General features: G+C 41.6%; 2 protein-coding genes across 10 annotated transcripts; both read left to right on the top strand.

Annotated features, from left to right (window-relative positions):
• The first annotated feature begins 37,905 nt into the window (after window positions 1-37,905).
• Window positions 37,906-48,042, top strand: LOC125552742 (probable hexosyltransferase MUCI70). Of its 9 annotated transcripts, none has more exons than XR_007303779.1 (7): window positions 37,906-38,031; window positions 38,457-38,702; window positions 38,807-38,898; window positions 39,012-39,063; window positions 39,147-39,874; window positions 39,952-40,070; window positions 40,867-40,894. XR_007303779.1 is itself a non-coding variant. In XM_048716412.1 (4 exons), the coding sequence occupies exons 1-4, from the start codon at window positions 40,929-40,931 to the stop codon at window positions 47,873-47,875; spliced, it is 498 nt and encodes a 165-aa protein (XP_048572369.1). In that variant the 5' UTR covers window positions 40,629-40,928; the 3' UTR covers window positions 47,876-48,042. The 9 variants fall into 9 exon arrangements, 1 of the variants encoding a protein (XP_048572369.1); XR_007303775.1 differs by having other exon boundaries at window positions 38,992-39,063; XR_007303772.1 differs by having other exon boundaries at window positions 38,980-39,063.
• Window positions 48,043-55,137: 7,095 nt separating this feature from the next.
• LOC125554179 (histidine-containing phosphotransfer protein 2-like) lies at window positions 55,138-58,526 on the top strand. The gene is made up of 7 exons (XM_048717774.1): window positions 55,138-55,261; window positions 55,410-55,543; window positions 55,644-55,712; window positions 57,032-57,103; window positions 57,509-57,581; window positions 57,992-58,016; window positions 58,507-58,526. Exons 1-7 carry the CDS (start codon window positions 55,202-55,204, stop codon window positions 58,524-58,526), a joined length of 453 nt encoding a protein of 150 aa, XP_048573731.1. The 5' UTR covers window positions 55,138-55,201.
• The last annotated feature ends 13,563 nt before the right edge of the window (window positions 58,527-72,089 follow it).

Raw genomic sequence — 72,089 nt, 5'->3', positions numbered from 1 at the left:
GCTTCTATTTCGTGCCTCCTAGTGATCCTTTAGAACAATATTTGCTAGACCATGAAAATGGTATGTTTATGAATGAAAGAAGGGAAATAGATGAAGTATTCTTTAAACAGGACCTATTTTGAAACACAACTTGCCTGTTGAAATCTAGGGGATCCTCCTCCCAAGGGTGATCCCGTGTTTGAGCTTAAACCTTTACCTGATACTCTTAAATATGCTTATCTTGATGAAAAGAGATATATCCTATTATTAGTGCTAACCTTTCAGAGCATGAAGAAAAGAAATTATTGAAAACTCTGAAGAAGCACGTGCTGCTATTGGATATACTCTTGATGATCTTAAGGGCATTAGTCCCACTCTATGTCAACATAAAATAAATTGGAGAAAAGACGCTAAGTTGTTCACCAACCGTTAAATCCTAAGATGAAAGAAGTGGTAAGAAAGAAATACTAAAGCTTCTGAGGCAGGTATAATTTATCCCGTTGCTGATAGTCAGTGGGTAAGTCCTGTCCATTGTGTCCCTAAGAAGGGAGGTATTACTGTTGTTCCTAATGATAAAGATGAATTGATCCCACAAAGAATTATTACAGGTTATAGAATGGTAATTGATTTCCGCAAATTAAATAAAGCTACTAAAAAGGATCATTACCCTTTACCTTTATTGATCAAATGCTAGAAAGATTATCCAAACATACACATTTTTGCTTTCTAGATGGTTATTCTGGTTTCTCTCAAATACCTGTGTCAAAAGAGGATCAAGAAAAGACAACTTTTACTTGCCCTTTCGGTACCTTTGCTTATAGACGTATGCCTTTTGGTTTATGCAATGCACCTGCTACCTTTCAAAGATGTATGACTGCTATATTCTCTGACTTTTGTGAAAAGATTGTTGAGGTTTTCATGGATGATTTCTCCGTTATGGAACTTCTTTTGATGATTGCTTAAGCAACCTTGATCGAGTTTTGCAGAGATGTGAAGAAACTAATCTTGTCTTGAATTGGGAGAAGTGCCACTTTATGGTTAATGAAGGTATTGTCTTGGGGCATAAAATTTCTGAAAGAGGTATTGAAGTTGATAAAGCTAAAGTTGATGCTATTGAAAAGATGTCGTGTCCTAAGGACATTAAAGGTATAAGAAGTTTCCTTGGTCATGCCGGTTTTATAGGAGGTTCATTAAGGACTTCTCTAAAATTTTCAGGCCTCTGACTAATCTCTTACAAAAAGATGTTCCTTTTGTCTTTGATGATGATTGTGTAGAAGCATTTGAAATACTTAAGAAAGCTTTGATTTCTGCACCTATTGTTCAGCCTCCTGATTGGAATTTACCATTTGAAATTATGTGTGATGCTAGTGATTATGTTGTAGGGGCTGTTCTAGGACAAAGAGTTGATAAAAATTAAATGTTATCCAATATGCTAGTAAAACTCTAGACAGTCCCAAAGAAATTATGCTACTACTGAAAAAATTTTTAGCATTGTTTGCTTGTGATAAGTTCAGACCTTATATTGTTGATTCTAAAGTAACTTTCACACCGATCATGCTGCTATTAAATATCTTATGGAAAAGAAAGATGCTAAACCTAGACTTATTAGATGGGTTCTCTTGCTACAAGAATTTGATTTACATATATTGATAGAGAAAGGATCTGAGAACCCCGTGCAGACAACTTGTCTAGGTTAGAGAAATGTTCTTGATGACCCACTACCTATTGATGATAGCTTTCCTGATGAACAATTAGCAATAAATGCTTCTCGTACTGCTCCATGGTATGCTGATTTGCTAATTACATTGTTGCTAATTTATATACCACCTAGTTTCACATACCAACGAAAGAAAAATTCTTCTATGATTGACATTACTTCTTGGGATGACCCACATCTTTATAAAGAAGGAGTAGATGGTTATTAGACGTTGTGTACCTGAGCATGAACAGGAACAGATCCTACGCAAGTGTCACTCCGAGGCTTATGGAGGACACCACGCTGGAGATAGAACTGCACATAAGGTATTGCAATCCGGTTTTTATTGGCCTACTCTTTTCAAGGATGCCCGTAAGTTTGTCTTGTCTTGTGATGAATGTCAAAGAATTGGTAATATTAGTAGACGTCAAGAAATGCCTATGAATTATTCACTTGTTATTGAACCATTTGATGTTTGGGGCTTTGATTATATGGGACCGTTTCCTTCCTCTAATGGGTATACACATATTTTAGTTGTTGTTGATTACGTTACTAAGTGGGTAGAAGCTATTCCAACTAGTAGTCTGATCATAACACCTCTATTAAGATGCTTAAAGAAGTTATTTTTCCGAGGTTGGAGTCCCTAGATATTTAATGACTAATGGTGGTTCACATTTTATTCATGGTGCTTTTCGTTAAAATGCTTGCTAAGTATGATGTTAATCATAGAATTGCATCTCCTTATCACCCACAGTCTAGTGGTCAAGTAGAATTGAGTAATAGAGAGCTTAAATTAATTTTGCAAAAGACTGTTAATAGATCTAGAAAGAATTGGTCCAAGAAACTTGATGATGCATTATGGGCCTATAGAACTGCATATAAAAATCCTATGGGTATGTCTCTGTATAAAATGGTTTATGAAAAGCATGTCACTTACCTCTTGAACTAGAACATAAGGCATATTGGGCCATTAAAGAGCTCAACTATGACTCAAACTTGCCGTGAGAAGAGGCTTTTTGACATTAGCTCACTTGATGAATGGAGAACCCAGGCTTATGAGAATGCCAAACTGTTTAAAGAAAAAGTTAAAAGATGGCATGATAAAAGGATACAAAAACGTGTGAGTTTAATGTAGGTGATTATGTATTGCTATACAACTCTCGTTTAAGATTTTTTGCAGGCAAACTCTCTCTAAATGGGAAGGTCCTTACGTCATCGAGGAGGTCTATCGTTCTGGTGCCATAAAAATCAACAACTTCGAAGGCACAAATCCGAGGGTGAGTGAACGGTCAAAGAATCAAACATTATATCTCAGGTAATCCATAAATGTTGAAACTAATGTTATTGAAACCGTAACCTCGGAGGAATACATAAGGGACACTTTCCAGAACGTTTCAGACTCCGAAAAGGAATAGGTACGTGGTACGGTAAGTAAACCGACTCCAAAACAGTTCTAATGGCAATTTTTCTCCGTTTTGGAATATTTAAGAAAATAGGAAAATAAGAAGCAGTCGAAAGGACACGAGGCTTCCACGAGGGTGGAGGGCGCGCCCTACCCCCTGGGCATGCCCCTGCCTCGTGGGCACCTGTGTGCCCTCCGGACTCTGTTTTCTTGCATGATACTTCTTTTGGTCGGTAAAAATTCATTATAAAATCTCCTGAAGGTTTTGACCACCGTACCACGCAAATATCTTATGTATTTGTTTCGAGCTGTTTTTTTGATAGATCTAGATCACCATGACGTCTTCAAGCGCCCCCAAGGACAAGTTCTTCGAGAAGGTCATCAACCCTTACCTCACGGAGGTGCTGCAACACCCTCAAACCATTGAGATGCGTGAGGGGTTGTTGCACATCCGCGATGCTGAGGGACCAAGGAGGACCGAAAGCGTGGAGGCAAGACTCGAAGAAATGGAGCAACAAGTTTTCAAGTACCAAGAGATGGTGGAATGTGGACTCGACACCAACCACCTAATGATCACGGAGTTCACCAACACCACCAAGCTAGATGCCATGAACATCGGGGAGACCATCTTCAAGCTTCACGAGAAAATCGAGCATCTCCAAGCCCAGATCTATGACCTGCAAAACCAAAACTGTGAGTATGAATATAGATTCAAGAGGATGAGTTTGGCTGCAGATTCGAGGATCCCACAGACTCGATCATCCTTCTATGATGGTGAGCCTATGCCCTGGAAGATGGACGACAAGCCTACATCATCAATAACTCCATCATCACTACCTCCGAGGAGGGAGACATAAACACATAGGTATGGGAACTCCCCTTGGCAACTGCCAAGATTGGGGGAGTGCCCCGGTATCGTATCACCATCACACCTTTATCTTTACCATTTTTTTAGTTCGATCCTTTTGGTAATATCTTGATCTAGTAGAATAAAGTTTTAGTATGATCTAGTTTTGAGTTTTGCTTTATGATCCTTCTATGTAATCGAGTCCGTGAGCCATATATAATAAATATTAGTTTTGAGTCAAGGGCTTGATTATCTTGCTATGATCTTGAGGGAATAAAATAAAAGAGTGAGAATAAAAAGAAATAAAGAGATCATATGTGTCTTATGGAGGGTAATGACTTCACATACAAAGAGTATGATGAATAAAAGTTGTTAAGAGTTGACAAACATAGTTTTGGTCATCGTTGCAATTAACAAGAAGTAATAAAGAAAGAGAGGTTTTCACATATAAATATACTATCTTGGACATCTTTTATGATTGTGAGCACTCATTAAAATGTGACATGCTAAAGAGTTGACGTCGGACAAGGAAGATAACGTAATGGGTTATGATTTCTTACATCTGATACAAATTATAGTGTCATGGATCATCCAACATTTTGAGCTTGCCTTTCCCTATGCTAGCCAATTTTTTTGACAAGTAGAAATACTACTTGTGCTTCCAAATATCCTTAAACCCAGTTTTTCAATGAGAGTCCACCATATCTACCTATGGATTGAATAAGATCCTTCAAGTAAGTTGTCATCGTTGCAAGCAATAAAAATTGCTCTCTAAATATGTATGATTTATTGGTGTGGAGAAAATAAGCTTTATACGATCTTGTGATGTGGAAGAAATAAAAGCGACGGACTGCATAATAAAGGTCCATATCACAAGCGGCAATATAAAGTGACATTCTTTCACATTAAGATTTTGTGCATCCAACCATAAAAGCACATGACAACCTCTGCTTCCCTCTGCGAAGGGCCTATCCTTTATTCTTGTCTTATACTTCATACATGTGTCATGGTGATCTTCACCTTTCCTTTTTACATTTTATCCTTTGGCAAGCGCAATGTGTTGGAAATATCCTGATATATATAGCTAATTGGATGTAAATTTTCATGAACTATTATTGTTGACATTACCCTTGAGGTAAAAGGTTGGGAGGCAAAACTATAAGCCCTATATTTCTCTCTGTCCGATTAAAACTTCATACCCAAAAATATTGCGTGAGTGTTAGCAATTGTGAAAGACTAAATGATAGTTGAGTATGTAGACTTGCTGAAAAGCTCTTATATTGACTCTTTCCGATGTTATGATAAATTGCAATTTCTTCAATGACTGAGATTTTAGTTTGTTAGTTTTCAATGAAGTTTATGATTCATACTTGAAACTGTGAATGAATTGTTACTTTAGCACAACAAATCATATAACAATATATATGTTGATGTTCTAAGAATGATCATGATGCCCTCATGTCCGTATTTTATTTTATCGACACCTCTATCTCTAAACATGTGGACATATTTTCGATTTCGCCTTTCGCTTGAGGACAAGCGAGGTCTAAGCTTGGGGGAGTTGATACGTCAATTTTGCATCATGTTTTTATATCGATATTTATTGCATTATGGGCTGTTATTACACATTATGTCACAACACTTATGCCTATTCTCCATTATTTTACAAGGTTTACATGAAGAGGGGGAATACCGGCAGCTTGAATTCTGGGCTGGAAAAGGAGCAAATATTAGAGACCTATTCTTCACATCTCCAAAAGTCTTGAAACTTCACGGGAGCACATTTCAGAATATATAAAAAATATTGGGCGAAAGAAGTACCAGAGGGGGGCCACCCACCATCCACGAGGGTGGGGGCATGCCCTACCCCCCTGGGCACGCCCCCTGCCTCGTGGGCCCCCTGGTAGCCCTCTGATGTCCATCTTTGGCTATATGGAGTCTTTCGTCGAGAAAAAATCATAAGCAATCTCACGGGATGAAACTCCGCCGCCACGAGGCGGAACCTTGGCAGAACCAATCTAGGGCTCCGACGGAGCTGTTCTGCCGGGGAAACTTCCCTCCGGGAGGGGGAAATCATCACCATCGTCATCACCAACGATCCTCTCATCGGGAGGGGTCAATCTCCATCAACATCTTCACCATCACCATCTTATCTCAAACCCTAGTTCATATCGTGTATCCAATCTTTGTATCAAAACCTCAGATTGGTACCTGTGGGTTGCTAGTAGTATTGATTACTCCTTGTAGTTGATGCTAGTTGGTTTACTTGGTGGAAGATCATATGTTCAGATCCATTATGCATATTAATACCCCTCTGATTATGAACATGAATATGATTTGTGAGTAGTTACGTTTGTTCCTGAGGACATGGGAGAAGTCTTGCTATAAGTAGTCATGTGAATTTGGTATTCGTTCGATATTTTGATGAGATGTATATTGTCTTTCCTCTAGTGGTGTGCCTCTAGTGGTGTTATGTGAACGTCGACTACATAACACTTCACCATTATTTGGGCCTAGAGGAAGGCATTGGGAAGTAATAAGTAGATGATGGGTTGCTAGAGTGACAGAAGCTTAAACCCTAGTTTATGCGTTGCTTCGTAAGGGGCTGATTTGGATCCATATGTTTCATGCTATGGTTAGGTTTACCTTAATACTTTTGTTGTAGTTGTGGATGCTTGCAATAGAGGTTAATCATAAGTGGGATGCTTGTTCAAGTAAGAACAACATCGAAGCACCGGTCCACCCACATATCAAATTATCAAAGTATCGAACGCGAATCATATGAACGTGATGAAAACTAGCTTGACGATATTCCCATGTGTCCTCGGGAGCACTTTTCCTATTATAAGAGTTTGTTCTGGCTTGTCCTTTGCTACAAAAAGGATTGGGCCACCTTGCTGCACTTTATTTACTTGTTGCTCGTTACAATTTATCCTATCACAAAACTATCTGTTACCACTTATTTCCGTACTTGCAGAGAATACCTTGCTGAAAACCGCTTATCATTTCCTTCTGCTCCTCGTTGGGTTCGACACTCTTACTTATCGAAAGGTCTACGATAGATCCCCTTTACTTGTGGGTCATCAGCGGGGTACGTGGATATATATAGGAGGAAGAAGTAGGTCGGTGGAGCAACAAGGGGCCCACGAGGGTGGAGGGCACGCCCCCTGCCTCGTGGCCTCCTCGATTATTTCTTGACGCCCACTCCAAGTCTCCTGGATCACGTTTGTTGAGAAAGTCATGTCCGCGAAGGTTTCATTCGGTTTGGACTTCATTTGATATTCTTTTTCGGCGAAACACTAAAATAGGCTAAAAACATCAATTTGGGCTGGGCCTCCGGTTAATAAGTTAGTCCCAAAAATAATATAAAAGTGTAAAAATAAGCACATTAACATCCAAAATAGATAATATAATAGCATGGAGCAATCAAAAATTATAGATACATTGGAGACGTATCAGGCGGCGGCTGGAGCTCGGGCGTCGGTGGTTTTGCTGCTGCAGCGTGCTAGCGGGAGAACGGATGCACTAGCGAGGCGCTATGAGGTGCGGTGAGTGCGTTAGGCACCAGTGCGTGACCAAATGGTCACCGGAGTGACGCCGGCGTCAAGCTCGTGCGACGGTGAGTTTCGGTCTTGATGGAACGACGGCTAGAGGAGGGAAAAGACATGGGAAATAGAGGGAGAATGCGACGGAGCTCACTGGGAGGTCGCTGAGAAGCTCAGCGTGCTTGGGGACGGCTCGGAGGTGACGAAACCACGACGGCGATCTCGGGTGCCCGAGGAGGAAGACGAGGGCGGAGGCAGCTCCACGGGGCGTCCGGGCTCATGCAGCTCGGTGGAGAGGAAGAAGACATCGACGCGGACCTCGGGGACAGGTCGACGCGGTAGGTGGGCTGTGGCTGCGCTCGGGTGGGTTAGAGAGAGAGAGAGGCCCAGGGAAGGGGATGAGCACGGGGAGAGTGAGGGAGAGAAGCAGGTAGGTGTGTGGCGTCTCCAGGGAGTAGCGGAGGCAAGCAGGGAGGCAGGAGGTGGCCGAGCGTGTGCCGGCGTGCGTCGGCCACGCGCGCTGCCCACTGGCGTGAGGAAGACGACAGGGGGGAAGGCTGCTGGGCTGGGCCAACAGTGCTGGGCCGGCCAGGTAAGGCCAGGTGAGTTTTCTCACCTTTTTGTTTCTGTTTTCTATTTCTTTTATTCTGTTTTGATTTAGTTCAAAGACCAAACAATTTTTATAAATTCTGAAATTTATTATGTGGTCTGATACAAATTATTCAGAGCCACTCACAAGTTTTCAGAATTATTGAAGTTATAAAAGTATTTATAGGAATTTATATCTCCAATTCAAATAAGTATTGATTTAAATTCAGAGACCAAATAATTCCTTAAAAATGTTCCAAAATTTTGGTCTGGTGTATAACCCTTGCCAAAATTGTCAAAACTATTTTTAGGGCATTTTGGATTCATTGAATGCAATTTAAAGGGTTCTTGCCCTTCTTTTAAAATAATTTCTGAGGCTTGAATAATCCTCATTTCAATTTTCTTGAAATTAACAGGATGCATGATGCTCACTGATGCAACTATCTGCAAACAAATTCTAGGGCTATGACATGTATTCAAAATTTGTTTGTGTTTAAATTTTGTTAGGATTTTCCAAATTGTTCTCCATTTCGAAATTTGTTCTAAAAATTCAAAATATGTTCGTGATTGAAAAAATTGTTCTGGTTTTACATTTTTTGCTCATAATGCGAAAAATGTTCATGTTTACAAAAATGTTCAGAATATTAAAAATTGTCCCTGTTTTCAAATGATGTTCGCATTTTCAAAAAGTGTTCGGGAATTTTAAAAAATGTTCCTGCTTCTCAATTTTTTCAACAATTCAAAAAATGTTACCATTATCAAAAACTATTCAGAATATTAAAAACTATCTCACAAATTCAAATACTATTTGTGTTTTCAAAAAATATTCGCGACTTTTGGAAAAAGTTCAACAATTGAAAAGGAGTTCCCATTATTGAATTTTGTTCTCAAAATTCGATAAGTGTTTGAGTTTTTTGTTTAAATCAGGAATTTCAAAAAATGTTTGCACTTTTCAAATGTTGTTCCCATTATCAAATTTTTGTTTTCAAAATTTTATAAATGTTCATGTTTTCATCACATGTTTAGGAATTTCAAAATTCTTTTTGCTGAAAAATGTTTTTAGTTTATTTTTTGAAAATCTGAAAAATTGTCCGAGTTCTTCAATAATTTATCGGATTTTCAAACATTGTTCATTCTAACAAGAAAATCACAATTTCCAAATAAAGTTAAAAAAATTCAAAAACCTCTCTGGATTCTGCGTTGGAATTAGTTCATAGAAAATCACGCTCCCCCTTTTGAAGTAACGTTTGTTAGCTCCACTGGTTAGCTGCTTTCATACACAAGATGGAGGTCCAGAGTTTGAATCATAGCATTTTAGCATGCTTCCTTTTTTCTTTTTCACATCGCTACGCTACTGTATTTTTTTTGAGACAATATCACAAGTTTTATTCATCACCCATAATTTTTACAGGAAGAAAATCAAGATCTCCTGGTTGTCCTAGCCATACATGACGACCAAAGCCTAAGGACAAAGCATATCTAGCGAGATTGTGAGCCTCGAAATTCGAGCTCCTAAACTCATGAACTCTTTTACATGAAGAGAAAGAGTTTGCACGAAGCAATATTTCATGCACAATATCTCCATAGCCGGCCACCGAGTTCTTCTGGACATCTTCGACCACCCTCTTGCAATCTGTAGCAATTTGAATGGAGTTCTCATATAGATCCTCAGCCAGAGATTGGCCTTCCCTTACTGCTATAGCCTCTAGTGTGCTCACATCCGTTATAAACTCGAGTTTTAAGATCGAAGCACCCAAGAAAACTCCCCTGTGATCTCGGCACACTGCTCCCATGGCACCAAACTCCCCTTGCTTGGACACTGCCGCATCCACGTTCATCTTTGCATGACCCTCTTGCGGAGGCATCCATGTGTGTTGTCCCATGCTAGCACACTTCGTAACAGTGCCAGCTCCTCTGTCGATCATCTCCAAGTCCCTCAAAAAGGAGAGAATGAAAGAGTTAGTAGTAAATGGACTATCAAAGATCTGTTCATGTATAGCTCTCCTTCTTGCTCGCCAGACTGCCCAAAGTGTCACCACCATCCTAATGAATTCCCCCTGCGGCAACGACTCATGCAATGTGAAAATCCAGTTTTTTGCATCCAAAGGAAGATTGCCCAGCATGGTCTCCACTGTCTCCTCAGAACAAAGTGACCCGCTACTGTAGGCACGCTCTCTACAGTGCCCACTATTGGGCCGGCCCAGTCGCGGGGTCCCTGCGTGCGTCATGTGGCTGTTCGACGCAAAACGCATCGAATAGGAGCTCCCGCAATCCGGCGCATACCCCCCCCCCCAAAGAAAAGGTGCGGGGCCAAAGGATTCGAACTCGTGACCCTGCGTACGAAGATAAAAGCAGTAACCAATAGGCTAGCTACCCCATTAGGTGCACACTTACTTTTTCTTCTTCCTTTTATTACCTTCCTCGGTGAACTTTTTTCATTTTTGATGTTTTTTTAAATCTATGAACTTTTTAAAAATTTGATGATTTTTTTTCAAAATCTGTGGACCTATTCTCAAATTCTATGATTTTTTTATCAAATTTGATGATTTTTTTCTAGATTTCGACGAACTTTTTCTAGATTTCAATGAAAATTTTCCAAATTCGATGAACTTTTTTTAAATTCGTTGAACATTTTTCAACTTTGATGAACTTTTTTCAATTATGATGAACTTTTTTTCAAATTCAATGAACTTTTTTTCAAATTCGAATGAACTTTTTTCGAAATCGATGAACTATTTTTCAAAATTGATGAACTTTTTTAAAATTTGTGAACTTTTTTGAAAATCAATGAATTTTTTTAGTTCGTTATATTTTTCAATCCGTGATATGTTTTGTAATATGTGAACTTTCAAATTTTCTTCCAAAAAAATCACGTTTTCCCAAATCTGTGTGCAATAAATAGCGCAGCTTTACTTATTCTTAAATCTTTCGCGCTGGAAATATTCACGAGCGATTGGTTGTTCTAGTGATAGGTCGACTGGAGCGGGAACTTGATGTCGCATGGTCGAATCCTCACGGGAGCAACCCTTTTTAGTGGAAGATAAGGCGTGTCGTGGGCCGACCCTGCAAGCGCGGCTCTAAGCGCTTCCTGAACCGGCGCATAAAGCGTCATTTAGGAGCACCCGTCCGTTTCGGCCTCCAGAGCAGCAGCCCGTTAAGACAGTTGGGCCAGTATTTAACACATGTGGGAGAGATGGCTGCGACGACCAAATATGTTCAGATCGTGAAAATGGACAGCCAGAAATGCAAATCGTGAGAAGGCTCGCTTTAGGTGCGGTTATACTGTCCTAATAATAAAATGCACTAAGCTGAACACAGACGGAAGTTTTTCACTGGAGAAGCATTATACAGATTTCAGACTTTCTCAAAAAAAATAGTTTGCTTGAATAAAAACGCATCATGTCTGTTCACATCTAGAATCAAGATTGTGCACAAGTGCCAAATCAAGTGTCCACAACATCAGAAGATTATATTTAGGACGTGACTCGCTGGCACCCGTTGGCTAGATTGTCGATCAAGGCACACACCCGTAAAAGGAAACCCCCTGCCAACTGTCGTATGTAAAAGGAAAGGGCTGTCCCCGCGCCCCGTGACAGAAAAAGATTTGGTCCCCACCAAAATCAAGGACCAAAACAAAACGCAGCTAGACGCCGCTGCCCAAACCAGCGTCCACCCTACGCTAACCCTCACGCAACATCATACCTACGCAAACCATCTGGACCCTTCTCCCTGCTTCTCCTTCTTCCTCCCCCTCGTTTGCCCCCAAGGACGCCATTGTTACTGGATCCAGAGCTCCATGGCTACAGCTGAAGTTTGACAAAGCCCCAAAATCCATAATAGCACCTACCAGAAAACTCTTGCCCCACCCCTCCCCCACAGGCCCTGTCCCTCTCCTACTTCTGCTAGTATGTAAAATCTTCCTCCTTTCCCTCATGGACTCCTTCATTGCCGCAGGAAAAAAAAGAATGATAAAACATAGGGAAAATAGAGGAGGATGCATAGAATTGTAGACAAGTTCCATCCACAAGGTTAGCAAGTCAAAATAGATCTGCAAGCAGGTTCTGTTTCCCACCCTAGCATCACATGATTTGTTAGGGGGGAAAGGAATGAGAAAACATAGGAAAAAATATGACCATGCATATAATTGTAGACAAGTTGCATCCACAGGGTTGGCAAGTAAAAATAGATCTGCAAGCAGGTTCTGTTTTCCCCCTAACAGCACAACATTTGTTGGGATGTATGCAATTACACTAGTTTCTCATCGAGCAAATTGATGTTGCAATCTAGGAAATAACAGTGTTAATTTCGAGCAGATAATGTGTTTAGCTAATTAACAAGACTTTGACATTTTCAAGTCTCAGGCAAGTTCATACATAGGGGTGGCAATTCTAAATTGATTTGTAAGCAGGTTCTGTTTTGCAGGCAAAATAACATACCCAACCACCCCATCCTAGTTTCCCATGAATTATCAGGTGTATCAGGTGTATTGTGTTAAAAAACAAGTTGATGTTGCAAAACTAGGCAAATAACAATGTTAATTCAACCATCTTAATTTTCATGAATTAAAATAGGCAAATTGTGCTGTAATAAAAGTACATTTTGAATTGAAATGGAAAAAAGAACATGTTCACTATTGCAAAAAAGATGTAGGGCAAAGAGATAGTAGAAAAATACTTAGTAAGTTGCTTTCTCTTGGAATTCGTATTTCTTCCTTTACCTGCTGATTTTTGTAACATTGATAACGAAACTATGGTTTCCGAAAAAAGCATATAGTTTAACAACTATTATAGAAGTGGGATAGAAGTTTTATGAAGTGACAAAAAAGCACTTCAAGGAAAAACCCCTAATCAGGTCTAGAACACACGAATCAAGTCTAGAAACAAATGTGCAACTCCTATGAAAAAAATGAGACATAATTATGCTACAGTTTTTTACTTCCTTCATATATATGCACAGTTCTGCCACGTCTTTAGTCTTCATGTTCCTACAAAACACAAAAACGCAAAAGAATGTAGTTCAGATTAAAAAAATGTTATGGTCTCACTTTTATAACCTAAAAGTCAATCATTTCTGTAAGCTAAAAAAATATGGTGCAATTGCAGAAAAGAATGAATTTGCTCATATTTTGTTACGCTTTTGCAGCTAGAGTTGCCTTGAATATTATTGTTAGTTGCCTTTAAATCACTGTCTTTTGCTTGCTTTTCCAGGTTTGAAAATGATTGACCTGAATGAGTTGCCTGATGATACAAACTATGAATTGCCTAGTGCAGATAGCGTGGGAGTTCAAGACCCCATGTACTGCACGCAACCTGCTGCCCCACAAACTAGTGGCGAATATGATGAAGTTGTTGTTGAATCTCCTAATCCCAAAATTGCCCAACATGCTGCTGCCCAGCCTGACGAAGCCATCCATGCAGATAGTGACACTTTTAATGACATGACTACAATTGGTGAAACATGGGGAACTATTGCACAAGGAGGTTTGGGAATAGATAATGATGATGAAGCTTGGTCCCAGCCGAGAGAACCTTTCATAGGCATGAGGTTCCATACTCTTAAGGGTGCCCAACAACACTACAATGCCTATGCTCTCCGCCTTGGGTTTTCAATCAAGATGAACACCTCGAGGAAATCTTATTTTACTGGCCATCTGGAAAAGCAACAGTTTGTTTGTAACAAGTTTCGAAAAGCAAAAGTTGATGATGGAGATGCAGAAGTTGACCCTACCCTAGATGAGCTTCAAGATATTTGTGAAATGTAGATGACGATGATGCACATGATGATATAGTCTTCATTGATGATCAGTGTGCAAAGAAGAAGAGAAGAAAGAAATGAAAACGAGATACAATAGTGCAGAAAGGGTGCAATGCAATGATGGTTGTGAAGCTAAAGGATGGTCGATGGGAAGTCATTTTCTTCATTGCTGAACACAATCATGCACTGATTGACAAGCCATCAATCACAAAGTACCTTCGTTCACACCAAGGGATCCCTCCAGAAGAGAAGCTATTACTAAAAATCTTCATAATTGCAATTTGACTACAGGTGTGTGTCACATTGAAAAATGAGTTCCTGTTTTTTTCCTAATTTAGGGCTTCAAATAGTAGCAAAAAATTGCCTGCATTTTACTGTTGTACAACTATATTATTAGGGTGTGTGTGTGGCATAAAAAAAGCTTGTTTTAAAGCAAGCATGCTTTGCTGGTCACTTAGAAATGCTTATGAATGCTGAGGCAATTTCGTGTGGTTGGGGAACATAAGTTGCCTCCCCACTTGACTATGTGTGGGTAGGCAACTTATGTGTGGCTAGGGAACATAAGTTGCCTCTCCACTTGACTATGTGTGGGTAGGCAACTTATGTGTGGCTAGGGAACATAAGTTACCTCCCAACCACCTTACACTCCACTTGACTACTTGAACATGCCTGGGAAAGATGAAGCAACTTCTGTGTACTTGGGAACATAAGTTGCCTACATCCCTGGGTGCTTGAACATCTTTAAGGCTCGAGGTTGGGCAACTTATGTGTGCTTGGGGAACATAACTTGCCTACATCTATGAAACATATGAGTGAAAAAGAAAAGGTTGGGCAACTTCTGTGTCCTTGATGAACATAAGTTGCCCCAACCACACAATAAGTTGAGCTTTTTGAAAAAGAAAATTGATTCGTTGGTGTTTTTAGGTTGCATGTGCTTTGTGTTGGTTTGCTGCTTTGTTTTATTAATTAACTTTTTCTAACTTTTTTTTGTGTTTTTTAGTAACTACATTGCTTGGTCTTCATATGCTAACTTTCTTTCTTTCTCCATGTGATTTCTGTAGATCGTATGATGCACATTATGTCTGAACTTTATGGGACAACACTAATTATTCCTTATACAACTAAAGCAATATCAAATCTTAAATCAGGTTTGAACAAGACAACCACAAAGGGAAAGAAATATGATAGAGAGAGTAGCCTACTTTAAGGAAAAATAGAAAATAGATCCTGATTATTTCTACAAGGTCAAATATGATGAGGAGGACAGGGTTATGAATATATTTTGGGTTGATGGACCAACACGCAAGGCATACGCTGAGGCTTATCATGATTGCATCTCCTTCGACATGACATACATGACAAACATGTACAGCATGCCATTTGCACCATTCATTGGCATCAACCGGCACGGGTAATAATTCATGTTGGGGTGTGGGTTTTGATGGGGAACGCAGTAATTTCAAAAAAAATCCTACACACACACAAGATCATGGTGATGCATAGCAACGAGAGGGAAGAGTGTTGTCCACGTACCCTCGTAGACCGCAAGCGGAAGCGTTATGACAACGCGGTTGATATAGTCGTGCGTCTTCACAACCGACCGATCCTAGCACCGAAGGTACGGCACCTCTGCGATCTGCACACGTTCGGCTCGGTGATGTCCCACGAACTCATGATCCAGTAGAGTGTCGAGGGAGAGCTTCGTCAGCACGACGGCGTGATGACGATGATGATGATGCTATCAGCACAGGGCTTCGCCTAAGCACCGCTATGATATGACCGAGGTGGATTATGGTGGAGGGGGGCACCGCACACGACTAAGAGATCAATGATCAACTTGTGTGTTCTAGGGTGCCCCCTGCCCCCGTATATAAAGGAGCAAGGGGGGAGGCCGGCCGGCCTAGGGGCGCGCCAAGGAGAGGGGGAGTCCTCCTCCTAGTAGGAGTAGAACTCACCTTTTCCTAGTCCAACTAGGAAGGGGAAGGGGAAAGGAAGGAGAGGAGAGAGGGAGGAAAGAGGGGGCGCCGCCCCCCTCCTTGTCCAATTCGGACTCCCAAGGGGGGGGGGGGCGGCCAGCCCTAGGCCCCTCCTATCTCTCTCACAAGGCCCATGTTGGCCCATTAGTTCCCCCGGGGGTTCCGATAACCCCCGGCACTTCGATAAATATCCGATCCGAATATAGTCATCCAATATATAAATCTTTATGTCTCGACCATTTCAAGACTCCTAGTCATGTCCGTGATCACATCCGGGACTCCGTACTATCTTCGGTACATCAAAACACATAAACTCATAATACCGATCGTCACCGAACGTTAAGCGTGCGGACCCTACGGGTTCGAGAACTATGTAGACATGACCGAGACACGTCTCCGGTAAATAACCAATAGCGGAACCTGGATGCTCATATTGGTTCCTATGTATTCTACGAAGATCTTTATCGGTCAAACCGCATAACGATATACGTTGTTCCCTTTGTCATCGGTATGTTACTTGCCCGAGGTTTGATCGTCGGTATCTCAATACCTAGTTCAATCTCGTTACGGCAAGTCTCTTTACTCGTTCCGTAATGCTACATCCCGTAACTAACTGATTAGCTATATTGCTTGCAAGGCTTATAGTGATGTACATTACCGAGAGGGCCCAGAGATACCTCTCCGACAATCGGAGTGACAAATCCTAATCTCGATCTATGCCAACTCAACAAACACCATCGAAGACACCTGTAGAGCACCTTTATAATCACCCAGTTACGTTGTGACGTTTGGTAGCACACAAAGTGTTCCTTCGGTATTCGGGAGTTGCATGATCTCACAGTCATAGGAACATGTATAAGTTATGGAGAAAGCAATAGCAACAAACTAAACGATCATCGTGCTAAGCTAACGGATGGGTCAAGTCAATCACATCATTCTCTAGTGATGTGATCCCGTTAGTCAAATGATAACTCATGTCTATGGTTAGGAAACATAACCATCATTGATTCAACGAGCTAGTCAAGTAGAGGCAAACTAGTGACACTCTATTTGTCTATGTATTCACACATGTACTAAGTTTTCGGTTAATACAATTCTAGCATGAATAATAAACATTTATCATGATATAATGAAATATAAATAAAAACTTTATTATTGCCTCTAGGGCATATTTCCTTCAGTCTCCCACTTGCACTAGAGTCAATAATCTAGATTACATTGTAATCATTCTAACTCCCATGGAGTCTTGGTGTTGATCATGTTTTGCTCGTGAGAGGGGCTTAGTCAACGGGTCTGCAACATTCAGATCCATATGTATCTTGTAAATCTCTATGTCTCCCTCCTTGACTTGATTGCGGATGGAATTGAAGTATCTCTTGATGTGCTTGGTTCTCTTGTGAAATCTGGATTCCTTTGCCAAGGCAATTGCACCAGTATAGTTACAAAAGATTTTCATTGGACCTGATGCACTAGGTATGACACCTAGATTGGATATGAACTCCTTCATCCAGACTCCTTCATTTGCTGCTTCTGAAGCACCTATGTATTCCTCTTCACACGTAGATCCTGCCACGACGCTCTGCTTGGAACTGCACCAACTGACAGCTCCACCATTTAATAAAAACACGTATCTGGTTTGTGACTTAGAGTCATCTGAATCAGTGTCAAAGATTGCATCGACGTAACCGTTTACGATGAGCTCTTTGTCACCTCCATATACGAGAAACATATCCTTAGTCCTTTTCAGGTATTTCAGGATATTCTTGACCGCTGTCCAGTGATCCACTCCTGGATTACTTTGGTACCTCCCTGCTAAACTGATAGCAAGGCACACATCAGGTCTGGTACACAGCATTGCATAAATGATAGAGCCTATGGCTGAAGCATAGGGAACACCTTTTATTTTCTCTCTATCTTCTGCAGTGGTCAGGAATTGAGTCTGAGTCAACTTCACACCTTGTAATACAGGCAAGAACCCTTTCTTTGCCTGATCCATTTTGAACTTCTTCAAAACTTTATCAAGGTATGTGCTTTGTGAAAGTCCAATTAAGCATCTTGATATATCTCTATAGATCTTGATGCCCAATATATAAGCAGCTTCACCGAGGTCTTTCATTGAAAAATTCTTATTCAAGTATCCTTTTATGCTATTCAGAAATTCAGTATCATTTCCGATCAACAGTATGTCATCTACATATAATATCAGAAATGCTACAGAGCTCCCACTCACTTTCTTGTAAATACAGGCTTCTCCAAAAGTCTGTATAAAACCATATGCTTTGATCACACTATCAAAGCGTATATTCCAACTCCGAGAGGCTTGCACCAGTCCATAAATGGATCGCTGGAGCTTGCACACTTTGTTAGCACCTTTTGGATCGACAAAACCTTCTGGTTGCATCATATACAACTCTTATTTAAGATATCCATTAAGGAATGCAGTTTTGACATCCATTTGCCAAATTTCATAATCATAAAATGCGGCAATTGCTAACATGATTCGGACGGACTTAAGCATCGCTACGGGTGAGAAGGTCTCATCGTAGCCAACTCCTTGAACTTGTCGAAAACCTTTTGCAACAAGTCGAGCTTTGTAGACTGTAATATTACCGTCAGCGTCAATCTTCTTCTAGAAGATCCATTTATTCTCTATGGCCTACCGATCATCGGGCAAGTCAACCAAAGTCCATACTTTGTTCTCATACATGGATCCCATCTCAGATTTCATGGCCTCAAGCCATTTTGCGGAATCTGGGCTCATCATCGCTTCCTCATAGTTCGTAGATTCGTCATGGTCAAGTAACATGACTTCCAGAACAGGATTACCGTACCACTCTGGTGCGGATCTTACTCTGGTTGACCTACGAGGTTCGGTAGTAACTTGATCAGAAGTTTCATGATCATCATAATTAGCTTCCTCACTTACTAGTGTAGGAATCACTGGAACTGATTTCAGTGATGAACTACTTTCCAATAAGGGAGAAGGTACAATTACCTCGTCAAGTTCTACTTTCCTCCCACTCACTTCTTTCGAGAGAAACTCCTTCTCTAGAAAGGATCCATTCTTAGCAACAAATATCTTGCCTTCGGATCTGTGATAGAAGGTGTACCCAATAGTCTCCTTTGGGTATCCTATGAAGACACATTTCTCCGATTTGGGTCTGAGCTTATCAGGTTGAATCTTTTTCACATAAGCATCGCAGCCCCAAACTTTAAGAAACGGCAACTTGGGTTTCTTGCCAAACCACAGTTCATAAGGTGTCGTCTCAACGGATTTAGATGGTGCCCTATTTAACATGAATGCAGCCGTCTCTAAAGCATAACCCCAAAACGATAGCGGTAAATCAGTGAGAGACATCATAGATCGCACCATATCTAATAAAGTGCGGTTACGACGTTCAGACACACCATTACGTTGTGGTGTTCCAGGTGGCGTGAGTTGCGAAACTATTCTGCATTGTTTCAAATGAAGTCCAAACTCATAACTCAAATATTCACCTCCATGATTAGATCGTAGAAACTTAATTTTCTTGTTACAATGATTTTCCACTTCACTCTGAAATTCTTTGAACTTTTCAAATGTTTCAGACTTATGTTTCATTAAGTAGATATACCCATATCTGCTCAAATCATCTGTGAAGGTGAGAAAATAACGATATCCACCGTGAGCTTCAATGTTCATTGGACCACATACATCAGTATATTTGATTTCCAATAACTTTGTTGCTCGCTCCATTGTTCCGGAGAACGGAGTTTTAGTCATCTTGCCCATGAGGCATGGTTGGAAAGTACCAAGTGATTCATAATCAAGTGATTCCAGAAGTCCATCAGAATGGAGTTTCTTCATGCGCTTTACACCAATACGACCTAAACGGCAGTGCCACAAATAAGTTGCACTATCATTATCAATTCTGCATCTTTTGGCTTCAATACTATGAACATGTGTATCACTACTATCAAAATTTAGTAAAAATAGACCACTCATCAAGGGTGCATGACCATAAAAGAGATTAATCATATAAATAGAACAACCATTATTCTCTGATTTAAATGAATAACCGTCTCACATCAAACAAGATCTAGATATAATGTTCATGCTTAACATTGGCACCAAATAACAATTATTTAGGTCTAAAACTAATCCCGAAGGTAGATGTAGAGGTAGCGTGCCGACGACGATCACATCGACTTTGGAACCATTTCCCACGCGCATCGTCACCTCGTCCTTAGCTATCCGTAGCCCCTGTTTCGAGTTGCAAATGTTAGCAACTGAACCAGTATCAAATACCCAGGCACTGCTGCGAGCATTAGTAAGGTACACATCAATAACATGTATATCAAATATATCTTTCACTTTGCCATCCTTCTTCTCTGCCAAATACTTGGGGCAGTTCCACTTCCAATGACCGGTTCCTTTGGAGTAGAAGCACTCAGTCTCAGGCTTAGGTCCATACTTGGGTTTCTTCACTTGAGCAACAACTGGCTTGCTGTTCTTCTTGAAGTTCCCCTTCTTCCCTTTACCCTTTTTCTTGAAACTGGTGGTCTTGTTAACCATCAACACTTGATACTCCTTCTTGATTTCTACCTCTGCAGCCTTTAGCATTGCGAAGAGCTCATGAATTTTCTTATCCATCCCTTGCATATTATAGTTCATCACGAAGCTCTTGTAGCTTGGTGGCAGTAATTGAAGAACTCTGTCAATGACACTATCATCAGGAAGATTAACTCCCAATTGAGTCAAGTAGTTATGGTACCCAGACATTCTGAGTATATGTTCACTGACATAACTATTCTCCTCCATCTTGCAGCTGTAGAACTTATTAGAGACTTCTTATCTCTCAATCCGGGCATTTGCTTGAAATATTAACTTCAACTCCTGGAGCATCTCATATGCTCCATGATGTTAAAAACGTCATTGAAGTCCCGATTCTAAGCCGTAAAGCATGGCACACTAAACTATCGAGTAGTCATCAGCTTTGCTCTGCTAGGTGTTCACAACATCTGGCGTTGCTCCTGCAGCGGGTTTGTCAGCTAGCGGTGCTTCCAGGATGTAATTCTTCTGTGTAGCAATGAGGATAATCCTCAAGTTACGGACCCAGTCCGTGTAGTTGCTACCATCATCTTTCAACTTAGCTTTCTCTAGGAACGCATTAAAATTCAACGGAACAACAGCACGGGCCATCTATCTACAACAACATAGACATGCAAAATACTATCAGGTACTAAGTTCATGATAAATTAAAGTTCAATTAATCAAATTACTTAAGAACTCCCACTTAGACAGATATCTCTCTAATCATCTAAGTGATCACGTGATCCATATCAACTAAACCATGTCCGATCATCACGTGAGATGGAGTAGTTTTCAATGGTGAACATCACTATGTTGATCATATCTACTATATGATTCACGCTCGACTTTTCGGTCTTAGTGTTGCGAGGCCATATCTGCATATGCTAGGCTCGTCAAGTTTAACCCAAGTATTCCACGTGTGCAAAACTGGCTTGCACCCGTTGTATGTCAACGTAGAGCTTATCACACCCGATCATCACGTGGTGTCTCGGCACGATGAACTGTAGCAACGGTGCATACTCAGGGAGAACACTTATACCTTGAAATTTAGTGAGAGATCATCTTATAATGCTACCGTCGAACTAAGCAAAATAAGATGCATAAAGGATAAACATCACATGTAATCAATATAAGTGATATGATATGGCCATCATCATCTTGTGCCTTTGATCTCCATCTCCAAAGCACCGTCATGATCACCATCGTCACCGGCTTGACACCTTGATCTCCATCGAAGCATCATTGTCATCGCGCCGACTATTGCTTCTACGACTATCGCTACCGCTTAGTGATAAAGTAAAGCAATTACATGTCGATTGCATTTCATACAATAAAGCGACAACCATATGGCTCCTGCCAGTTGCCGATAACTGTGTTACAAAACATGATCATCTCATACAATAAAATTTAGCATCATGTCTTGACCATATCACATCACAACATGCCCTGCAAAAACAAGTTAGATGTCCTCTACTTTGTTGTTGCAAGTTTTACGTGGCTGCTACGGGGTGAGCAAGAACCGTTCTTACCTATGCATCAAAAACCACAACGCTGTATAGTGATTGCTTTTTGATTTTCAGAAAGAACCCTGTTCATTGAATCCGATTCAACTAAAGTTGGAGAAACTAACACCCACCAGCCACCTGTGTGCGAAGCACGTCGGTAGAACTAGTCTCGCGTAAGCGTACGCGTAATGTCGGTCTGGGCCGCTTCATCCAACAATACCGCCGAATCAAAAATCAACTAGTGACGTCAAGAAATATGTATATACCCACGCCCACAACTCCTTTGTGTTCTACTCGTGCATATAACATCTACGCATAAACCTGGCTCGGATGCCACTGATGGGGAAAGCAGTAATTTTTAAAAAAATTCCAACGCACACGCAAAATCATGGTGATGCATAGCAATGCGAGGGAAGAGTGTTGTCCATGTACCCTCGTAGAGCGTAAGCGGAAGCGTTATGACAACGCGGTTGATATAGTCGTACGTCTTCACGATCGACCGATCCTAGCACCGAAGGTACGGCACCTCCGCGATCTGCACACGTTCGGCTCGGTGACGTCCCACGAACTCATGATCCAGTAGAGTGTCGAGGGAGAGCTTTGTCAGCACGACGGCATGATGACGGTGATGATGATGCTACCGGAACAGGGCTTCGCCTAAGCACCGCTATGATATGACCGAGGTGGATTATGGTGGAGGGGGGCACCGCACACGGCTAAGAGATCAACGATCAACTTGTGTGTTCTAGGGTGCCCCCTGCCCCCGTATATAAAGGAGCAAGGGGGGAGGCCGTCCGGCCTAGGGGCGTGCCAAGGAGAGGGGGAGTCCTCCTCCTAGTAGGAGTAGAACTCCCCTTTTCCTAGTCCAACTAGGAAGGGGAAGGGGAAAGGAAGGAGATGAGAGAGGGAGGAAAGAGGGGGCGCCACCCCCTCCTTGTCCAATTCGGACTCCCAAGGGGGGGGGGGCGTGCGGCTAGCCCTAGGCCCCCTCCTCTCTCTCTCACACACAAGGCCCATGTAGGCCCATTAGTTCCCCTGAGGGTTTCGATAACCCCCTGGCACTCCGATAAATATCCGGTGACCCCCGGAACTCATCCGGTGTCCGAATATAGTTGTCCAATATATCAATCTTTATGTCTTGACCATTTCGAGACTCCTCGTCATGTACGTGATCACATCCGGGACTCCGAACTATCTTCGGTACATCAAAACACATAAACTCATAATATCGATCGCCACCAAACGTTAAGCATGCGGACCCTACGGGTTCGAGAACTATGTAGACATGATCGAGGCACGTCTCCGGTCAATAACCAATAGCGGAACCTGGATGCTCATATTGGTTCCTACATATTCTACGAAGATCTTTATCGGTCAAACTGCAAAACAATATACGTTGTTCCCTTTGTCATCGGTATGTTACTTGCCCGAGGTTTGATCGTCGGTATCTCAATACCTAGTTCAATCTTGTTACCGGCAAGTCTCTTTACTCGTTCCATAATGCTACATCCCGTAACTAAATCATTAGCTATATTGCATGCAAGGCTTATAGTGATGTATATTACGGAGAGGGCCCAAAGATACCTCTCCGACAATCGGAGTGACAAATCCTAAACTCGATCTATGCCAACTCAACAAACACCATCGGAGACACTTGTAGAGCACCTTTATAATCACCCAGTTACGTTGTGATGTTTGGTAGCACACAAAGTGTTCCTCCGGTATTCGGGAGTTGCATGATCTCATAGTCATAGGAACATGTATAAGTTATGGAGAAAGCAATAGCAACAAACTAAACGATCATCGTGCTAAGATAACGGATGGGTCAAGTCAATCACAGCATTCTCTAATGATGTGACCCCGTTAATCAAATGACAACTCATGTCTATGGTTAGGAAACATAACCATCATTGATTCAATGAGCTAGTCAAGTAGAGGCAAACTAGTGACACTCTGTTTGTCTATGTATTCACACATGTACTAAGTTTCTGGTTAATACAATTCTAGCATGAATAATAAACATTTATCATGATATAAGGAAATATAAATAACAACTTTATTATTGCCTCTAGGGCATATTTCCTTCAGGTTTGTTAGGCAAGAATTGGAGACGAGATTTGTTTGGCTGTTTGGGACTTTCCTTGAAGCAATGCATGGCCGAGCCCCTAAAAACATCATAACTCATCAGGACATTGCGATGGATGAATCTATTAAGAACATCTTTCCTACAAGTGTGCGTCGGTGTTGTCATTGGCACATCATGAAGAAAGCTCAAGAGAAACTTGGGGCACTGTTGGGTAGGAACCCTGGTTTGTCAAAGGATTTCAATGAGTGTGTCGACTTCAGCTTCACACCAGAAGAATCTGAGGCAAAATGGGCTGCTCTAATGATGAAATATGAGGCTACTATTGGTACATACTTTGACAAACTCTATGAGTACCGGGAAACATGGGTGCCGTGTAGGAACGTAGTATGCAATTTCAAAAAAAAAATCATGCGCTCACGCAAGATCTATCTAGGAGATGCATAGCAACGATAGGGGGAGAGTGTTTCCACGTACCCTCATAGACCGAAAGCGGAAGCATTTGAAAATGCGGTTGATGTAGTCGAACTTCTTCTCGTTCCGGCCGATCAAGCACCGAACATACGGCACCTCCGAGTTCTGCACACGTTTAACTTGATGATGTCCCTCGAACTCTTGATCTAGCAAAGTGTCGAGGGAGAGTTTTTTCAGCACGACGACGTGGTGACGGTGATGGTGAAGTGATCCGCGCAGGGCTTCGCCTAAGCACTACGACAATATGACCAGAGGAGTAAACTGTGGAGGGGGGCGCCACACATGGCTAGGAATCAATGTTGTGTGTTGTAGCGGTGCCCCCACATATATATAAGTGGTAGAGGGAGAGGGGCTGCAAGGGGCGCCCCAAGTAGGAGTAATCCTACTTGGGCGCCTCCCACAAGTCGGCCTCCCCCCTTCCATAAGTGTCGGAGGGGGAAGGAAAGACAGGGGGAGAAGAAGGAAAGGGGGAGGCCGTCCTCCCCTTTCCATCTCCCTTCCCTTCCTCTCCTTCTCCTCCTATTCGGCCCATTAGGCCCATATAGTTTGCCGGGGGTTGCCCGGAACCCCCTCCAGTGACCTGATACGTACCCCGTACCCCCAGAACACTTCTGGTGTCCAAATACTATCGTCCTATATATGAATCTTTACCTCTCGACCACTTTGAGACTCCTCGTCATGTCCTTAATTTCATCCGGGACTCCGAACAACATTCGATCACCAAATCACATAACTCGTATAATACAATATCATCATCGAACGTTAAGCGTGCGGACCCTATGGGTTCGAGAACTATGTAGACATGACCAAGACACCTCTCCGGCAATAACCAACAATGGAACCTGGATGCTCATATTGGTTCCCACATATTCTACGAAGATCTTTATTGGGCGTATGTAATGACAACATACATTATTCCCTTTGTCATCGGTATATTACTTGCCCAAGATTCGATCGTCGGTATCTTCATACCTAGTTCAATCTCATTACCGGCAAGTCTCTTCACTCGTTCCGTAATACATCATCCCGTAACTAACTCATTAGTCACATTGCTTGCAAGTCCTATCATGATGTGTATTACCGAGAGGGCCCGGAGATACATCTCTGATACTCGGAGTGACAAATCCTAATCTCGATCTATGCCAACCCAACAAACACCTTCGGAGATACCTGTAGAGCATCTTTATAATCACCCAGTTACGTTGTGACGTTTGATAGCACACAAGGTATTCCTCCGGTATCCGGGAGTTGCATAATCTCATAGTCAAAGGAATATGTATATGACATGAAGAAAGCAATAGCAATAAAACTTAACGATCATTATGCTAGCTAATGAATGGGTCTTGTCCATCGCATCATTCTCCTAATGATGTGATCCCGTTCACCAAATGACAACACATGTCTATGGTTAGGAAACTTAACCATCTTTGATTAACGAGCTAGTCTAGTAGAGGCTTACTAGGGACACTGTGTTTTGTCTATGTATCCACACATGTATCAAGTTTCCGGTTAATACAATTCTAGCATGAATAATAAACATTTATCATGGTATAAGGAAATATAAGTAATGACTTTATTATTGCCTATAGGGCATATTTCCTTCACTGTGCTACTTCAAGCACAAATTCTTCCCTTTCCTATAGTCAACACAGCAAAGCGAGGGCTTCAATGTCGTCCTCAAGCGATATAACCCACATGGTTGTATCATAAACTTTGTGAAGCAGTATGAGAAGATTCAAACTCATGTGCTTGTTTGGGAGGGTGCACAAGATTATAGGACAAGACACATGGAGACTGAAATGTGGTCACATTTCCCCATTGAAAAACAAGCATATGAAGCCTACACTAGAAACTTGTACCATAAGTTTCGTGAGGAGTTTGAGATGATTGGGAGGTACAATGTACGCCCCGGTGGTGCTCCTTTGTATGAGCTTGAACCTAATAGGGATTGGGTTGCTAAATATGGGTCTAGACACTATTATGTAACAGTAGAAATTGATGCAGGCAATTACACATGTGAATGCTTCAAGATGGAAAGAGATGGTATCCTTTGCTGCCATATCTTAAAGGTTTTCACCCACCTTGGGGTTGATGAGATACCAGCCCAATACATCATTCACAAGTGGACTTCGCTAGCAATGCCTAATGCACCCCATATTGTGGAAGCACCACAAGCAGAAATGTCGCTAGCATCGAAGAGGCAAGTTTGGCACACCAACTTGTAGATGGATTTTTTGAGCTTGGCCAAAGTTGCATGTGCATCTAATGCTGCTGCGGAAATTCTGAAGAGGCATATGCGTGCAGCTCGGATGGAGATTGGACACCTAAATTTAACTAAGAAGAAAAAGGCAGCAGTCCCTACCCATGCATGTCGCATCGATCCTCGAGGATGTACCAATGGTACTCCACAGCGGCCTGCTAGACCTCCACCAACATTTGGGGGGCATTCACAGCCTCCTGGTAGGCATCCACAAACAACTGTGCCACCAGCAGGGGGTGTTGTGCCACTAGCAGGGGGTGTTGTGCGCTCAACTTTTACTGCTGCACCGAGCCCTGGCACCGTTGGTGCTTCAACTCACTCAATTGATCAGCCTGTGCACAAATCTCCTGAACATGCTCAACCCCTCCCTAGAGACCCCCCCGAAATCAACGACAAAAGGGAGAGTGAAGTCTAAATGGCTTCAATCAGCACTTGAGCTTCATCCAAAAAGAAAAAAATAAATGTAGCTTTTGTGGATCTATTGATCACACCACAGGACATTGTAAGGCGAGGTTGGTCTGATTGGCACAATGCAGGCAGATTGGAAAAAGGAGAAAGGTTGAGAAAACTCATAGAAATTGCATGTTCAAAACAAAAAGGAAAAAAGGAAGCTATAAGCAAAAATGAACTACTTATGTAAATCTGGTTCCGACTATGAATATCATGAATTGGCCTTGTATCCTAGTTTTTGTGCGAATCTCTATGTTTTTCACAGCCAACTAAAACAGTGTGTGGTTGATACGTCTCCAAGGTATATATAATTTTTAATTGTTCCATGCTGTTATATTATCAATCTTGGTTGTTTTACAATCATTTTATAGCAACTTTATATCATTTTTTGGGACTAACCTATTGACATAGTGCCCAGTACCAGTTGCTGTTTTTTGCTTGTTTTTTACTTCGCAGAACATCAATACCAAACAGAGTCCAAACGCAGCAAAAAATTTTGGAGATTTTTTCTGGACCAGAAGACACAAGTTGGGCCAAGGAAGTACCAGAGGGGGCTCCGAGGGGAGCACAACCCATCTGGGTGCGCCTGGGGGCCCAGGCGTGTCCTAGTGGGTTGTGCCCACCTCGGCCGCCTCCCACACCGCCTCTTTGCTCTATAAATAGCCTAAAAATCCAAAAACCCTAGGGGAGTCGACGAAACACAATTCCAGCAGCCGCAAGTTCCAGAAACCACGGATCCAATCTAGACACCATCACGGAGGGGTTCATCATCCTCATTGGTGCCTCTCTGTTGATGCGTGAGTAGTTTATTGTAGACCTCTGGGTCCGTAGTTAGTAGCTAGATGTCTTCCTCTCTCTCTCTCTCTCTCTCCTAATTCTCAATACAATGGTCTCTTAGTGATCTATTTGATGTAACTCTTTTTGCGGTGTGTTTGTTGGGATCTGATGAACTTTGAGTTTATGATCAGATATATTTTATCCATGAAAGTTATTTGAGTTTTGATCTCTTATATGCATGATCGCTTATAGCCTCGTATTTCTTCTTTGAATCTTTGGTTTAGTTAGGCCGACTAGATCGATTTTTCTTGCCATGGGAAGAGGTGCTTTGTGATGGGTTCGATCTTACAGTACTCAATCCCAGTGACAGAAGGGGACATGACACGTATGTATCGTTGCTATTAAGGATAACAAGATGGGGTCTATTCCTACATGAATGGATCTTGTCTACATCATGTCATCGTTCTTATTGCTTTACTCCGTTTCTCCATGAACTTAACACACTAGATGCATGCTGGATAGTGGTCGATGTGTGGAGTAATAGTAGTAGATGCAGGCAGGAGTCGGTCTACTAATCTTGGACGTGATGCCTATATAATGATCTGCCTGGATATCGTCATAATTATTTGAAGTTCTAGCAATTGCCCAACAATAATTTTTTTACTCACTGTATGCTATTTTTCTTGAGAGAAGCCACTAGTGAAATCTATGGCCCCTAGGTCTCTTCTTTATCATATTTGCCTTCGAGATCTATTTTTATTCGCTTTTATTTTCATATCTATTAATCCAAAAACCCCAAAATACCTTGCTGTACTTTTTATTATTTATTTTATTTCGCGTTTCCGCAAGATCTATTTATCCAATCTACTACAAATTTATCTATCTTTTTACCGGGGAGGGATTGACAACCCCTCTTACACGTCGGGTTGCAAGTATTTGTTCTTTGTGTGCAGGTACCGTTTACATTGTGTTGCGTGGTCCTCCTACTAGTTCGATAACCTTGGTCTCATCACTGAGGGAAATACCTACCATAGTTGTGCTGCATCATCCCTTCCTCTTTGGGGAAATATCGACGTAATTCAAGCCGCATCAAAAGGAATTTCTGGCGCCGTTGTCGGGGAGACATCATCAACATCTATCAGGTTCATAATCACAAATCTCTTATCCTTGCAATTTACATTATTTGCCCTTTGCCTCTTGTTTTCATCTCCCCCACTTCACAAAAAAATGTCGTTTTATTCACCCTCTTTTTCGTTCGCCGTTTTCTCATCAGATATGTTTTTGTTTGCAATCTTGTTTGCGTAGTTGCGATGTCTCAAGAAAATACCAAGTTGTGTGATGTATGCAATACCAATAATAATGATTTTATTAGCACTCCATTTGCTCCTCCCGCCACTAGTGCGGAGTTTTGTGATATTAATGTCGCTTTGTTGAATCTTGTTATGAAAGATCAATTTTCCAGTACTCCTAATGAGGATGCAGCATACCATCTTAACACATTCGTGGAATTATGCGATATGCAAAAGAAAAAATATGTGGACAATGATATGGTGAAGTTGAAATTATTCCTGTTCTCTTTGCGAGATCGTGTAAAAATTTGGTTTTCTTCTTTGCCTCGCAATAGTATCGATTCTTGGAATAAGTGCAAAGATGCTTTTATTACTAAGTATTTTCCGCCCGCGAAAATTATTTCCCTTAGAACACAAATTATGAATTTTAAGCAACCTAAGGATGAACATGTTGCATAATTTTGGGAAAGAATGAAATTGATGACAAGAAATTGTCCTACTCATGGTTTAAATCTTCGGATGATCATACACTTTTTTTATGCAGGATTGAATTTTGTTTCTAGAAATCTTTTAGATTCCGCCACGGGTGGTACTTTAATGGAAATTACTTTGGGTGAAGCTACTAAATTTCTTGATAACATTATGACAAATTATTCACAATGGCATACTGAAAGAGCTCCTACTAGTAAAAAGGTTATTTCGGTTGAAGAGATAAATTCTTTGAGGGAAAAAGTTGATGCTCTTATGAAGTTGGTTGCTAATAAAAATGCTCCTATTGATCTTAATGATGTGCCTTTGTCTACTTTGATTGAGAAAAATAGTGATGCCATAGATGCGAATTTTGTTTCGCGAAATAATTTTAATAACAATGCTTATAGAGGTAATTTTAATCCTAGACCTTTTCCAGGAAATTCCTCTAATAATTATGGTAATTCCTATGGTAATCCTTCTTATAATAATAATATGAACACCTCTGATCTTGAGAATAATATTAAATAATTTATCAATGCTCAAAAGGTTTTCAATAATACGATAGGAGAAAAGTTGAATAAGATTGGTGATATGTCTAGAAGCATTGATAGAATTTCTCATGATGTGTAAAATCTCAAGTTGAAAATTTTTGTGCCTAAGGTTGAGGAATCAATTAAAGCTTTATATGTTTCTATGGATGAAAGTAATAAAAGAACCGTTATGCTTAGAGCTAAAAGAGAATTTTTAGAAAGAGCATTTTCTAGCAATTGCTTCCATAAAAATGATGAAGATCTTAAAGTGATTGGTGTTTCATCTATTGATTCCTTGTTTAGTAAAATTAAAATTGATGATAAAGGGACTAAAGAAGAGTCAACTTTAGTTAGAAAGCGTCCTGATAATTTGGAGGGTGAAAATCTTGTTGAGAAAATTGATAAAAGTGGGTTTGGAGAGGTCAAAACTTTAACTAGTGACGTGCCCACTCTTTTGGATTACAAAGACTTTAATTATGATAATTGTTCTTTGATTGATTGTATTTATTTGTTGCAATACATGGTAAATTCACCCCATGCTTATGAACAAAATAAAGCTTTTACTAAACATATCGTTGATGTTATGATGAAAGCTTTGGAAGAAAAGTTGGAATTAGAGATTTCAATCCCTAGAAAATTACATGATGAATGGGAACCCACCATTAAAGTCAAGATCAAAAATTATGAGTGTTTTGCTTTGTGTGACTTGGGTGCTAGTGTTTCCACAATTCTGAAATCTTTATGTGATGTGCTTGGTCTTACCGATATTGAATAATTTTCTTTAAATTTGCACTTGGTAGATTCTACTATTAAAAAGCCTATGTGAATAATTAATGATGTTCTTATTCTTGCAAATAGGAATTATGTGCCCGTAGATTTTATTGTTCTTGATATTGATTGCAATCCGTCTTGCCCAATTATACTTGGTAGACCATTTTTACGTACCATTGGTGCCGTGATTGATATGAAATAAGGCAATATTAAATTTCAAATTCCACTAAGGATGGGTATGGAACACTTCCCTAGAACAATAATTAAGCCACCATATGAATCAATCATGAGGGCATCTTATGGATCTAGAAATAAAGATGACAATACTTAGATCTTTGCGTTATGCCTAGCTAGGGGCATAAAATGATAGCGCTTGTTGGGAGGCAACCTAATGAATACATTTTATTTTTGCCTTTTTCTTTCTGTTCTTGAGTGTTTGCACAATTATGCTACTGTTATGATAGTGTTTTTTGTGTTTTAATTAGTGTTTGTTCCAAGCAAAGGTTTTGGATCATGTTGGGTAATAGTTGATTTGATCTTGTTTAAAAATAGAAACTTTTGCGCCCAATAAAACAATTTTAATTTTTAACTGAAGCGCGATAAAATCCTGATTTTTGTACACAAGATTGATATACAAATTGCCCATGTTGTCCTAATGTTTCAAAAAAAATTGGAGTTATAGAAGTATACAAAGTTTTCAGATTGCTACAGACTGCTTTGTTTTTGATAGATTCTGTTTTCTTTGCGTTGTGTGCTTATTTTGATGAATCTATGGACTCTATCGGGGGGGTATGAGCCATAGCAAAGTTGGAATACAGTAGATATAATGCAAAAATAAAATATGAATGGGTTTGCAACATTACTTGGAGTAGTGATTTTCTTTGTTATACTAATGGATCTCACGAAGGTTTTGTTGATTTTTGTGTGATTGAAGTTTTCAAGTTTTGGGTGAGATCACGATGGATGAAGGAGTAAGGAGTAAGAATAGCCTATGCTTTGGGATGCCCCATGGCATCCCAAACCATTATCTAAAAGAGAAGCAAACAACTAAGCTTGGGGATGCCCCCGAGTGGCATCCCCTCTTTCTTCTAACGATCATTGGTATTTTACTTGGAACTATATTTTTATTCGTCACATATCATGAGTTTTGTTTGGAGCGTCTTGTACGATATGACTCTTTGATTGTTTTGCTTTTTATTTTGTGTCATCTATCCTTGCTGGACACACCTATTTGGGGGAGCCAAACTTATGCTATGACTTGTTAGAATTGCTCTCCATGCTTCACTTAAATCTTTTTGAGCTATGTAATTGCTCTAGTGCTTCACTTATATCTTTTTGAGCATGGTGTGCTTTAATAATTTTGAAGAAATACTCTCATGCTTCACTTAGATTTATTTGAGAGTTAGTAATTTTTTTAGAAATTCTCTCATGCTTCACTTATATTATTTTGAGAGAAGAAATGTTTTTATGCTCATATTCTTCACTTAGATTTATTTGAGCTATTAAAAGCAACATATGAAATTAGTCTCAAAGTGGAAGATATTCAAGAGGGATATAATAAAAACTTTCATGAAGATCATTGGACAAAATAAACTTGATTCTTTGTAATAGTTTTGCGATATGATGATAGTGATTATTAAGTCATGTTGATGAGTAATTGTGGTTTAGTAAGAATGTTGATGTTAAGGTTTGTGATTCCCTATGCAAGCACGAAAGTCAATAGTTATGCAATGAAATCACATCCTACTTATGGTGCATTATTCGGTGTTAGTTATGCTTAATGCTTAATGCTCGTTTATGAGATTTTTCATTTCTTGGTTGGATGCATCTCAATCTTTTGCTAGCCTTCACTTATACTAAGTATGATTACTACTTGTGCATCCAAAATCCTTAAACCCAGTTTTTGCCATATGAATCCACTATACCTACCTATATGTGGTATTTCTGTGCCGTTCTAAGCAAATTTGTATGTGCCATCTCTAATTTTAAAATAAATTTCCTTTTGTGTGCTTGTACCGCTCATGAAACGGTAGGGGGTGGCTGATATTTTTCCATGCTAGATGATTTATTCTCAAGATGGGTGTTTATTCACTTGGCATTGCATGAGAGTATGGCAAAGGTATTAGGGATGCCCAGTCCTGAAATGAAAAATGAATTTAATTTATGTTGTCAAATAATAAATTCCTTGGAAAGTGTTGGTATGGACGGTACACGTGGATTCGGTTAGCCGTGGAATGTGAAAGTATGGTGGAAAAAGGAATAAACTTTATTTTCTGTTTGGGAACCGCCTATGACATATCTAGCATGGAAAGTATTGGGAATTACTCGATCGTTTTCGTTGACAGGAAAGGCATGCCACCCAAAATGTTTTATCTCTATCTTTTTTGCTTTGAGCTCTGGGATGGCCAGGCGAGCGATGGGAGTAGGGTGGGGCGGTGAGGCCTGTGCGGCAGTAGAGTCGGCCACGGGAGGCAGGAGCATACGGACACCCAGTGCTGGTTTGGGCGGTTGGAGCAAGAAGACCAGAGGTTGAAGAAGCACTATGGCCGTTGGATGGACATCGTACAATCACTGGAGGTAGAATCATTCATATTGACTAAGTTGACAAAGCCCTTTGTCCGCGTCAACTTAGTAGGCCCACAAGTCAGCCTCCAACTATGGTGGGTCCCAGCTAGCAGGGGTAGTATTCATTTTTTGTGCATAATAAGAAGGCACTTCCTTGCATGCGAAGATATAGCTGGTGGGTTCGAGCTGTCAGCGGGAGGAATGTTTTTTTCACGAAATACAGAGGCCCTTCCAGTGGGTCCCCACTGTCAGGTGGAGGAGTCATTATTTTGCGCGTAATAAGGAGGCACTTCCTTGTGTGCGGTCGTGGACCCAGGTGTCAACCTCTCCATGTGCAGTCCTCTTCCGATGGATTTCATTCGTTGACTACATTGACCACGCCGTGCCGAGAGCACCAGGGCGGTGGACGACGGCGAGGCCGAGGAAGGGAACGACACGGAGCTGGGGAAGACTGGACAGTTGTTTCCTACGCGGAGGGGAGTACGAGGGTTTACTGCTTCGTCTGCCGTCGCCGGAGAATAACAACAGTTGCGGGTGAGTAGTGGGATGGCCAGACCAGCGATGGGAGTAGGGTGGGACGGTGAGGCCTGCGCGACAGCATAGCCGGTCACGGGAGGAGGGAGCAGGTAGTCCCGCCGGCGCTGGTTTGAGTGGCTGGAGCAGGAAGAGCAGAAATTGAAGAAGCATGACGGCCGTTGGATGGACATCCAACAATAACTGCTCTCGTGTGTTGACTAAGTTGACAAGGCCTTGCCTGCGCGTCAACCTTTTTTTAGGAAAACGTACGCGTCAACCTAGTAGGCCCACAAGTCAGCCTGAAATAGGTGGAAAACAACATACAACCCATCTACCATTATTGCTAATAAATGTACAACCCATTGGCTAATTTTTAAGGATTTTTTGAAGCCCATATTCTTTTTGTTACCATTACATCCCATATTATGTCACAGTTAAAAATTCGACCAAATTTTCATATTTCAATGTGGTCCGAACTGTTTTTAATCCTGAAATTTCGAATCATGTTCGAACTAATTTAAAAATAATAATTTTATATCAATTTAAAATTGAACATAATTTCCCCCGCAAAAAACAATTAAATTCAGAATCTCAAAATCTTAAAAAAAGATATTTGAAACTAATTGCCGGTTTGCTGGGTTTTTAAAATTTACATCCCATTTCTTAATACTTCATTTTCTGGGTAAGCGAATACATCGCTCTCGCCTTAAAAAAATTGCAGCCCAGCAGGCTTGAGAAAGCAAGTAGGACTCCGTTGGGTATTTCTTTAAAAAAGGTAGAATTGGGCTAGCCATTTTCAAAAAGAAAAAAATACAACTGGGCCCATTTGCTAATTCTTAAGGATTTTTTGAGACCATATTCTTTTTGTTAGCATTACATCTCATATTGTGGCCATGGTTAAAAAATTCTACGAAATTTTGCATATTTTGGTGCGGTCCAAACTATTTTTAATCCCGAAATTTCGAGTCATGTTCAAACTAATTTAAAAATAATAAATTTATATCAATTTAAAATCCAACATAATTTTCCCCGCAAATAAACAATTAAATTCGAAATGTCGAAATCTTTAAAAAACGATATTTGAAACTAATTGCCGGTTTGCTGTGTTTATAAATTTATCGTGGCACTAGATAAGTTTGCTCAATTTCCTTTTTGCTCCCGGAAGAACGCAGTCATGACTCATGAGTATTATTCATGTGTGTGTGTGTGTGTGTGTTGGAAAACTGGTTTATTGGGCAAGTTAGTACTTCAACTACTGCATAACAATCTTTTTATATGGAAGATCTTTAATATGGTACTTTGGCCATTGATTTTGTATGTGTACACCATAAACAACCATAAAGTATGATATTAAAACTGATAAGTACACTCATATTATTATCATCTTGCCAAACTAAACATATTTCTTGCATATTAAACGTCAAAGTTAAACAATAATGGATACATGCTTTTGGAAAATTGTCAATTTTGAGCAGAGGAAATATAACGTGGTCACATTTAATATAGTAATTTTTGCGAGCCCGATGCAGATGACAAATGACGCATCTCATGAAATTGTGTTTTTTTATGGATATTCTTTCTTACTTTTTTCGGCACAGAAAACACTCTTGTGTATTGCTGTTATTTATTTTCAAGATATCAACATGCCAAGAATATTCCTAAGCAATCCTAAAAAAAGAATATTCCTAAGCAACAAAGATATTAATCCAAGTTACTAAGCTCCTTAGAAATGATGAGTTGTGGTTTCTCTCGGGGTTCCATGAGTCATTTGTGGGGTCCATTGGTAAGAGCTTCATGGCCTGAGAGTTTATGGGTTTGCATGCAGGTAACCGTGGTGTACGTATAGGGCCCATGTGAACACCATCGATAGACAACAATACTGCAACGTATCCAAAACAATAAGATGTGCATCAAGGGTCCTCATTGGGTGTGTCCATGTCGGACTAGCTAGGGACAAAAAACACAGCCGACAACGTAGGATAGGAACGGTGTCGGCCCAAAAGATTAGGATCGCACGAGGCGATCTAGGAGGCGACGAGGGTTCCCTGCGCGCCGCCGGTGACGCCGCCGGTTCCCTCTCTCTCCGTCGGCCGCTCCGGCGGCGGGAGGGAGGGGGAACCTCGGGTCTGTTCGCTAGGTGGGTGTGTGGTAGGGTTATGGTTAAGGGAGACGCTGCCGAGGCCGTTGCGGTGGTGTCATGTCGGAATAAGTTTCTCCGGGCTCCGCTCGCGGTCAAGCGAGGCTTTTGCCTCCGTCTAGGAGCCAGCGGGGTTGGGGATCCCCGGATCTCGTCGAGGTCGCAGGCTATGGTGGCTGGAGGTCCATCGTCACTGGCCGTTTGGGTCCTCAGATGGGCGATGGATGCAGGGAGACGAAGACCCTTCTTCTTCCTTGTTGGTATGTTGGATTGATGTCCATGCCCTCTCAGCGCTGGTTTCAAGAAAGGAGGAAGCAGCATGGCGGCAATTGTACTGAGGTCGAAGATGATGACCTACTTGGGACTGGTTGCAGATCCTTCTGCTGCAGGGGTCTTCTCTCAAGATTCAGGGATGATGACACAGGGCTCCGGAGATCTTCTTGTGTTATGGTTGTCTTAGGATACTTTAGGTGTTCATGGTTCTTTGTGTTTGCGTTTCAGTGTGTTTGTGGGTCAACTACTCGGTACTGATTCGTGATATGAATGATAAAAATTCTCAAAAAAAAAGAAGGAATGGTGTCCTGTGCGGCTGAGCTGTGATTGGTTAGGAGAGAATGAAATATCGCCCCAGATACACCCTCCCCTCACGAAGCATGCAATCCCCTTTCCCCTTCCTCGCACGCGACCTCCTCGTCTCCCTCACTCACGCCTCTTCTCCTCCGCCCCGCGCGCGCTGTCCTTCGGCGGACGAGGAAGGCTGGTGCCAGCAATGACCGCAGAGAGCTACGTCGGTCGGCAGTGGAGGTGCGGCTGCGGCCAATGGGCATAGCAGAGCGAAGCGGCGCGGCGGCCGAGCGCGATCCGTGGACATCGACCTTAGAGACCAAGCTGGGAGGAAGGAGGAGAAGAGGCTGGAACTGGGGGGGACTCGGCGGAGGAGTAGAGGCCGCAGCGGTGGATCGGAGTTTGTATCGCGGGACGACGGTGAGGAAGGCGAGCCGGAGGTGCCCTCGCTGCTGCCCCCACCACTTCGCGTCTGTACAGGTCGTTGCTGCCGCTGCTCTTCTTCCGTTAGGAAGAAAGGTCGATAAATGCAACAAGTTACTTCACCCTCCCAACTCCCTCTGCCGCCGGTCGTTCCTGTTGTTGATTGCTGCTGCTTGCTATTGATGCTCTGCCGCTGCTGCTGATTTTGTCATTACCACTGTCCTAAATCAGTTTCTATTGTTCACCAACTCGATTTGGTTCTGATGACATGCTATTAATTAGTGAAGGGGCCATAACACATGATTATGGGAGATACTATCAATGGATGCTTACCTCTTAGTACATGTTTATCACAATACTTTAGAACTTAAGTCCATGTTCTTTTCTTGGGGTTTGATTCCCCAAGTGGCATCGATGCCTGTGGGGTTTCAGTTGGCCCCCTCCTGACACTCCTTATCCCTAGGGTTTCAATTTCTAATCCATGTACAATCCTAATGGGATATGGGCGTATGGCTCTATATAGGTGGATGTGATGTACATCTATAGAAGAAAATTTTGCAGTACCGTTAGTTGATTGTTTTGGTTGTGCTACTTATGACATTGATATGTGTGTAAAGTGGGAGCGGTTTGCGAAATCGAAAGGTGAACTTGTTATTCTTGCTGGCTTTCTGGGTGTTTTTATTTCAAGTGTATTTGCTTGCACTTAGCATAACATGAACATACCTGCAGGGATTATCAAGTACAAGAAGAAGTGCGTGCATGGGACGAGCAAGCTAATTCCTGGAAGCGGACTTACTGCCATGGTTGTGTTAATGATGACAGAGTGTTCCCATCGTTGAAGCCAAACTGACAGATGGTGAGCAACTTGTCTTTTCTATCTGTGGCTGGTGAATCTTGTTTTGTAACAAGTGTAGTAATTTGTTGGAGCTTTCCCGTGCCAAGTACATATTGCAGTTATCATGAGCTATGACAGAAATGCTTAACAGCCTGCTTGCTTCTGCTTATGTACATCGATTTAGTCCAATGTTCTTTTTAAGCCTCCAATGCTCTTCGCATTTTGAGTAACTGAATCTAGCTAGTAGCAATCATTTCGAGATTTACACAATATTGCAGTCGTGTGTTGTAACACTGACACATATGCTTAACAACCTGCACACTTTTGCTTCAGTAATTTTTTTTCATTTATCACTGACTGGATCTCTTGGGTCTTCATTGTCAGTATAGTTAGTGCAAACATGTTTGCGTTCTGTTACCCTTTTAACTAAGTATGATTTATTACAGAGCCTGGTGTTGATCCTTTTGCTCAAAGGAGGGAAGAGAAGAAGAGCAGCATCGATAAACAAGAAATTAACAGACGTGGGAATTTGAAGAACGGGCCATCGTCGGATTTTCTCGCAGGTGAGGGGAGGCGTTCAGGGGATCGGCTACGAAGGCGCTGGCCACCAAGCGCCGAGCGGCAGCTAGCCTACAACGAAGATCTGCACAAGGGCGCTACAAGATCTGCATGGACGTCCTAGAATCCACCGGGTGAGATGGATTCTTTTTCTCTTTTATTCTCCACTCGTCCTGCTGCAGACCAAATAGATCAGATTTATTGGAAGATATGTTGTGATGTTGATGATTGATTTCAGTCTGTAGTAACATGAGTCCCACGCTCGGCCTCCTGCAAGGGCGACCTTTCCTACTCCCAAAAGCAGACCTGGTTCAAGATCAGAGGCAACAAGTAAGCTCCTACTATGTGTCTATGTTAATTTGTCATCTCAGTATAATTCATCCCCATCCCACTACATTTAGTTCAGTTCAGTTAAGTGATTAGGCATAATGCGCGAATGCAAGCAAGGTTGGGATGAATGGGTCGATGGTGTCATGCCTCGGCCCACAGGACCAGGTAAGGCAACTTGCACTTTGATTTGCAAAGTGGTGGTTTGGACAGTACTATAACCTGATGGTCATCTTCTCGATCTACATCAGCTAACAAGTCAAGATTGAGGTGGACACTGGAGCTCCCTCAGTATTCTGTAGAGGCTGTGAACAAGCTTGAGGGACCTGAAAGTTGAGTGATGGTTTTCCTTTATTTTTCAAGTATTTTATAATTTTTTATTCTCCACTCTAAACAGTTCACTTCAATATCTCTTACACAAAAGCAACTCCCAAGGGCGTTCTGAAGCTTACGAAAGTGGAAGGCCTAAACATCTATCATCTAAAGACTCATTCGCAGATACTACTTCAGGGTTATTTCGCCACTTCACTGAAAATGAAACCAAACATCTCTTCTTCTTTTCTTTGTTGAACAGAAGTACCGACACACAAAGTATATTCCATAGATCAAAGAAGAGTAAATGTGTATATCGCACAATTCAAAGGTTAAAATATTGTTCTGCTAAATACCCCCATCATCTCAGTAGTTTGTGGGTCATTACGATCAGCATTTACGATTTGCATCAAAGTTTTCTATGCATGCAAAAAAACTACTCTGATCAAGTTGGTATGGAGTTGGACACCCAGACTTTTTGCGCATCTAAGTGTCGTGACATTGATTGTTTCATCTAATTCTCCATGTGCCAAGTGATGTAAATACTGAAAGGATTACCATTTTATTATATTAACAAAGACAATCGTTTCCTGTAACTACTACAGTATCTTGACCGATTCCAACTAGATGGAACTGGCTCAATTGTACAAGAAGTACAAGGACCAGGGTATGATCTATCTGCATATGATCAGTCCTTGATTTTCAGTTATGATATATTATGCTTACAATTTGATGTGACTACAGGTTTTGAGTTCCTTACTTTCCCATGCAACCAGTTTGGTGGGCAGGAACCTGGCATTAATGAGTAAATTGTTCAGATTTCTTGCACTCATTTGAAGGCCGAGTATCTGATTTTTGACAAGGTAAATGTGTGCTTGATACTCCCTCCTCCTTTTTTCTTGGCGTTTCTCTGCTTCAAGCTGAAAGAAACGATTGCATTTGTGTACAATGTACACTATGACTGCTTCCATGAACAATTATTATAATTTGATTGAGGAAACACGATCCAGCCTGTGTACTCTATTTTTTATGCAGTCTGAGCGATATAAAATCTGAAACCAATGTTGGTTATTAGAAAATCGGACTTTAGTTGTACCAACTGACTGGGCGTGTCCGTGCTCCTGTGTTCTTTTTTTTAGAAAAGGAGGAATACCCCCGGCCTCTGCATCTGGTGCTCCTGTGTTCTTGGGGCTACGATAACCTCCTTGTGTGCCCCTCAGCATTAACGAGATAATGTTGGTCCAATGCTTATAATTTAATCAGTGGTTCCTACTGAATTTTTAAAAGGTCTATGCCTAATTTGGTGTTGCTTATTCAATTAGCTTCACATGTTGCAACTAATCATGTTTGATGTGCTGCCATGCTCTCAATATTATCTTGTTCAGTGCTATAATTGGGGCCATGCTCTTAGTATTGTGTTGTTTTTACGCACTCAACACCTACTGCAGGTGATAGACTCGTAAAAAAAATCTAAGGTTAATATTTATGCTCAAGGAGAAAAAGAGGAATCTACATATCTTGGTGATGCTGAGATGTGTAGGCTTTCTAATATTGCTTATTCCTGATTGATATGTCATCAAATCAAGTAAAAACGAGTATGCTTTGATCCATGCCACATCCGTTGAATGTAACCTCTTGGTACTTCCTACTTTTCAGTAGATTTTTGAGGGGGGAGATACATGGTCTCAATACTGCATTCGGTCTAGAAGAAGCTGATCTGTATGAGATGCGGCAGTGCCAGGGGACAGTTGCTTCTGCTATTTTTGGTAACTGCATCTTCTTTTCTATGCCAATTATATTTACATGGTGTCATGTTTCCATGTCAGTGCTAATTGCACATTGTGTGTGAGCTTTCTTATTTGTTTTTCTTAGGGAATTATGATATAATGCAACAATCAGAAAAGATTAGTACATTTTCAAAAGATATTGTTTGCTTCATGTTTCTGGATGAAGAAACTGAAGCTGCAATAAAGAAGATCAGTACTGTAGATAATACGAAAAGAATTGGGCTGTGGCGGGTGGTTGTTGTGCACAACCTTCCTTATCCTGACCCCACAGCTTTCGTCAAAATTAGCCTAAAATCACTGTGCAGTTCATTATGAAGAAAATAAATAAAAATACTACTGAATCGACAGAGTTTTGAGGCCGGCTTCGCCGTTGCTGTACTGTACATTTAGTTATTTGATTTTCCTAACTGAATCTTTTAGGTGCCAGTTACTTCTGGCATGGAGATTGTGCACAAGCGATGTGAACTAAAAGTTAGTTGTAAAGATAATTCTACGCAATCTTCTAAAAGCAACATGTGCTCTTATCTAGATAACTGATCCAACATGTTTCATTCTTTTCTGCATTGGGTCAGTATGTGAAAAGTTTCTCGACTCCACAATCATTTTTCTGTTCTGTTGAAAGGCAAGAGTATGCCATGCTTAATGCGAATCAGCATGAGCGAATTGTTTTCCTAATCGTGTATTTTCCTTGTGATAATTTTTTAACTGAATACCTTGTGATATTTTCCTCAAACAGGTTCCAAAACTATTACTTCATCGACTCTTTCCTGATGTGCGGTATTCACTCTGGATCGATGGGAAACTTAAACTTGTGAAGGATCCTTATCAGCTGTTAGAGATGTCAAAGATGGTTTAGGCGTCGTAACCCTCAGAGAGAGTCGGCCTCACGTATATATTGCCAAGTATCGATCTGGTACAGGGAGTATTGCCCAAGGCAAGAGAGATACACGGGAGTAGAGATAAGAGAGAGAGAGAGAGAGAGAGAGAGAGAGAGAGAGAGAAAGAGAGAGATTTAAACAGAAAGATAATAATCTCTACAACTCTAACTACTCCTAACGTGATACAATATGCAAGACCGAAGTTGTTTAACATCCTCCCTTAATCTGAACTGCGCAAGTTAAGATTACGCTTGAACTCTTCAAACGGTCTTGTGGGCAAAGCCTTTGTGAAGCCATCTGCAACCTGATCCTTGGAGTGAACAAAACGAATGTCCAATTCCTTGCTAGCAACCCTTTCCCTCACAAAGTGATAATCAATCTCAATATGTTTGGTTCTAGCATGAAAGACAGGATTAGCAGACAAATATGTGGCACCAAGATTATCACACCATAGACAAGGTGTTTGTGTGTGATGTATCCCAAGCTCTTTAAGGAGTGACTTTACCTAGATAATTTCTGCTGTGGCATTAGCAAGTGCCTTATACTCTGCTTCAGTACTTGACCTTGAGACTGTAGCCTGTTTCTTTGGACACCATGAAATTAAGTTAGGACCAAAGAAAACTGCAAAACCACATGTAGACCTTCTATCATCTAAGTAGCCTGCCCAGTCAGAATCAGAAAAGCACTGACTAGGGTAGATGATGACTTACTAAAAGTCAGTCCAGTACTCAAGGTGTTTCTTATGTATCTCAATATGCGCTTGGCAGCAGTCCAATGAGCTGTGGTTGGTGCATGAGGAAACTGACAGACTTTATTGACTGCAAATGAAATATCAGGCCTGGTGAGAGTCAAATACTGAAGTGCACCTACCATGCTCCTATACTTGGTACCATCCTCTTGATTCAAGAGTTCACCTTCTATAAGGGATAACTTTTCTGAACTAGATAGTGGTGTTGGTGATGGTTTACGGCCCTGCAAACCTACTCTAGTCAGCAAATCAGCTGCATATTTTTCCTGAGACAAATGTAGACCACCTTCTTTGTTTCTTTTAACTTCAATACCAAGGAAGAAATGCAAGTCACCTAGATCCTTAAGAGCAAATTCTGAGTTCAAATCCTTCAATAGAGCTGTCACAGCTTCATGTGAGGAGCTTGTAACAATAATATCATCAACATATATGAGCACAAATATGGATGTGTTGGACTTGTTATAAATAAACAATGATGTATCTGATTTTGAGGGAACGAAACCAAGTTGCTGTAATTTCGAACTCAAACGAGAATACCATGCCCTGGGAGCTTGTTTCAGTCCATAGAGAGACTTATCAAGCCTGCACACATGAAATGGTTTGTTCTTGTCTTCAAACCCAGGAGGTTGCTTCATATAAACTTCCTCTTCCAGAACACCATGAAGAAATGCATTCTGCACATCTAGCTGCCTGAGACTCCATCCTCTGGATACAGCAATAGACAGAACAAGACGAATAGTTGCAGCCTTAACAACAGGACTAGAAGTATCCTCATAGTCTATGCCATACCTCTGTTTAAAACCTTTTGCAACAAGTCTAGCTTTGTAACAATCCATAGTGCCATCAGACCTCTTTTTAATCTTGAACACCCATTTACAATCAATAACATGTTTACCTTGTTGAGAAGGAACTAGGTGCCAAGTTTTGTTTTTGCGAAGAGCATGAAATTCTTCCTCCATGGCCTTCTTCCACGTGGGGTCAGCAAGTGCATCATGAACAGTGTGGGGCTCTCCTGAAGAAGCAGCCAAACCAAATTTCACCTTGTAATTTACTGGCTGAATTGTACCACTTCGGAGTCGAGTGCGCGGCTGTGTGGCTGTAGAGAAATCCACGTTCATAGAAGATCCAGCCACCTGTTGTTGCTGCACCGGACCAGGTGGTTCAGCCATGGAGTCCGCTGACGATCCCGAGGTGGCAGTAGCAGAACTGCCCCCGATGCCCGCTGGATCCTCTACGGGCGAACGTGCAGCTGAAGAAGAAGGGACCGCCACAGAAGATCCGGGCGTACCAGCCGGATCGGGAGCGAAGCCCGCGTCAAGTGATGATGAGGGGCGCAGGGTCCGCCTGGCATAGACATGCGGAACCGGCGCATAGCGACCGGCCAGCTGCGCCCCAGGCGTTGATTGGGCCAGCTCGTCCGCGTGGCCAGGCGCATGGGACGCAGGCCGCGAGACCGACGCGGGTTGGCGCGAGGTGGCCGGCTTGGGTGGAGACAGCGCGTTGTCGCGCACCAGCTGGCAGGGCGGGGATCCCGGAGAGAATGCGGTCGGCTCGGCAGCGGTCGGACGCACCGATCCCAAGGGGGATTGCACCAAATCCTGCATGGCTACTGTAGGGCGCCTCGCTACAGTATTTTCTGCATGGTTTGGACTCGGTGTTGCACCGTTTTGTGGTCCATTTTGTTCTGCAGAAACATGCTCAAGGGACAGATTAGGAGGATTAGTCATAACAGTTGAATCAATACAATTATCATCACCACCGGAATCATCGTTGGTAAGATGTGTTGGAAGTAGAAGGATTTCTTGTCTAAGGAGAGCACCGGCATTGGGATGGAGTTTTTTAAAGGGAAACTGAGTTTCGTCGAACACAATATCACGAGATATATAAACACGCCCCGTAGACACATGAAGACACTTGACGTCTTTGTGCTGTGCACTGTAACCGAGGAACACACATTGTTTGGAATGAAACATGAGTTTGTGAGGATTATAGGGGCGAAGATTAGGCCAACATGCACAGCCAAAAACGCGAAGTCTAGTGTAGTCAGGTGTGATATGCAAGAGACGTTCGGTGGGGGTTTCATTTTGGATGACACGGCTAGGCCACATATTAATGAGATGGACAGCGGTAAGAAATGCTTCATCCCAAAATTTGAGTGGCATAGAGGCAGAAGCGAGAAGGGCTAACCCTACTTCAACAATATGCCTATGTTTGCGTTCTGCGAAACCATTCTGTTGATGAGCATGAGGACAAGATACATGATGAGATATGCCGATTTGTTGGAAAAAAGAATTTAACTTCTCATATTCTCCACCCCAATATGATTGCATGGCAAGAATTTTGCTATCAAATTTACGTTCAACAAGTGCTTGAAAGTTATGAAAAACTTGAAACACATCAGAACGTTTTTTAAGGAGATAGATCCAGGTGTATTTGCTATAGTCATCAACAAAGCTAACATAGTAAGAATGTCTACCAATAGAGGTGGGTGCAGGACCCCAAACATCAGAAAAAATAAGCTGCAAAGGCTTGGTAGACACACTAGAAGAAACATGATAAGGTAATTGATGACTTTTTGCTCTTTGACATGAATCACAATTAGTTTCAGAATTTCGCTCACCAACAACTGGGAGTTTATTTCTACTAAGAATTTGATGAACAGTAGCAAAAGATGGATGGCCTAATCGACTGTGCCATCTTTCAGCAGAAAGCTTGATGGCACCATACACTTGTTTATTAAACTGGCAATACTTGGGAAGCAATGAATAGAGCCCTTCAATGCAAAGACCCCAATGGAGAACGCTCTTCGTGACCTGATCCTTGATCAAAAAGAAAAAAGGGTGAAATTCTAGAAACACATTGTTGTCAAGAGCAATGCGGTGCACGGAAAGAAGATTTTTGGAAGCATTTGGAGCATGCAAGATTTCTTTTAGAACTAGATTTTTGTGTGGGGTTTTGATAATTGATTGACCAACATGACTTATCTCCATACCTGGACCATTAGAGGCGGTGTAGACTTGATCATGACCACGGTACTTTTCATGCATCGTCAGTTTCTCCAACTCTCCGGTGATGTGGTTTGTCGCACCCGTGTCCATGTACCAGTTTGTGTCAACACCGTATGAAGTATCAACTGCAGCTGCAACCTTTTTCTTTTGGGAAGTGTTATCGGCATAACGCCAATCACAATCTTTGGCTAAGTGATTTGTTTTCTTACAAATTTGGCATCTCCCCTCATAGCCATCATAGCCTTGAAAGGGGGGATGGTTTCTGTTGTTGTTGGAGTTGCCCCGATTGGAGTTGCCTTGGTTCTGGTAGCCACCGCCACCATTGTAGCCTCCACCTTGGTTGTTCTGGTAGTAGCCGCCACCACCAGATCCGTGGCCGCCACCACCAGGACCATAGTCGCCGCCGCCGCCAGGGCCATGGCCGCCGCCGCCAGTACCATAGCCGCCGCTAGGGTTGGCGCTGTAGCCGCCGCCACCGTAGTGGCCGTCGCCATTGCGTGATCCACCGCCGCCCTTCTGCTGGTTGCGGTAGCCTCCACCGCCGCCCCTTCCCTGGCGACCACGAGAGGCAGAGTTCGCCGAGGACTTGAACGCGCGCGGACCCTGTGCCATGAAACATCTCCATCCTCTGGTCATAATTGGACACAAGAGAGAAGAGTTGATCAACGGTGACAGGAACGGGGGAGACATCAAGGGCGGAGACAATGGCCTGGTATTCCATGTCAAGGCCCGCAACAATGAAGGAAATCAGCTCGCCCTCATCGATGGGTTTGCCCGCTGCCGCGAGTTCATCAGAGAGCGCTCGCATGTGGCCAAAGTAGGTGGACGCCGATTGAGAGCCCTTCTGGGCATTGGTGAGGGCGGCCCTGATGTTGTTGGCGCAGGAGAGAGAAACTGCAGCAAACATGTTCCCAAGGGCAGTCCAGATCGCGTGCGAAGTTTCCAGCGACGCTACCTGAACGAGCACTTCCTTGGAGAGATTCCTAAGAAGGTATGCGACTATTTGCTGATCTTGGATAAGCCAGGGAGTATAGGCGGGGTTCGGCAAGATCTGATCCTTGCCTTCTTTGTCCTTGGACATGAGGGTTTTGGGAGGTTGCTCAATGGTTTTGTCAAGATACCCAAACAACCCGGCGCCCATGATCTGTGAACGAGCTTGTGCTCGCCACAAGACACAGTTCGTTCGGGTGAGGGGTTCGGACGTGTTGTTGGTGAGGCCAGAGTTCATGATGGAGGTGGAAGACGACATTGTTTGCTGGGGAGATTGGTGCGGCGGCTGAGAGGGTTGAGGTTGATGAAGGTTGCGGCTGGGATGATCAAAGGAAGGTAGCTAGATGTGTTTGGAATAGGCCTGCTCTGATACCATGTCAAAGATGGTTTATGCGTCGTAACCCTTAGAGAGAGTCGGCCTCACGTATATATTGCCAAGTATCGATCTGGTACAGGGAGTATTGCCCAAGGCAAGATAGATACACGGGAGTAGAGATAAGAGAGAGAGATTTAAACAGAAAGATAATAATCTCTACAACTCTAACTACTCCTAACGTGATACAATATGCAAGACCGAAGTTGTTTAACAAGAGAGGTAAACATCACGTTCTCTCACTGACCTCCGTCTGCTACTTATAAACTACTTTGCACACAACTCAACGAAAGCATGCCGTCAAAAAGTAAGTTTGCTTGTTGCCAGTGCCACTTATGCTCTATTTGTTGTATTAAGAGATCCAAGCTGCACCATATTCTTACTTTAATATTAAGTCTGCTCTTATCTAGATTTTGACTTCTTATTATTTTGATTTTGTATACACTATCATGCCGCAGATTCTTGTGGAGGAAAAATGTGCGCTTAGCTATTTCCAGGCATTATAGACACTTTGATGTCCTTGAGGAAGTTGAGGCCAACAAGTCTGGTGGGAAGTATGATAATGCTTCAATTGATAACCAAATAGAGTTCTACAAGAGAGAGGGTTTAATCCATTATTCATCAGCTAAGTTCCTTATTACAAGTGGTAATGGTTCTTCTCCCTGAATTCTGATATAGAAATATTTCTCCTGAGAACATAAGCGATACATTTTTCTTGAACAGATGTCCCCGAGGGCTGTGTAATTATAGGAGAGCACATACCCATCACCAATCTATTCACATGCCTTTGGTTCAATGAAGTTGATCGTTCCACCTCAAGAGATCAGCTAAGCTTTAGCGCAGCGAGGAGTAAAATAAGATCAAGAGTTCTTTTTGACAACTAAATAAGATCAGGAGTTAATTGGACTGTAGACATGTTCCTGGATTGTGGAAGGCGTGATTTTGTTGTTCAAGTACTTTCGAGTTAATGCTTTGTGCGGCACGTCATTCCATTTGCAACCTATAAGTACTACTGCATCTTGGTACCGAGTGCAGACTTGTGAAATTACACCCACATAATGATGGATCTTCGCATCGTCATAGGGAGCTGTCTGAAAACAACATCAGTGGATTGATGATTTTTTGGAAAGAACAATGCCAGGATCTTTGACAGAATAGAATTTTACTGGAGTTTGAGGCTATATTATTGATGAGGTATCCTGGAGAGCTGCAAGCTGCCTTTCTTGTTTTGAATCATGTTCCTGTTGTTTTCTCCCTGGTGAGAGTGTATTATGTGGGTAGTGTAATCATCATGATCTCTGAGGCTATGTATAGAGTTTCATCATTGTTTTCTTGAAAATTGACCCTCTAAATTCATGTTCTCTATAACTTATCCTGTAAAATCTTCTCTGTATTTTAATGAAGTTTGATGTCACGCCATTGAAGATAACAGCAAGTGGAACATTACAAGCCTTATTAATTGCTACTGATGCTACTGATTGTAGTTAAGCTCGTCCATTTTGTTGGAGGCCAGCTATGTGCCAAACACAAAAATAAAAATCGAAATGGTCGCCACCTACATGGCCGGCTCTAGAGAGCTTCCGCTCAAGTGGCGCACCAAAGGTGCGCCCAACCACTAGTAGAGCTTCATGACCCGACACCTTTATTCACCACGAAGACCATACACATGCATCAAGTAAGACTATAACGATAAAGAGAAATAACAATACAACCATAATCAGCGGCATGACCATATTAAATGTCGACCCAGCTTAGGTAAAACGCATAGCAAGCCAGCCATAATAGACACATGCAAAAAAAAGAGCTAAATTACGACCGAAGAATGATGTGGCAAGACACGCCTCTCCAAGAAGAGGAGGCAAACAGACTAAGACCCGTAAAAAATGTGAAGCAAGCAACTTCGTACTCCCGACCACTCTGCTCAAACGAACCACCACACCATAGCAGTCCTTGCGAAACACTTTCTTTTTCACTCTTTTATTCCTTCTTCAGTTCCTGGTTTTCTTTTGGACGTTTTTTATTTGATTTTCCTTTTTATCATTTTCCTTTTTTCTTTTTTCATTGATGCGTGGATTATTCACAAATTCATGAACATTTTTCTTAAAATTTCATGAACCATTTTTCCCACCATGAACTTTTGTTCAAATATGCACAAAAATAATTCCAAAATCGATGAATTCCTTTCAAATTGGTGACTTTTAAAAAAAATCGATGATTTTTTTTCAAATCGGTTAACTATTTTTTCATATTCAATGAAAATTTTCAAAATCCGTGAACTCTTTTCAAATCATTGATTTTTGGCCAAAATCGATGAACTTTTTAAAAAATTGCGAACATTTTTCAGAATTGATGAACTTTTTTCAAATTTATGATTTTTTAAAAATCGATGAACTTTTTTCTAATTCACGAACTTTCTTTATTACATGAACTTCTTTTAGTTCGTGTTTTATTTTCAAATATGTGAGCTTTTAAGTGTTGATCTCATTTTTTTAAACACGTTTTTCTACAAATCAGCCTGCAATAGAAAGCGTGTCTAAACTTATTATTAAACTATTCTCTTGAATGATTCACTCCCGACTAGTTGGCCTTTTTTTTTTACAAAAAGGCCACTATGGCTAGCTTTATTAAAACTCAAATGACACTTACATCATCAGCTAAAAATTTAAAAAGGAAATCCGGCGGAGCCTCCACCCAAAAGGTAGGAGTATTGGCACCGCCCCACTGAGCTAGCTCGTGCGCAACCATATTAGACTCTCTTATACAATGTTCTACCACAGCCTTCCCGAATTCTCTCAACATCACTCGACAATCTTGCAAAATAGGAGCCGCCATCATCGAGTGTCCTTCATTATTATGTAGCGCTTGCACCACTATCAGGTTGTCCATACGTACTAAAAGATTGTTGCATCCAGTGCTCTGTGCTAGTTTTAGTCCCTCCAACAGTGCTGTTGCTTCTGCTGAAACCACATCTGGGACGTGGTCAAGTCTCGCCATAGCTGCACAGATGAAGCCTCCTCTGTTATCGCGAAGAACAGCTCCACAAGCTCCTGTGAAATCGTCTTCTGAGTAGGATGCATCGACATTCAGTATTTGTTGTCCCGTCATGCCAGGAGACCATCTGTTTATACGTGGAACTTGGTCAAAATCCCTTTTCCTCTAACAAAATTCAAGGTTAAAGCGTAGATTGCTGGAGCAGTCCGAACTGGACACTGAACTTGCTCACCCCGGACCAATTGCCTACGTTGCCACCATATGTACCAACATGCCGTTGCAAACAACTCTGGAAGTTCAACTGGGTCCATATACATGCGCTGAGAGTCTTGATCACATAGCATAAATTCAATAAATGTTGAACCAGCACGATCCACTAGCGTCGCATCCGCTACTTCCTTTGCTATTCCAAGAGCTTCCCAAATTTGCATTACTTGGGGGCATTTAAAAAGGGCATGCATTATGTCTTCTGCTCCCGAAGAACATACTGGACACTGAGAGTTACTGCCAATATGGCGGTTTGCAAGGACACAAAGACATGGGATAGCATTGTGCAAACACCTCCATAGAAAATTTTTGATCTTCCCTGGTAGCTTAAGGTTCCATAATCTTTTCCACACCGGATGTGATGAAGATCCACCTGACTGAAGTGCACCCAAGGTTGCCGCATAACACACTTCCCATTGTTTATAATATGTTGACCTTACCGTAAAAACGCCACTCTTCGTGATGTGCCACGCGATGTAGTATTCCGTCTCCTGATGATGGATTGGGATTTGAAGAATGTGGTCCACATCAATAGGCCAGAAATTATCACGAATAAGCAGTTCATCCCATTCCCCCGAGACTGGGTCTATTAATTCATGAACTCTAGTAAGCACTTGATTCGCCCGAACTGTCACTATTTTCCTTGAAGAGCTATTCGGTATCCAGCAATCACCCCAAATATTTATTTTTGCTCCATCTCCAACTTTCCATATACTACCCTTCTTGAAAGTTTGAATTCCCGCCCATATACTTTGCCATACGAAAGATGAACCCTTTTCAACTCGCAATTTAGAATATCACCTGTGGGATAGTACCTTGATCTCAAAACCTTTGCACAGAGAGAGTCACAATTTTCAATTAACCTCCAAACTTGCTTTGCGAGCATAGCCAAGTTGAAACTGTGGATGTCACAGAAGCCCATCCCTCCCTTATCTTTGGGCACACACATTTTCCACCACGCAAACCAGTGCATCCGGCGTTGGTTCTCATCGTCACCCCACCAATACTGTGACATTGCATCAGTGATCCCCTTACAAATTTTCTTCGGGAATTTAAATACACTCATCGCATAAGTTGGGATTGCTTGGGCCACCGCCTTCAACAAAGCTTCTTTTCCCCCGTAAGATAGTGTCCTCTCTTTCCATCCATTCACCATGACCTGGATCCTCTCTATAAGATGTTTAAAGCAGTCTACTCGGTCTACCCCTATCATAAAAGGGAGTCCCAAGTATTTATCTGAGAGAGATTCCGTCATTATATTAAGGATTTGGCACACCTCTGCTTTCATCTCCACATCAGTGTTGGGGCTGAAAAATATTGAACACTTGGCTTCACTTACTAGCTGGCCCGAGGCAGCGGAATAGTCATCTAGTATGTTCCCCAAGGTGTTTGCATTAGCAGCATCTGCTCTCATCAGAATAAGTGAATCATCAGCAAATAACAAGTGAGAAATTTTCGGGGAGTCTCGACACACCTGAACACCAATGAGGTTCCCAACTGCTTCCTCATGTGCAATAAGAGATGACAAGCCCTCGGCACATAGTAGAAACAGATACGGTGACAGTGGGCCCCCTGCTTCAAACCTCTCGTGGAACGGAACGGTAGAGTTTCATTTGAATTAAATCTTACTTTATATTCCACCGATGTCACACAAGCCATTATCATCTCTATCCATCTCTCATCAAAACCCAATTTACCGAGCATAGCTTGCAGAAAAGTCCATTCAACACGATCATAGGCCTTGTGCATATCAAGTTTTACCGCACACGTCCCATATTTACCTTTCTTCCTCTTCTTCATTGTATGCAAACACTCATAGGCTACAATGACATTATCAGTAATAATACGTCCAGGAACCAAAGCACTCTGTGTCTCGCTGATAATATCAGGCAATAAATTTTTTAGTCTTGCTGCCAACATCTTTGATATGACCTTATAAACGACGTTGCATAGACTGATAGGCCTAAACTGAGTTACCTTCTCTGGATTATCAACTTTAGGGATCAGAACTATTGTGGTGGAGTTCCATCCTTCAGGGATAACTCGTTTATTGATTGCTTCAAGTACCCCCCCCTCACCAAATCATCTCCCAGGATTGGCCAAAACTTTTTATAAAACACTGCATGCAGCCTGTCTGGGCCCGGTGCCTTTAGATCGCCAATGCTAAAAAGAGCCTTCCTGACTTCTTCCTCCGTGTAAGGAGCTAACAAAGACTCATTCATATAATTAGTAACACAATGTTTTACTTTATTCAGAACATTTATATCAGGGACTGCTGCCTCTGAAGTAAAAAGATTTGAAAATATTCAGCTATAAGATTACGCATAGACTCATTCTCTTCATGCCAGACACCATTATCATCCAGCAGCTTGCGGATGTAATTTCTCTTCTTCATGGCTGTTGCGAAATTGTTAAAAAACTGTGTATTCCGATCGCCAAATTTGAGCCAATTCGCTCGGCTTCTCTGAACCCAGTAGATTTCTTCCTTTTCCAGATTTTCCTCTATCTCAATCAACAGTATGCGTTGCCCATCCGCCGCCTCATCAGTAAGGGGGCCCGATCGCAGTGCCTCTAACTCTGCCTTTAGTTCCTTCAGGCGCCGGTGAGGAGCCTTCAAGATCTCTCGATGCCAGACATGCATCACATGGTGTACTGCAGCAGTACGAGCGACGAGCGACGCCGTCGGATCAGTTCTCTCCCATGCGTCTGAGACCAACTGGACCACATCATCCTCTTGCAACCACCGGGCTTCGAATTGTTTTATTCTCTGTCCCTGATCATCACTTGGCATTGCACCTTCTGTGTCCATGAAAATTGGTCTGTGATCAGATTTTGTATGACCTGCATTCGTGATCGTTGTGTGAGGGAATATTCTGTGAAACTGGCCATTACATGCTGCCCTATCAAGTCGCTCTCGAAGCCGCCTCCTTCTCCAAGTGAACATGTCTCCCATGAAGCCCATGTCCTCCAGTTCGCAGTCAACTAGTGCATCCCTGAAATTTTGCATCATATTTGTTGGACGTGGAGCTCCTCCGTCCTTCTCATGTGAGTATAGAATCTCGTTAAAATCACCGATCACAACCCATGGGAGATTTGTCTGCTGGTGAAGGCCTCGCAAGTACCCCCATGATAGATGTTTATCCTCCCACCCATTTAGGTTCACCATAGAATCCTGTAAGCCTCTAGATCTCCTCTGCTGCACCACCTACTGTTACATCAATAAAATTCTTCGTTTTATCAAGCACGTGAATAACTACTGGATTCCGCCAAAAAAGAAACAAGCCACCACTCGCCCCAACACTCTCTTGTACCTCAACTCGGTCCATCTTCAATTTCTTTGTCAACTTTTCTGCCCTAGCTGTGTTCAGATGCGTCTCGAACAAGAAGATCACATCCGGCCCCCACTGCTTCTGGACTTCCAGGAGCGCTCTCTCTGCCGCGGTACTGGCCATGCCGCGACAGTTCTAGCATATTGTTTTCATTGCTTCCGGCGATCACCTTCAAGGGGAGTCAGCGTCCGGCAATCACCCTTAGAGCGCCACCAAAAAAGAAGCAATCTCGACGAAACCTATCCGTCGCTGCCGGCAAGCCGGGAAGGGAGAGACAAAAATCTGCCGCCACCGAAGCCGGTGGAGGGAGAGAAGAACCTGCCGCCGCCAAAGCCGACGGAGGGAGAGAAAACCTGCCGCCGCCGGAGCCGACGGAGGGACAAAGAACATGCCCACAATCAGTACGCCGGGGCTTCAAAACCAGCCATGTATAGCATACCAGAAGAGCAAACAACCAGGTCAAACCAGCTCTTCTTCTCTCATGAGGGCCTCACGTTCGCAGTCAAAACCGTGAGGTCAGACGATCGGCAGATGGCCGGGCAAGCGGCACGCGAGGATAGTCGCCAGGTATCGCTACAGCAGCACGCGAGGCTAGACGCCGGGGCCCTAGATCCCCTGCTATTCGCCTTCCAGGAGGAAAAAAACGATACGATACCGACTAGTTGGCCTGTTAGTTAGGCTACCTGCACAAGATCTAAACGGCGGGAGGCCTATTCCTCATAGGAACGATATTTTCAGTGTTTTTCGCGTAATTCACCAGCTGCGGCAACGAGCGCCAGTTATCTAAACTAGCGAATAAAGCACCGTATAAGAGCTCCCCATATGAACATCACCGATAGACATCAATACTGCAGCGTATTCAAATCCTGGTGCTCACATTTATTCATAGATTTATTTCAGGATTTCTGACGATGCGCATTCAGTAGGAGGAGACGTTCCCGTCGACGATGACGATGTGCATTCAGTAGGAGGAGACCTTCCCGTCGACGACGAGGTGCCTTCGATGACTTTGTAAATTTCAAGATGATATGCCGGCTCAGTCTTTCGGAGGTGCTCATAGGGGTAGGATGTGCTTGAGTGCGTTTATAGGGGTGAGTGTATGCGCGTGTATATGAACGTTTGTGTCTATACTAATGTTAAAAAAAATACTGCAATGTGTAACGACATCATATCGGCCCACCCGACGGTAATGACCATATTAAATGCCAACCCATCCCTGGTAAAACGCATAGCGAGCCGGCCGTAATGGACCACGTGCAAAAAAAAGTTAAATTACGACCGAAGAACGGCAAGGCACGTCTCACTCTAATACATACTATTTGTGATGGACTATGCATTGAAAGTGAGCATCCAATGTCAATCTGTAGATAGCTGGCCAGCATCCATCCATCCACCCAAACGTAGCTACATACATGCATCCATGCATGCATGCCATCCCCAAGCTCCCCATTCAATGGCGGCCAGCCATTAGAGTAATCGAGCACTCCCTGTCAAAAGGCTGAGTCGAGCTATATAACCTGCACTCCTCTCCTGTCCTCGTCCACTCCGCCGCCCGCCGCAGCAGCTTCGAATTCCGTCGACCCGAACGTGCTCGCCCGCCTCCTCTCGGCGCCCCGCATCGCCATGGCGGCCGCCGCGCTCAGGGCCCAGCTCAACGCCCACATCGCCTCCATGTACGCCACGGTGAGTCCCTCCCCTCGCCTCTATAGCCGCCGTGTGGTTGCGGGCTGGAATCGCTGGGAATCGCCGTGTTCTCTGCTGTCGGCGTTGACGATGGGTTTCGACTGGCTATCTGGCTGACCCGACCTTTGCCTTGGCGTGATCGATCTAGGGTAGTGTGGACGCGTATTTCCAGCAGCTGCAGTCGATGGACGAGGGCAGTGCAGCCACGGGCTTCGTCGCCGAGGTCATCAACATCTTCCTCAATGACGCCGACAGGATCATCAACGACATCGCCGGCCTGCTGTCCGTAACCCCGCCCCCTCCCTCTCCCCCTCTGGTCTTGTTGTACGGATCTCGTGATCTCGTCTGCTGTACTGACTGATCTGGTCTGCTCCATTCGCAGGAACCAGCCCGAGGTGGACTTCTACAAGGTGGACGCCCTGGTGCATCAGCTCATTGGGAGCAGCTCCACGTATGATGATGATAAGCCCTTCTTTTCTATCCTCACTTATTTTTAACTGTTTGTTTGTTTCTCCTCTGCATCGATGTTATTCAGATGCGTTTGTCATGTTGGTTGTGGTGTGTAATTTGAAGAAGAGACGAGCTTGGTTGTGTTTCTTGTAACAGAAGTACCCGTATTCATGCCAATAGTAATGTTATGAACTTTGTTGTCTTGCTACCGTTTCTGGTATTAATGATTTGTTATTCAGTGTAATGTCAGTGGAGGTGTTTCAAGTTTGTTCACATTTCTATTCGTATGTAGTATCTATATCTATATCTATACCAATATAAAAAGACTCAAAGGGGTAGATCCAACCCATCTCGACCGTCAAATCATGTTATCTAGCAGTTCAAATCGCTCCAATGTTGAGCATCAAACACGTTTAACGCTTTAATTACCCACCATTGCCATTGGTTATAAACACGTTTTCGATCAGCGGTATCCCATGAAATCTGCCATGTAATTAATATCCTATCATTCCGGTGAAAAAAGTAATTGATATCTTACCAAATACCAACGTGCAACAGATATATCTTACCTAAATAACGTGCAACTAATATCCTACCTAATATAAACGTGGATTGCATGTACATTATTACTAGTACACATAAGTAGAATATGAGTACAGTTGCCGCAGCTAGAGAATTGTCAGTATTCCTGCCAACTGCAATTCTATACCGCATCACTGAAAACTTTGTGGTCTTGTGAACATTTCTAGTATTACCTGAATCTTTTTTTTTTAAGTTAGTATTACCTGAATCTGTTATTGGTCCAATGGCGCTATTCTAGGTCAGCAATGAAAATCTGTCGCTCTACAAACAATTATGGCATTAACTATCTGCCTGTCTCGTCACACAATTGGACCTTTCTAATGTCTCCTATACATCAATGTTGTTCCTATTTGGATGTGGCGGTGCAGGGTATGTATGTCATGGGCATGGGCATGCGGCTCGTGTTGTTTAGCCATAATTAGAAGAGCTGAATTTAGTTATGAGCGATGTAACGGAAATGTCAATATTCATCCCTATGTTATGGCTCCCGGGGAGGAATTTTGTCTTTTGTAAACATCTTTGGCACTACTGATCTACTATCGCCATAAGGCCAATACTATTTTCTTTTTGGTTTATAAAAAAAAAGTGTTGACAACCATGATAGGAAATTGCTCCTTTAGAATATTATTATGGCATGCAAGTATGCCATATGTATCAGCATGCCATGTTCAATGAGTTTGAAAAAATCTCTAGTTTCCTGATGTTGCTCCCTGGTTGCTCTTTTTTGTCATGTATTAGTGTTGGTGCTAAGAAAGTGAAACTCGCCTGCATTCAATTTCGACAGTCCTATGTGGCAAAAAGCGAAGAAAGGTCCGTACACGGTACCTCATTATCTATGTTGCACAGTAGTTATTGTCTACTCTTTGTGTTGGTCAAATCCTGTATGCAAGCCTGTTAGCTTATTTTGTCTTTTATGATACTATTTTTAACTCATACTAATCTAACATTCTTAAGAACTAACATTCTTAAGAACTAACCTACTTGTTCACTTAATCACCAATCATGTGATTGGTAGAATTCGATTATTTATCTAAATATATGCCTATTTGATGATTCTCTTGTAACTTGTTGGCTCTAGACTTCTGTTTATAACGCAATTAAGTTTTTAGATGGCTAGAATTTTTTTAAGTACATGATTTCAATTTCCAACCATTCCATTTTAGTTTGCTTAACCTATCCAGAATTTGATAATGTCGTATGTCTGCATTATTTCAGGTGTCTCATGGCATTGACTCTTCTTAGGAATGAGTTCTGTGATGTGCGCAACCAGCTCCAGACCATGATGCAGGTACCAACTTATGTGCCTATGTTGGCTTTTGACTTTCAGTTTCTCTCTAGTATCATAATATGTCGTATATTTTTATAAGATAAAAAAGAATAACCTTGACACTATTTTTGTTGATGTTGCAATTTACGTAGTGCTAATTGTTTGGTTTCTAGACCACTTAGTTTGAGGTCTTTGAAAGTCCCATTTGCTCGTTGAATGTTTTTGTTTTAATCTTTTCTTTAGATGTATGGGGTAGATCTAAAAGGTAGTGGTATTTCCTTGTGTTCCAAACTTCACTGAATATTTGCCAAGTACTAGAATAAGATACCGACTACCCTGCAACATGACTCATTTGTGAAATTATGTAACCAAAGCACAATTTTACATCATACATATATCATAATCATTAATCTATTCTTCATTTAATGTAGCTGGAGCGGAAGATCGCGGCCTTGAGTCCTATGTAGAAGTAATCAAAGTGATAAGAGAAAAGCCCCATGTGATCCCTGGCATGATGTGGTATATGTATCTCTGAATATGTAGGCAGCATTCGACAGGTATTGGGCTTTGGAGCGCGAAAATGGTATCCCAGGACTATTCTTGCTTCGCGATCACCTGTGAATGCAATTTGTTGTCTTGTGTGTTGATGTATTTGTCTATTAACTCTTTATACGTCAGCATCGTGGATGGCCCACAGACTGTGTGTAAACTTTATACCTAGTTGGTTGCTGGTGACTTGGTTTTGTTGTATGTTGTTGGCTCTGTCTTGTGAAATGCTAGTGCCTCCCCTATTTTTTAGTTCCCTAGAATTACACCGAGTAAGTGTCTGGCTTGAACTCAAGACTTTGTGTTGGCTGGTATACTGAGAGGTGTTGTTGGTTGGCCTCCGCCACCTCCACCAAAAGCTCACGTTGTCACACAATAGAAAACTATCTCGCCACCGAAGGAGAGGAGGATTTATGTTAGGGAGGGGCACCAAAAGGTGCTACATGACAACATCTAGGGTGCAAAACCCTAAATCCCAGCTTGGAGGTATCAGATGGATTTTCTTGGAAGTAGCCGACTAATATAGAGGCTCTAGATACTGAAGCAAATATAGAATGCCTCTGAAGTGACTGATGGAAATGTTTTGCTCGGAGGTGTCAGAGCTAATAGAGATGATCTCAAAGAAATATAGTTCAGTAGTATCAGACAAGAGTGTGTAGTTCTCAAGCTATAAGAAACATGGTTCTCTTAGCGGGGATTACTTATTTCTCAAAGGTTGGTAGTATTCAGTGGAAAAACTCGGAGGTACCAGACAGTGAAAACAAAGGAGTTAAGTTGCTAGAGCAGAGTAATTAAGGATTTTGGGTGAGGATCTTATCTTGGAAGAGCAAATCCCACTTTTGAGCTATGATCCCTAGGAAGTCTAGAAGTTTTGATCCCTAGGAAGTTTTTTTACCATGTGAACTGTAGGGCTTACACCCAAGATCCCTAGCTAGGAAGTTGGAAGATGGATGGGAACAATCAATAAAGATTAGTATCAATAATTTCACTTGTGATGCTCTGTGTGATTTAGGTGCAAATGTATCCACTATTCCACATAATTTTTATAATGCACTTGGGTTGAAACCCCTTTCTAAATATGAACTTAATGTCCATATGGCAGATGGCACAATAAAAAGACCAATTGGAAAAATTGAAGATATTCTTGTGCTTGGTAATATGAACATCCCTGTGATTTTTGTATGGATATGGAACCTAACGCTCTATGTCCATTTATTTTCGAAAGGTCATTTCTGAGAACTATAGGGGAACTATCATTGATATGAAAAAAGGGATGATAAAATTTCAATTCCTCGTGAGAAAAGGTTTAGAGCACTTCCTAAGAAAGAGACAGAAAAGTGGTTATGAAATTATGTTGGGAATGAGTACCTTCATGGTAAGTGGAGGAGATAAAACTTGAAACCTCCAAAAACCATCTTGCCTAGCTCAAAGGTATTAAATAAATCGCTTCTCGGAGGCATCCCAAAACCAGTGTCTAGAAGCACAGAAGAAAGAACAAGACTATGACTTCACATGTAACCAATAAAAATCCAACCATAGAATGGACACGAATGAATATGTAAGACACTTGAATGACAACAGTCGGAGAAGTTGTAGCATCCTCGGCCCTCCTGACAATTTCTCCGTAGGAGAGCCATGCCTAGAGAAGAGTTACCAGCTCGCCACCCTGGATGACTACCTCAGCGTGCACGCCTAGATGACCTGTTAGAGTGGCAAAGTACATGATTATCTCCGATAAAAACATTGCTAGGATCTTTCATTTGACTGGACTTGCTGCATTTTGTTAGTACCACGGAAAACTCGTAATAAAGCATGTTTTGATAAGAAGTCAAAAGGCTCAACTACGCTCCAAAACACGACCTTGAGGATACATGACAAGTGTCATGCTGCAACTACTGGAAGGATTCTACACAACATTGAGTCCGAAGAAACTCGGCTAGGATTGGCTAACTTAGGGTTGAGTGACTTAGGGTCGCTGATATGTGGGCCCGGAAACCAGATGGCCCACATGTCACTAACCCTAAGTCACCTCATGTTGCATCAGCCTATATGAGCCCAAAGAACTAGGAGATGAGGATGACTCTACATCATATGATGACCCAGCTGCTTGAAGGAGTGATGATTGCTCAAGGCATGCTTGTTCTTTTCGCCCCTTCCCCCTAGTGGGGTGACTTGTTTTGTGTCTCTAAAAAACCTACGTTGTTAGAGCTCTTTTTTTGTCCACCTGTTTTAGATCTTTTGTAGGTGTGAGGCAGGGATTTTAGATGGGTCCTATTCGTGATGTTGACTACTAGCTGAACTATCTCTTAGTTTGGTTTATTTTTCATTTGTCTGCACTTTGTCTATTATGCAATATATTGCAAGCTGGCTCTGCTTGCTCCCATAGGAGTGGTTGGGATTCCCCCAAAGTGTAAGGGTGATGTAGCCCAGCAACAAGTAATTACCTCAGTTAGAGAATCAAGGTTATCAATCTAGTAGGAGTCACCTAGCAAAACAAAGTAAGCGGCGCCTGCACACAAAACACAGAACACGCTTGTCCCCAACATGACAAGAGGGTAGTTAAGCCCCTTGTCTTTCTAGTTACAAGATTGAACGCACGTCAAAGAGATAGTTGGTAGCAAAGTAAAATAGTAAAAGTAGCAACTAGATGAAGAATTTAGTAATGGAAAGTAGACCTAGGGGCATAGGTTCACTAGTGACTTCTCTCTTGAACAAGCAGGTGGCATGGTGAGCAAATAACAGTTGGGCGGCGATTAAATTGTAATATTTATATTTATGACTATGATCATTCATGGTATAATCAAATATAGGCATTACATCCGTGATAAGTAGGCCGTTAATCCAACTGCATATACTACTAATGTTCCACTCAAAGACCGATATCCAGCATGCATCCCGAAGTATTAAGTTTACAAGAAACAGAGCATTGCAATAAGCATGACGACATAATGTAGCCAGTAAAACATCAATCAACATGACGATACACCGTCACTTTATCCTTAGTGGCAGCAATACAATATGTGTCTTGTCCCTTTATTATCACTGGATTAGAGCAGCACAAGATTGAACCCACTACAAAGCAACACTCCCTCTAAAGAGAAACCCATCAAATTTGGCTAGAGAAGATAGATAGACCGGAAAGCATGCAAAGCTATTTAATTATACAACAAGAAAACCTCAAAAGATTCAAGTTTATTCAGTGAACAATCATGTCATATAGTGAAAATTCATCATATCCCAACAAAACACACCACTGATTACATCGAATTGATCCCGATTATGTGAGGCGGCTCATGGGAACATGGTATCGAAGATCCAAAATAGAGGGGGTTATATAGCTACTACTATAGACCCTAAGGTCCTAAGGGAACTACTCACGCATGGTCATGGAGGCAGCAAGATTGATGAAGAAGCCTCTGACAGAGCACCAACACAGGCCTTCAGATTGGATCTTCGTGAAACTGGAACTTGTTGTGGTGGAAAAATTCTTCACAAAATATGGCAAAGGGTTTCTCTATTTGTAGGAATTTATTGCGGTGGAATAGACAAAAAGCTGTGCAAGTGGGCCCACATGGCCTCGTGGCACGCCCAAGTCCCTGGTCATGCTAGGTGGTCGTGTGTGCCCCATGTTGCTCCTCTCGATCTTCCTTCATGTGTCCTTCATTGCCCGAAAAAAATCGTATTAAATCGGTAAGGTATTTTGACCTTCACGGATATTGGTTTCCTTTAAAATAAAAAACATACAGAAAGCAGGAATTGACACTAGATCAATAGGTTAGTCCAAAAATACAAAATGCTATAAAAGTATTCAAAAGTGATAACATAATAGCATGAAACAATAAAATATTATAGATACGTTTGAGACATATCAGGTTCCCACCTCAGAGGCATATGGATTCGCTTTGCCGGGGTGTCCCAAGATATGTTCCTGCCAACCCCTCTCCAATCTTACCACCATTTTTTAACACTTCATGATCTAACTTGTTAAACGACATGTCAACAAGTTGCTAAAACTTGGGGTCGACAATCACTGAGCTGTTGACGGGGGGCATCACCCCCCTACCTTCTACACAGATCCTCCATTGGCATGTTCGATAACACCACATCACAGGGATCAATGAGGACAAACTTATTGTCCTTCTTGATCGATGGTGATGTACAAGGTCTTGCACCATTTATCATCATCGAGAAGTAGCTCGGGTGAGTGGATCACGAGGTGCACGCAATAGCGTGACAAGTGAATTGTTGTAATCTTGTATTGTTCATCCACTTTTGATTGTGGTTCTTGTGGGTACCTTGAAGGAAATATGCCCTAGAGGCAATAATAAAGTTGTTATTTATATTTCCTTATATCATGATAAATGTTTATTATTCATGCTAAAATTGTATTAAACCGGAAACTTAGTACATGTTTGAATACATAGACAAACAGAGTGTCCCTAGTATGCCTCTACTAGACTAGCTCGTTAATCAAAGACGGTTAAGTTTCCTAGCCATAGAAATGTGTTGTCATTTGATGAACGGGATCACATCATTAGCAATGATGTGATGGACAAGACCCATCCATTAGCTTAGCATAAATGATCATTTAGTTTTATTGCTATTGCTTTCATCATGACTTATACATGTTCCTCTGACTATGAGATTATGCAACTCCCGAATATCGGAGGAACACCTTGTGTGCTATCAAACGTCACAACGTAACTGGGTGATTATAAAGATGCTCTACAGGTGTCTCCGATGGTGTTTGTTGAGTTGGCAGAGATCGAGATTAGGATTTGTCACTCCGATTGTCGGAGAAGTATCTCTGGGCCCTCTCAGTAATGCACATCACTATAAGCCTTGCAAGCAATGTGACTAATGAGTTAGTTGCGGGATGTTGCATTATGGAACGAGTAAAGAGACTTGCCAGTAACGATATTGAACTAGGTATGATGATACCGACGATCAAATCTCGGGCAAGTAACATACCGATGACAAAGGGACCAATGTATGTTGTTATGCGGTTTGACCGATAAAGATCTTCGTAGAATATGTAGGAGCCAATATGAGCATCAAGGTTCTGCTATGGGTTATTGACCGGAGATGAGTCTCGGTCATGTCTACATAGTTCTCGAACCCGTAGGGTCCGCACGCTTAACGTTCGGTGACGATCGGTATTATGAGTTTATGTGTTTTGATGTACCGAAGGTAGTTTGGAGTCCCAGATATGATCACGGACATGACGAGGAGTCTCGGAATGGTCGAGACATAAAGATCGATATATTGGGAGCCTATGTTTGGACATCGAAATGGTTCCGGATGGGTTTGGGCATTTACCGGAGTACCGGGAAGTTACCGGAACCCCCCGGGGAGTATATGGGCCTTATTGGGCCTTAGTGGAAAAGAAGAGAGGAAGGGAAAGGTTGAGGGCGCGCCCTGCTACCTCTTGAGCATGCATTGGTTTTCCCTTGAAGAGGAAAGGGTGATGCAGCAAAGTAGCGTAAGTATTTCCCTCAGTTTTTGAGAACCAAGGTATCAATCCAGTAGGAGACTACACGCAAGTCCCTCGTACCTGCACAAACAAATAAGAACCTTGCAACCAACACGATAAAGGGGTTGTCAATCCCTTCACGGCCACTTGCAAAAGTGAGATCTGATAAAGATAATAAGATAAATATTTTTGGTATTTTTGTTGTATAGATTGGAAAATAAAGATTGCAAAATAAAAGGCGGTGATACGTCCATTTTGCATCATGCTTTTATATCGATATTTATTGCATTATGGGATGCTATTACACATTATGTCACAATACTTATGCCAATTCTCCCTTGTTTTACAAGGTTTACATGAAGAGGGGGAATGCCAGCAGCTGGAATTCTGGGTTGGAAAAGGAGCAAATATTATAGACCTATTCCGCACATCTCCAAAAGTCCTGAAACATCACAGGAGCACGTTTCAGAATATATAAAAAATATTGGGCGAAAGAAGTACCAGAGGGGGGCCACCCACCATACACGAGGGTGGGGGGCACGCCCTACCCCTGGGCGCGCCCCCTGCCTCGTGGGCCCCCTGGCAGCCCTCTGATGCCCATCTTTGGCTATATGGAGTCTTTCGTCGAGGAAAAAATCATAAGCAAGCTCACGGGACGAAACTCCGCCGCCACGAGGTGGAACTTTGGCGGAACCAATCTAGGGCTCCGGCGAAGCTGTTCTGCCAGGAAAACTACCCTCTGAGAGGGGGAAATCATCACCATTGTCGTCACCAACGATCCTCTCATCGGGAGGGGGTCAATCTCCATCAACATCTTCACCAGCACCATCTTATCTCAAACCCTAGTTCATCTCGTGTATCCAATCTTTGTATCAAAACCTCAGATTGGTACCTGTGGGTTGCTAGTAGTATTGATTACTCCTTGTAGTTGATGCTAGTTGGTTTAATTGGTGGAAGATCATATGTTCAGATCCATTATGCATATTAATACTACCACTCTGATTATGAACATGAATATGATTTTGTGAGTAGTTACGTTTGTTCCTGAGGACATGGGAGAAGTCTTGCTATAAGTAGGCATGTGAATTTGGTATTCGTTCGATATTTTGATGAGATGTATGTTGTCTTCCCTCTAGTGGTGTCATGTGAACATTGACTGCATGACACTTAACCATTATTTGGGCCTAGAGGAAGGCATTGGGAAGTAATAAGTAGATGATGGGTTGCTAGAGTAGCAGATGCTTAAACCCTAGTTTATGTGTTGCTTCGTAAGGGGCTGATTTGGATCCATATGTTTGATGCTATGGTTAGGTTTACCTTAATACTTCTGATGTAGTTGCGGATGCTTGCAATAGGGGTTAATCATAAGTGGGATGCTTGTCCAAGGAAGGGCAGTACCCAAGCACCGGTCCACCCACATATCAAATTATCAAAGTACCGAACGCGAATCATATGAGCGTGATGAAAACTAGCTTGACGATAATTCCCATGTGTCCTCGGGAGCGCTTTACTTCATATAAGAGTTTGTCCAAGCCTGTCCTTTGCTACAAAAAGGATTCGACCATCTTGCAGCACCTTATTTACTTTCATTACTTGTTACCCATTACCAATTACCTTATCACAAAACTATCTGTTACCGATAATTTCAGTGCTTGCAGAGAACACCTTACTGAAAACTGCTTATCATTTCCTTTTGCTCCTCATTGGGTTCGACACTCTTACTTATAGAAAGGACTATGATAGATCCCCTATACTTGTGGGTCATCAAGACTCTTTTCTGGTGCCGTTGCCAAGGAGTGAAGCGCCTTTGGTAGGTGGAATTTGGTAAGGAAAAATTTATATAGTGTGCTGAAATTTACTGTCACTTGTTACTATGGAACATAATCCTTTGAGGGGCTTGTTCGGGGTATCTTCACCCCGAGCAGTAGAGAAAATATTTGCTCCTCAACCTACTGAACCTACTGAAAATGTTTACTTTGAAATTCCTTCAGGTATGATAGAGAAACTGCTAGCTAATCCTTTTGCAGGAGATGGAACATTGCATCCCGATTTACACTTAATCTATGTGGATGAAGTTTGTGGATTACTTAAGCTTGCAGGTATGCCCGAGGATGTTATCAACAATAAGTTTTTCCCTTTATATTTGAAGGGAGATGCATTGACATGGTATAAGCTATGTGATGATATGGGATCATGGGACTATAAGCGATTGAAATTGGAATTTCACCAGAAGTTTTATCATATGCATCTGGTTCATCGTGATCGTAATTATATATATAATTTTTGGCCTCGCGAAGGAGAAAGCATTGCTCAAGCTTGGGGGAGGATTAAGTTAATGTTATATTCATGCCCCAATCATGAGCTCTCAAAATAAATGATTATTCAAAAAATTTATGCTCGGCTTTCTCTCGGTAATCGCTCCATGCTCGATACTTCTTGTACTGGATCTTCTATGATGAAGACTATTGAATTCAAATGGGATTTATTGGAAAGAGTTAAATGCAACTCTGAAGATTGGGATCTCGACGAAGGTAAGGAGTCAGGTATAACACCTAAGTTTGATTATGTTACATCTTTTATGGATACCGATGCTTTCCGTGAATTTGGCACTAAATATGGACTTAACTCTAAGATAGTAGCTTCTTTCTGTGAATCCTTTGCTACTCATGTTGATCTCCCTCAGGAGAAGTGGTTTAAATATAACCCTCCCATTGAAGTAAAAGTAGTTTCACCTGTTAAAGTTGAAGAAAAGACTATCACTTATAATGATTCTGTTGTTCCTACTACTTATATTGAGAAACCACATTTCTCTGTTAGAATAAAGGATCATGCTAAAGCTTCAACTATGGTTCGTAAGAGTAATACTAGAACACCTACACCCTCTGAGCAAATTAAATTTGAACCTAGTGTTGCTATGGTTAAAGATCTCTTGGCTGATAATATTGATGGGCATGTTATTTACTTCTGTGATGAAGCTGCTAGAATTGCTAGACCTGATACTAAAAATAAACATAGACCTATTGTAGGCATGCCTGTTATTTCTGTTAAAATAGGAGATCATTGCTATCATGGCTTATGTGATATGGGTGCTAGTGCAAGTGCAATACCTCATTCCTTATACAAAGAAATTATGCATGATATTGCACCTGCTGAGTTAGAGGAAATTGATTTTACAATTAAGCTTGCCAATAGAGATACTATTTCACTAGTTGGGATTGTTAGAGATGTTGAAGTCTTGTGTGGGAAAGTTAAATATCCTGCTGATTTTCTTGTTCTTGGTTCCCCACAAGATGACTTTTGTCCCATTATATTTGGTAGACCCTTCTTGAATACTGTTAATGCCCAGATAGACTGCAAAAGGGATGTTGTTACTATTGGTTTAGGGGATATGTCTCATGAGTTTAATTTTGCTAAATTTCGTAGACAACCCCATGATAAAGAATTGCCTAGTAAAGATGAAATTATTGGTCTTGCTTCTATTGACGTGCCTCCTAGTGATCCTTTAGAACAATATTTGCTAGACCATGAAAATGATATGTTTATGAATGAAAGAAGGGAAATAGATGAAGTATTCTTTAAACAGGGACCTATTTTGAAACACAACTTGCCTGTTGAAATCCTAGGGGATCCTCCTCCTCCCAAGGGTGATCCCGTGTTTGAGCTTAAACCTTTACCTGATACTCTTAAATGTGCTTATCTTGATGAGAAAGAGATATATCCTATTATTATTAGTGCTAAACTTTCAGAGCATGAAGAAAAGAAATTATTGAAAACTCTGAACGAGCACCGTGTTGCTATTGGATATGCTCTTGATGATCTTAAGGGCATTAGTCCCACTCTATGTCAACACAAAATAAAATTGGAGAAAGACGCTAAGCCGGTTGTTAACCGTTAAATCCTAAAATGAAAGAAGTGGTAAGAAAAGAAATACTAAAGCTTCTAGAGGCAGGTATAATTTATCCCGTTGCTGATAGTCAGTGGGTAAGTCCTGTCCATTGTGTCCCTAAGAAGGGAGGTATTACTGTTGTTCCTAATGATAAAGATGAATTGATCCCACAAAGAATTATTACAGGTTATAGAATGGTAATTGATTTCCGCAAATTAAATAAAGCTACTAAAAAGGATCATTACCCGTTACCTTTTATTGATCAAATGCTAGAAAGATTATCCAAACATACACATTTTTTGCTTTCTATATGGTTATTCTGGTTTCTCTCAAATACCTTTGTCAAAAGAGGATCAAGAAAAGACGAATTTTACTTGCCCTTTCGGTACCATTGCTTATAGATGTATGCCTTTTTGTTTATGCAATGCACCTGCTACTTTTGAAAGATGTATGACTGCTATATTCTCTGACTTTTGTGAAAAGATTGTTGAGGTTTTCATGGATGATTTCTCCGTTTATGGAACTTCTTTTGATGATTTCTTAAGCAACCTTGATCAAGTTTTGCAGAGATGTGAAGAAACTAATCTTGTCTTGAATTGGGAGAAGTGCCACTTTATGGTTAATGAAGGTATTGTCTTAGGGTATAAAATTTCTGAAAGAGGTATTGAAGTTGATAAAGCTAAAGTTGATGCTATTGAAAAGATGTCGTGTCCTAAGGATATTAAAGGTATAAGAAGTTTGCTTGGTCATGCCGGTTTTTATAGGAGGTTCATTAAGGACTTCTCTAAAATTTCCAGGCCTCTGACTAATCTCTTACAAAAAGATGTTCCTTTTGTCTTTGATGATGATTGTGTAGAAGCATTTGAAATACTTAAGAAATCTTTAATTTCTGCACCTATTGTTCAGCCACCTGATTGGAATTTACCATTTGAAATTACGTGTGATGCTAGTGATTATGTTGTAGGGGCTGTTCTAGGACAAAGAGTTGCTAAGAAATTAAATATTATCCAATATGCTAGTAAAACTCTAGACAGTGCCCAAAGAAATTATGCTACTACTGAGAAATAATTTTTAGCAGTTGTATTTGCTTGTGATAACTTCAGACCTTATATTGTTGATTCCAAAGTAACTGTTCACACCAATCATGCTGCTATTAAATATCTTATGGAAAAAAAGATGCTAAACCTAGACTTATTAGATGGGTTCTCTTGCTACAAGAATTTGATTTGCATATTATTGATAGAAAGGGAGCTGAGAACCCCGTTACAGACAACTTGTCTAGGTTAGAGAATGTTCTTGATGACCCACTACCTATTGATGATAGCTTTCCTGATGAACAATTAGCTATAATAAATGCTTCTCGTACTGCTCCATGGTATGCTGATTGTGCTAATTACATTGTTGCTAATTTTATAACACCTAGTTTCACATACCAACGAAAGAAAAAGTTCTTCTATGATTTGATACATTACTTCTGGGATGATCCACATCTTTATAAAGAAGGAGTAGATGGTGTTATTAGACATTGTGTACCTGAGCATGAACAGGAATAGATCCTACGCAAGTGTCACTCCGAGGCTTATGGAGGACTCCATGCTGGAGATAGAACTGCACATAAGGTATTGCAATCCGGTTTTTATTGGCCTACTCTTTTCAAGAATGCCCGTAAGTTTGTGTTGTCTTGTGATGAATGTCAAAAAATTGGTAATATTAGTAGACGTCAAGAAATGCCTATGAATTATTCACTTGTTATTGAACCATTTGATGTTTGGGGCTTTGATTATATGGGACCGTTTCCTTCCTCTAATGGGTATACTCATATTTTAGTTGTTGTTGATTACGTTACTAAGTGGGTAGAAGCTATTCCAAGTAGTAGTCTTGATCATAACACCTCTATTAAGATGCTTAAAGAAGTTAATTTTTTCGAGGATTGGAGTCCCTAGATATTTAATGACTAATGGTGGTTCACATTTTATTCATGGTGCTTTTCGTAAAATGCTTGCTAAGTATGATGTTAATCATAGAATTGCATCTCCTTATCACCCACAGTCTATTGGTCAAGTAGAATTGAGTAATAGAGAGCTTAAATTAATTTTGCAAAAGACTGTTAATAGATCTAGGAAGAATTGGTCCAAGAAACTTGATGATGCATTATGGGCCTATAGAACTGCGTACAAAAATCCTATGGGTATGTCTCAGTATAAGATGGTTTATGGAAAATCATGTCACTTACCTCTCGAACTAGAACATAAGGCATATTGGGCCATTAAAGAGCTCAACTATGACATCAAACTTGCCAGTGAGAAGAGGCTTTTTTACATTAGCTCACTTGATGAATGGAGAACCCAGGCTTATGAAAATGCCAAACTGTTTAAAGAGAAAGTTAAAAGATGGCATGATAAAAGGATACAAAAGTGTGAGTTTAATGTAGGTGATTATGTATTGCTATACAACTCTCGTTTAAGTTTTTTGCAGGCAAACTCCTCTCTAACTGGGAAGGTCCTTACGTCATCGAGGAGGTCTATCATTCTGGTGCCATAAAACTCAACAACTTCGAAGGCACAAATCCGAGGGTGGTGAACGGTCAAAGAATCAAACATTATATCTCAAGTAATCCCATAGATGTTGAAACTAATGTTATTGAAACCGTAACCCTGGAGGAATACATAAGGGACACTTTCTAGAACGTTTCAGACTCCGAAAAGGAATAGGTACGTGGTACGGTAAGTAAACCGACTCCAAAATAGTTCTAATGGCAATTTTTCTCCGTTTTAGAATATTTAAGAAAATAGGAAAATAAGAAGCAGTCCGAAAGGACACGAGGCTTCCACGAGGGTGGAGGGCGCACCCTACACCCCTGGGCATGCCCCCTGCCTCGTGGGCACCTTGTGTGCCCTCCGGACTCTGTTTTCTTGCATGATACTTCTTTTGGTCGGTAAAAATTCATTATAAAATCTCCTGAAGGTTTTGACCACCGTACCACGCAAATATCTTATGTATTTGTTTCGAGCTGTTTTTTTGATAGATCTAGATCACCATGACGTCTTCAAGCGCCCCCAAGGACAAGTTCTTCGAGAAGGTCATCAACCCTTACCTCACGGAGGTGCTGCAACACCCTCAAACCATTGAGATGCGTGAGGGGTTGTTGCACATCCGCGATGCTGAGGGACCAAGGAGGACCGAAAGCGTGGAGGCAAGACTCGAAGAAATGGAGCAACAAGTTTTCAAGTACCAAGAGATGGTGGAATGTGGACTCGACACCAACCACCTAATGATCACGGAGTTCACCAACACCACCAAGCTAGATGCCATGAACATCGGGGAGACCATCTTCAAGCTTCACGAGAAAATCGAGCATCTCCAAGCCCAGATCTATGACCTGCAAAACCAAAACTGTGAGTATGAATATAGATTCAAGAGGATGAGTTTGGCTGCAGATTCGAGGATCCCACAGACTCGATCATCCTTCTATGATGGTGAGCCTATGCCCTGGAAGATGGACGACAAGCCTACATCATCAATAACTCCATCATCACTACCTCCGAGGAGGGAGACATAAACACATAGGTATGGGAACTCCCCTTGGCAACTGCCAAGATTGGGGGAGTGCCCCGGTATCGTATCACCATCACACCTTTATCTTTACCATTTTTTTAGTTCGATCCTTTTGGTAATATCTTGATCTAGTAGAATAAAGTTTTAGTATGATCTAGTTTTGAGTTTTGCTTTATGATCCTTCTATGTAATCGAGTCCGTGAGCCATATATAATAAATATTAGTTTTGAGTCAAGGGCTTGATTATCTTGCTATGATCTTGAGGGAATAAAATAAAAGAGTGAGAATAAAAAGAAATAAAGAGATCATATGTGTCTTATGGAGGGTAATGACTTCACATACAAAGAGTATGATGAATAAAAGTTGTTAAGAGTTGACAAACATAGTTTTGGTCATCGTTGCAATTAACAAGAAGTAATAAAGAAAGAGAGGTTTTCACATATAAATATACTATCTTGGACATCTTTTATGATTGTGAGCACTCATTAAAATGTGACATGCTAAAGAGTTGACGTCGGACAAGGAAGATAACGTAATGGGTTATGATTTCTTACATCTGATACAAATTATAGTGTCATGGATCATCCAACATTTTGAGCTTGCCTTTCCCTATGCTAGCCAATTTTTTTGACAAGTAGAAATACTACTTGTGCTTCCAAATATCCTTAAACCCAGTTTTTCAATGAGAGTCCACCATATCTACCTATGGATTGAATAAGATCCTTCAAGTAAGTTGTCATCGTTGCAAGCAATAAAAATTGCTCTCTAAATATGTATGATTTATTGGTGTGGAGAAAATAAGCTTTATACGATCTTGTGATGTGGAAGAAATAAAAGCGACGGACTGCATAATAAAGGTCCATATCACAAGCGGCAATATAAAGTGACATTCTTTCACATTAAGATTTTGTGCATCCAACCATAAAAGCACATGACAACCTCTGCTTCCCTCTGCGAAGGGCCTATCCTTTATTCTTGTCTTATACTTCATACATGTGTCATGGTGATCTTCACCTTTCCTTTTTACATTTTATCCTTTGGCAAGCGCAATGTGTTGGAAATATCCTGA

This window comes from Triticum urartu, chromosome 4, assembly GCF_003073215.2.
Source record: "Triticum urartu cultivar G1812 chromosome 4, Tu2.1, whole genome shotgun sequence".
NCBI lineage: Eukaryota > Viridiplantae > Streptophyta > Magnoliopsida > Poales > Poaceae > Triticum > Triticum urartu.
The sequence above is the reverse complement of the archived record's forward strand: the minus strand, read 5'-3'. Positions and strand labels throughout refer to the sequence as shown.

Coding starts and splice junctions, on each gene's coding strand:
- LOC125554179 (XM_048717774.1), top strand. CDS start 55,202: ATGGCGGCCGCCGCGCTCAGGGCCCAGCTCAACGCCCACATCGCCTCC. Junction 55,713..57,031: donor CTCATTGGGAGCAGCTCCAC/GTATGATGATGA, acceptor GTCATGTATTAG/TGTTGGTGCTAAGAAAGTGA. Junction 57,104..57,508: donor GTGGCAAAAAGCGAAGAAAG/GTCCGTACACGG, acceptor GCATTATTTCAG/GTGTCTCATGGCATTGACTC.
- LOC125552742 (XM_048716412.1), top strand. CDS start 40,929: ATGAGATGCGGCAGTGCCAGGGGACAGTTGCTTCTGCTATTTTTG. Junction 40,974..41,730: donor AGTTGCTTCTGCTATTTTTG/GTAACTGCATCT, acceptor TTCCTCAAACAG/GTTCCAAAACTATTACTTCA. Junction 47,638..47,714: donor TAAGTTCCTTATTACAAGTG/GTAATGGTTCTT, acceptor TTTCTTGAACAG/ATGTCCCCGAGGGCTGTGTA.